Source organism: Triticum urartu, chromosome 4A (assembly GCF_056163025.1).
Source record: "Triticum urartu cultivar PI428250 chromosome 4A, HENAU_Tu73, whole genome shotgun sequence".
NCBI lineage: Eukaryota > Viridiplantae > Streptophyta > Magnoliopsida > Poales > Poaceae > Triticum > Triticum urartu.
This window is the reverse complement of record NC_141876.1, coordinates 174,344,014-174,416,102: the sequence shown is the minus strand read 5'-3', so window position 1 is coordinate 174,416,102 and position 72,089 is coordinate 174,344,014.

Below are 72,089 nucleotides of genomic sequence, written 5' to 3'. Positions count from 1 at the left end.
AGTATTTTAGAGAATTGATTTTATCCAATTTTGCAACAAATATATGGTAGGTCCTTCACAAAAAAACTCATTTTGGGCAAATGGAAAATGAATTTTCCGTGCAAAGAAAATGAAAACTCCCTTAGGCAACATTGTTTGGAATTCCAAGATGCACCCTTGTGCACAATATGAGATCATTTGAACAAACTATGCCATGAATGTGGCCATAAGATTGATCATTTGGCTTGAAAGCCATGAATCTTTACGCATGATAGCTCATTTATGAGAACACTTTTTAAAATAATTGCCGTATTGCAAGTTTATTATTTTTCTTGGAAACTTGGTCACATATAATGACACAATGCGAAGGTTTCCCAATCTTTTGATTTTTTTTGAAATTTTTATGCGTGTTTCCAAATGCGGTTAAAACGGCGGGCTTGACCGTTCCTAGCTAGTGGTTGAATCTTGGAAAACTTTTGATGTTTCTATAATTAAATAGATACTTATGTACCTATAAATGATTTTTGGAAAAAATAAAGAGCAAACAATGAGGCAGCTGCAGTTCAAATTTGACTCGCTTCCTACTGAATCGGCGGGAATTTGTCTTTTTCACAGAGGTGGATCAAAACTTTTGACACCCAACCATTTTATCAATTGTGCATTAAATATGGCCTAGTATTTTAGAAAATTGATTTGGTCAAATTTTGCAATAAATATATGGTACGTCCTTCACAAAAAACTCATTTTGGGCGCTCGGAAAATGGAAAATGAATTTTCCGTGCAAAGAAAATGAGAACTCCCTTAGGCAACATTGTTTGTAACTCCAAGATGCACCCTTGCGCACAATATGAGATCATTTGAACAAACTATGCCATGAATGTGGCCATAAGATTGATCATTTGGCTTGAAAGCCATGATTCTTCACGCATGACAACTCATTTCTGAGAACACTTTTTTGAAATAATTGCCGTATTAAAAGTTTATTATTTTTCCTAGAAACTTGGTCACATATAATGACAGAATGCGAAGGTTTTCTAATTTTTTGAATTTTTTATGCCCGTTTCAAAATGCGGTCAAAACGGCGGACTTGATCGTTCCTAGCTAGTGGTTGAATCTTGGAAAACTTTCGATGTTTCTCTGATGATATATATACTTATGTACCTAGAAATGATTTTTGGAAAAAATAAAGAGCAAACTATGAGGCAGCTGCAGTTCAAATTTGACCCGCTTCCTACTGAATCGGCGGGAATTTGTCTTTTTCACCAGAGGTGGATCCAAACTTTTGACACCCAACCATTTTGTTAATTGTGCATTAAATATGACCTAGTATTTTAGAAAATTGATTTGGTCCAATTTTGCAACAAATATATGGTAGGTTCTTCACACAAAAAACTCATTTCGGTCACTCGGAAAATGGAAAATGAATTTTCCGTGCAAAGAAAATGAAAACTCCCTTAGGAAAAACTGTTTGGAATTCCAAGATGGACCCTTGTGCACAATATGAGATCATTTGAACCAACTATGGCATGAATGTGGCCATAAGATTGATCATTTGGCTTGAAAGCCATGAATCTTCACGCATGATAGCTCATTTCTGAGAACACTTTTTTAAAATAATTGTCGTATTACAAATTTATTATTTTTCCTGGAAACTTGGTCACATATAATGACACAATGCGAAGGTTTTCCCATTTTTTTTTTGAATTTTTTATGCCCGTTTCAAAATGCGGTCAAAACGGCGGGCTTGACCGTTCCTAGCTAGTGGTTGAATATTGGAAAACTTTTGATATTCCTCTGATTAAATAGATACTTATGTACCTAGAAATGATTTTTGGAAAAAATAAAGAGCAAACTATGAGGCAGCCGTAGTTCAAATTTGACTCGCTTCCTACTGAATCGGCGGGAATTTGTCGTTTTCACAGAGGTGGATCAAAACTTTTGACACCCAACCATTATATCAATTGTGCATTAAATATGGACTAGTATTTTAGAAAATTGATTTGGTCAAATTTTGCAACAAATATATGGTAGGTCCTTCACAAAAAAACTTATTTTGGGCACTCGGAAAATGGAAAAAATGAATTTTCCGTGCAAAGAAAATGAAAACTCCCTTAGGCAACATTATTTGTAACTCCAAGATGCACCCTTGTGCACAATATGAGATCATTTGAACAAAGTATGTCATGAATGTGGCCATATGATTGATCATTTGGCTTGAAAGCCATGATTCTTCACACATGATAGCTCATTTCTGAGAACACTTTTTTAAAATAATTGCCGTATTAAAAGTTTATTATTTTTCCTAGAAACTTGGTCACATATAATGACAGAATGCGAAGGTTTTCTAATTTTTTGAATTTTTTATGCCCGTTTCAAAATGCGGTCAAAACGGCGGACTTGATCGTTCCTAGCTAGTGGTTGAATCTTGGAAAACTTTTGATGTTTCTCTCATGATATATATACTTATGTGCCTAGAAATGATTTTTGGAAAAAATAAAGAGCAAACTATGAGGCAGCTGCAGTTCAAATTTGACACGCTTCCTACTGAATCGGCGGGAATTTGTCTTTTTCACCAGAGGTGGATCAAAACTTTTGACACCCAACCATTTTGTCAATTGTGCATTAAATATGGCCTAGTATTTTTGAAAATTGATTTGGTCCAATTTTGCAACAAATATATGGTAGGTCCTTCATAAAAATAACTCATTTTGGGCAAATGGAAAATGAATTTTCCATGCAAAGAAAATGAAAACTCCCTTAGGCAACATTGTTTGTAACTCCAAGATGCACCCTTGTGCTCAATATGAGATCATTTGAACAAACTATGCCATGAAGGTGGCCATAAGATTGATCATTTGGCCTGAAAGCCATGAATCTCCACACATGATAGCTAATTTTTTTAGAACACTTTTTTAAAATAATTCTCGTATTACAAATTTATTATTTTTCCTGGAAACTTGGTCACATATAATGACACAATGCGAAGGCTTTCCCTTTTTTTATTTTTATTTTTTTGAATTTTTTATGCCCGTTTCAAAATGCGGTCAAAATGGCAGGCTTGACCGTTCCTAGCTAGTGGTTGAATCTTGGAAAACTTTTTATATTTCTATGATTAAATAGATACTTATGTACCTAGAAATGATTTTTGGAAAAAATAAAGAGCAACCTATGAGGCAGCTGTAGTTCAAATTTGACGCGCTTCCTACTGAACCGGCGGGAATTTGTCTTTTTCACCAGAGGTGGATCAAAACTTTTGACACCCAACCATTTTGTCAATTGTGCATTAAATATGGCCTAGTATTTTAAAAAATTATTTGTTTCGATTTTGCAACAAATATACGGTAGGTCCTTCACAAAAAACTCGTTTTGGGCACTCAAAAATGGAAAATGAAATTTCCGTCCAAAGAAAATGAAAACTTCCATAGACAAAATTGTTTGCCATTACAAGATGCACCCTTGTGCATAATATTAGATCATTTGAACAAACTATGAGGCATCTGTAGTTAAAATTTGACCCGCTTCCTAGTGAATCGACGAAAATCCCACCTAGTATGAAAGTTCCTCTAGTTATTCGAGGGAACCGTACTTAAACGTTGTCATAAAAAGAGAAGGGAACTTACCGTCGGGCGTCATGGTGCTGCGTTGGAGCTCCCCGACGCTGCAATGGAGCTTCACCGGACACCGTGGTGCTGCGTTGGAGCTCTTAGCGCGCCGTTGAGAGCCGCAATGGAGCTTCGTGGGGATGTCATCAGTACTGCGTGGAAGTTTTTTCATGCTCGGTGCTGTCGAGACATATTGATGTCATCGAACGAGTACCAATGCGCAGAACGAGCTCCTAGCTAGGCGGATGATTTCTAGACAAAATCAATTGACTAACTCGTAGCAGCCACCTATTGTCAATCGATTCCGACCAATTTAGATGGTCATAACGTCATCAAATCCTGTACTTCGTTCTGATTGGTCTACGAGCATGTCACGCGGATCAAGCATTAGAGACCGTCGGATACTCCCAGATCCAACTGCCCACACCCTCTCACCCTCTCACCCACCCACCGGGAGCACCACTCTCCCCGCACACCACTACTTGTACCGTCCTCTCTCTCCCCCGCGGGCAAACCCTAGCGCTCCCCGATCCAGACTCCTCCCCTCCCCCCGCCGCCAACCACACCTCCCCTGCCGCCACCCACCTCCACCACCCACCCCTCTCCTCGCCGCCACCCACCTCTGCCACACCTCCCCTCCCCACCCCAGATCCTCTCCCCACTCCTAGATCCAACTTGCTACCGTAAAACGAGGAGATCACGACCAAGATCTTCGGGACGCGGTGTTCGTCGTCGCGGACCGCTCCTCCGCCGACCCGCGCAAGTTCCCCGGTGCTAAGGTACCTCGAGGAGTTCGTGCGGCGGTTCAACCCCATCAGGCTGGTCCGGTTCAAGACGGAGGTGGTGAGCGTCCGCCGGAGCAGGGACAACGACGCGGGATGGAGGGTGAGGCTCGCCTGCGCTGTTAGCGAGCTGGAGGAGGAGGTTTGACGCTGTGGCCGTCTGCAGTGGGCACTTTGCCGAGCCGTGCATGGCTGCCGTCATAGGTAATTACTCAGTCCGATCTATCCCCACTGATGGCTAGCACTAGCAGTAGGCAGTTGGCCAGTAGCTATTTCCGATCGATCCGATTCTTTTTGGCATCTTGCAAGGGAGGCTGGATGGGTTGTTAGCAGCAAGGATCCATAGCAGGCAGGGGAACCAATTTGAGTAGTAGTTGGCCTCATCGATCTGATCTGAGTAGCTGGGCTAGCGACAATTATACTACTATTGTGTTTGGGTGCCTGATTGACTGATTGCCCATCGTTTAAAATTTTGTTTATATATATAAAAATCTTGAAGGTGCCAAAAACTGCCAATAATGATGCTGATTATTCTCCAGTGAATGTGAATGAGAATGTATCGTTTGTCTAGAGATGGAGTCTGTGGAGATAGAGTTCATTAGTTTTTGGTGTATTCGTCTAGAGTTCATTTAGCAAAGTTCAGAAACGCAAACAACATCAGTTCATTAGTTACACTAAGAATTTGCCTGCCTAAGTTGTATTTAGACCAAAATTTGCTAATAGACACCCCCCTTCACAGATCTGCTATTTTTTGGCGTGCACATAATATGTATGTCTCAACAGTTTCCAGCAGTTGTGTTCTTGGTGTATAGTTAGGTGCAATCTTCTGCCCTGAAATCATCACGAAATGCCTTTGCTAGAGCTCACCTATGGCCTTGTTTGTCCTGCAGGTTAGTGAGCAGCATCAGGAGGAGGAGCTTCCTCACTCCGCCCTGAATCTACGGCTGCCCCCGCTAGCCATGGACTCCGTCCTAGGGTTTCCGCCACCGCCGCCGGAGAGGGGAGGAGAGGAGTGTAGAAGGACCAGAGTGATATGGTACGTGCGTTGTCCTCTCGATACTTTTCTCGATTTGATCCATACTCGACCTTTGTTATTAATCGCGTGGCTGATGGTCTGATTCGGTGGTTCGGCAGGCCGGATGGCTCCTCGGGCAGCTCCTTGTCATGGGTAGCGCCGTCGTCGGCAGGGCCGTGGTGTAGGCCTACCGCCAGACCATCATCAGTGAGTGCCCTTGCTGTCCAAAACTCGGTGGAATTTTGCAGCTATTCCTAGAACATGTTGTAGTGTACCTTGCTGTCAAAAACTCGGTGGTGGTGATAGGATTTGTTTTTGTCTTGATGGGCATAGTCTACACTCTGGAATGCTACATCATTGAAGTGTAAACGAATTGTGCAAAAAAATTGTTGTCTTCCATTTTACTGGTGTCTATTCTTGTCATGTATAATTGTCATTTAGTACTGAAGGACGAAGGAAGGGAATTCTATTGTTTGATTAAATGAATCAAAACCTGAAGGAGATCTAGATTAACAGTAGAATCACATAGTTGTAATTACCCGAGAAATTTTAACAGAAGCTCACCGTTATGTCCTCCATCGGGCGATCTTGTTTGTTATCGCAGTAGAATTTGGTGTGCTTGAATAAAATGGCGCTCATTTGCATCATTGTATTTCTGCAGAGTTTTAAGAAGAATTCTGGTATGAACGCACTCACCGTATACTTGTACATGTGCAGCTGAGGAACATCCTATTGGCTACTTCCAAGCATGATGTGTACGTGATGTAGAACTATTTTGTGATGCATTGGTCGTCCTTACTCCGCAGAGGAAAAGAAGTGCTCAACGTGACAGGCCCAAATCAAGTGATCTACCACAGAGCGATGTGATAGTCCTGTATCATCGGAATGTCGGTCAATCTCTGATCCACTATGTGACCACACTGTGCAGGATGTGCAGGGAGGTCGGCCCTTGTCCAGGGGAAGATCAACACCATGACAGTGAAAGACAACCTCTTGGCGGCTAGTGGTTTCCATGGGGAGCTGATCTGGAATGTAAGGAGGCCGGAGTAGGCACGCAGTGCACACAAAAAGAAATTTTTTCTGCTTGAGAACATCTAGAAATGTAGATCTGTAGCTTGACACTTAGGTATTTATTATTTTGTTAGTACCTTGGCAGTGAATTCTAGCAATGAAGCCTCTTCAATGAAGCCTCTTCATTTCGAGAAGCGATAGCCTAATTGGTAAACTAGTACTTTGTGTGTGCTAGTACCTCACAATGTCATCCTTGTATATGCACAGATGAAATTATTCACCCCGCCATTGTCACAGTTTTCTAATCGAGTACAACAAACCTCCTATGGTTTTTTGTGCAAAATAAGTGTTAAACATTGTAGTGCTGACCCAACATGTACCTAGAATTTCTGATGTGTATTTCCTTCGATTCCCTAGGCTTAACCTGCAAGCTATAATAACTGTGAATCGGTCTGTGGGAAATTGGTCATATTGGGTTGGTAAATATAGAACTGTAGAGATGTAGAACTAAAGTGTGGTACTTAGCCATTTAAGTTGTTGGTACTTGGTAGTACCTACACAGTGAAGTCTAGTTGATTCAGGAAAACTTGACTTGATATTTTCTTTCTTATGATTTACTGATGAAACCTTGATTCTTGAATCTTGATGTAGGTATCCCACAGCCGATCCATATCTAGATCAGTCGCATCGCCGGTTCCACCGTCATTGACTGCACTCCCCCGTATGCGCCGTCGAGCCGGGCCTGCTCACCTCCTTCTTGATTGTCGTGCGCCGGGAGAGCCCTCTGCCGACTGCGATGCAGCCGTGTCTGATGTCGTACAAGGGACGCCAGTGTAGGATGCTGTCGTCGTCCATTCCTAACGCCGCTGAGTTGAGGTACTTCAGATTTCTTCCACACTACACTGTCTCACCCATTCCCCTTCACAAATTTCCTCACAATCAAATCGATGCTGCAGCTGCAGGTGTTCCTTGATGCTACATATGTCAATTTCTTTTGGTAAACTAGAAACTGGCATCAAAATCAATACCTCTTTAGAGTGTGTTGCTTGTATCTACTAGTTGGTTCTGTTTCTTACTACTTGTTGACTCTGGTTAAGTACTAGTGGTATTGCTGCTGGCTAGATGGGAATTGTTGAATGATTGCCAAAGCCCTATTAGTTCTTTGGTTGTAACAACTGAATTTGTGTTTTTCTTTTGGTAAATTGACATATCAAAAGTAGTGATTTATTTTAGCTGTGATCCGTGCCATGTGATTGTGCTTTTGTAGCAATGTAATTTTGTAGAATCCACTTGATTCTGGTGCAGAATTAAATGTTGTCCAATCGTCTGGGCTTATTTCCTGTTGTGATTATCGTCCATAAGAGCAACCCAATGGTTTGCTTGCCATGTCTGGTTCTTATTTTGGTAGTAGTTTGCTTTGCTTATCTAGTAGTATCAGTCAATTGGCCAGCCTGGAGCAGCTTGGTGTTTTACATGATGGTGTTAACTGTGAAAATGCCAAGTGTGAGAAAATTAGACCAACTGTCCATTTCTTGCCTGAATGCATTCTTTAAACGAGATGATGAGCTAGAGAAATGCTACTATATTGCCTTGCTATAAACAAGATGGTGTTTACTGTATTGTCTTTCATGCACATTTTGTGTATTATCTTCTGACCTTCAAGAACTACCTTCACTGTCTCTCCCCGCTGCATTGTCTCACTCGTTCTCCTTCAATTTACTCTAGGCAGGCATGATGTACATCTGGTGGTCGTCAAGTCAAGGAACCTCTTCTTCTTGCTGCGGTAGTCCTCCTCCCGCTGCTCCGCTCTGCACAACAGCTAGCGTCCATGGCTAAAACAAAGGTAAGACTTTGGCCGGTCGTCGGTGTGTTGAGCCATGGTGGTCTGTTTGTGGGGATCATCAACATTGGTATAGGTTAGCATGTGCCCATCAATCAATGCACAGTGATGAAATACTTCATTTGATGATGACGACTGGTTCCAGATTTGCACCTCTTGTTTGTTAATTTGGCTCATCTATGATGTCGTGTCTGCGAAAGATGCAACCTGAGTGCTTTTCTTGTCCTTAAGTTTAATAAACGAGGAAAAAACATTCAGATCGTGCTCCATGGTGCACATCAGCTATTGTGTTTGTAATGTTTGAGTCTGCTCCATCATCGATCTGTAGGCCTACTTGACAGTCATAAATTTTCATTATTTAGCCACTGGTAGGGTAGGATATGCCCAAATGTGGTTAGTATAGGAACCAGGGTCCCCTAATTGCTAGCAAAACTTGTGTAATGAGCTCTTGTTACCTTCTACTGATTTGTAGTCTTGTTTTTTTAGTACTTCTGCATTGGTATTCAGAAATAAAATTCATATGTTTCTGTATATGTTCTTTTAGATAAGTATGTCAATACATAACTAGTAATGTAAATGGTGTGACACAGTTCTTAATAAAAATGCAAATAACTTGTGAATGTCAATCTCATGTATCAGGGTCCTGTTCTTGTAAACCTTATGTAAAGCTAAAATTCTTGTGTGCAGGGCGACTAGTGATGCGGCACAACAAGCAGTAGCAGGCACCCGAAGCAGCAGCAACAGGGGGAGGGGGTCTCTCGAACGTCACTACTATCACTGATTGATGATGGATGATCTCTCTCCCTCTCTTGCAAGCCTCTACAAATGTTGGTAGAAATAGAAATGGTAGCTCTAGTCCCATGTTGTTGTAGTCCCATGTTGTTCCTTTTCTCGTACTGCCCTTTGTTGCTTCATTTCTATGTTAATTCAGTCTCTGTCGAATGTATCTACTATCTATTATTGTGGCTGTGTAATGAATCCTTTTGTTTTAAAAGAAATAAAATGGTTTGGATACATTTGTACATGCTGAGATGTCAAGCTTCTAAATGTATGTTTTGGAGGCCCAAAATAGATTGGACTGTAAAAGGGACGAGACCCAAAAAAGAAATGAATTATAGAAGGCAACGTCCTAGAAAATAAAATGGGCCAGGCCCATGTAGCTAGCAAAATTTAACAAGAAAAATACATTAAATGGGCTGAATTGTTGGGCTCGGCCCATATAGACACCTAATCGGACCGGGCTGAATCTTATCAACGACCTTTTCAATTGGTCGCAATTTTGCCACGTCAGATTGCCACGTCGGATCCGACGTGGCCTGGGCAGAGAGGTAGTGTCCAAAACAGAAGGTCATAGAATCAATGACCTTTTATTTTGGTCGTGGAATTCCACGACCTTCTCGCAGAGAAGGTCGTTAATTTCAGTTTACGACCGCCAGCTTTTGACCTTCTGTTTTTGCTCACAAAAAGGTCACAAATGAAAAACAATGACCTTTCGGTGATCAATAGTGATGGTCGCAAGTTGACATATTTCTTGTAGTGGACCGATAGAATGCCTCCTCCCTCCGTCTTCCTTCCGGTGAATAACCGAACACTAGCTCCGGCGGTGAGCGCCTCTTGCATCGCCTATTGCGGGCGGTCGGGGGCATGAAGGACGTGGTGAGATTGAGGGGAAGTGGCCAGTGCCGTCGGGCCAGTGGGGGTTGTGAGGGGAGCTGATAGGGCGAGTTGGGCGACGGTGCAACCGGAGAATGCTGGGAACCAGTAATTATAGGCAGGAGGTAGTTGAAGCAGCGTGTCGTTAGAAACGCGATGATCATCAAATTCAATGCATAAGCAGGCATGGCTTAGCGCACCAGCTTACCATGGAAAACTGGAAAAACTGATGTGCTGTCCTATCCCGTCAGTGGTGCGTCCCGTCCGTGCTGGGTCGCTCATCGGCATGACGGTCAAACAAGTGCACTCGAATCATCCAGATGAGGTACTCCTCCTTGTCAAAAATGATTCCAACACTCATCATCTACCTTGGTTGGTGAGATTTTTGAATTGAGCCCTGCAAATTGGAAAGGAGGTAGTACATGCATGATCCGCTATTTATTCGTGTAGGATCGAGTAGGTCGGATAGTGTACATGTAGGATAGACTAGGTCAGATAGTGTACGTGTAGGATCGCATTAGCTGATGAACGTTCGCCAGGAGATAAGGCATTTGCGAATGTTTTTGCTTGCAGTTTCTTCATATTCGCATGGCATTTTCTTCAGAACAGCTTGTCAGTTTCTTCAGAGATAGGCATTTTTATTCAGAAAACTGCCACCTTTGGATCTTGCATCGCAACTAAAACTACCAGGAGCGTATTAGTAGGCTAGCTAGTGATCGATAAGTAACTTGTAAACACTAAGTGAACAGAAATAAGGAACTACCAGTAACTTGTAAACACTGAGAATGCAGAAATCAGGATCATGCTGTGCATAGTAGTTAGAGCCGATCCGTTCGAAATGGTCACATGAGACTCACAGGCCTAGCATTGTAATATGTTCACATTAGTAGCCCAAATTCACAACCAACTAGTAAAATGTTAATGCATCTCAATGATTCACAGATCACATACAAATATGTAGCTCCAAAAGCAAAGATCTAGAAAAAACATTTGTTCTTCATACTAACATGGATGCTTCTCTGGGCAAGCATTCAGTACAGAGTGAAAGACAAATTTGTTCGTGAAGTCTACAATTCCTCTTGCAAACGTAAGTGGTTTCACCAACAGCTGGAACCATGAGAATGAACCACACATGACGGAGGAACATCCACTGCAATATGATTTGGTCTTCTCTCGATCCCACGGCGAGACTATTTTCGGAATACAAACTTGAACTTAGGCAAACTGATGCCCATTTTATAATCAGACCAAAGCAATGAAGCACCTAGTGTTGGCAAATAAATAGTACAGTACTACTTTTTTCCAGTCCATGAAGTGACTATCCAGTCTTTCCGTGTCTATTTTCAAATGACACTGCATGTAGTTACTATACTATTCTTTTGTGCAGTTCCACCAAAATTGCGGTCACTTTCTTTGTTCGGGCAGACATTTGTCTGCACAAATACCAACCAGCTAGTAAACATATAGCCCACCTTATATTTTCGGTTTAAACACTCCTCTTCCGCTTAGCATCTATCATGTTTTGCACTAGACAATTTGATACTATCATGTTTGACCATGGACAATTTTGTACTGAATTGATTTGCTGGTTCAGAGAAGAAATATAGCGCCTATTCTTCATCAGACCAAGGATATCCATGTTCGCAGTGATGGAAGAGGTGAAATCGATACAACCAAAATTGAGCATCCAATCATTGAATCCTGTCCTGCACCTCCAATGCAGGTCCTCCCTGCCAATAAAATCACATGCAAACCACTAATGTTACTATCTAATGATAGTTTAAAAAGAGTAGCAAGATAGTAGCAAACCATGTACCTTTGTAATGAAAAACTCATAGTGCCACCAATTGGATATAAAGGTTTGGAAGAAAACATGCTCCTAATGTTGAACCATTTGGACTTTTTGTGCAGCTCCACTAAAATCGAGCATCCCTGTTTGCATAGATATTAAACGTGTGATTACTATAAAAGTGGCACTAGTTGAAGCATAGACTCACAAATATAAGCATTCCAATTCGTTAATGGGAAAAGGAAGCAAGACTATTTCTAACCACCTGTTTGAAGGAATAAAATTAGGCAACAACGGCTAATGTCAGGAAGGCATATATAATTCTTTTTTGAAAAAGTGAACCATTCTTGACCTTTCCTCTTCTTTTAAGCATATTTTGTGCAGTTCAACTACAATAAAATGCCATCACAGCCTTGACAATTCAGTGACACTGTACAAAAAGAAATGACTTAACATTACATCATGATGTCAGGTATGTAATCGAGAGGTATGTAATCTATAAGCATTAACAGTGCAAAAATCTGAAGGTAGTAACAAGTTTCATCGTTGGTATACTGGCTATGCAGTAGCATTAGAATGCCTTAGCTGAAAAATCTTTAATACATCCACAATCATTAGCTAACCCTGATATAATCCAGTGAAATTAAATCGCATTGCTTAAATTTATCGGTGGCATTAGACTAAGTGCGGCATTAGTTAAATGTGGCATCACTTTAGCAGTAGCATTGCTTGACTTCACTGCTGGCATTATACTAACAGCACAAAGTGGAATAAGAGCATGGGATGCCCATTCAGACAATGGGCGCACCAGTGCGATGTACCTCCACAGACGCATAGAATGATGCCTAGAGCAATAAATATCCAGGAAACATATGTGGATCACATTTTTGTTCTCTTTAGCCACCTTTTTCCTACATGAGGACAACAAACTAATCGACCTGGTCATTCTCTATTACGCTGTCATGCCTTTCTACCCTTTTTCACCCCTTTTCAACCAAGAGACACGAGACTCATTCCTTAGCTACTGATTTTCCCCTTTTCAACCTAGATGCGGGTTCGATGCTTAGTCTCTGGGACAGTGCTTTCTACCTACCTTTCCTTATTCAACCCAGACATGGATTAGTCTGCATGAAGTAGGGTTTCCTCTAATAGTGCAAATTAAGGTTTTCGTCTGCGTGACCAGTAGAGCAGAGGATAGCAAATTGGGAAGATGGTGGAGTAGAAAAAGATCCACATGCAGCGACGTGGCAAATGGGGCAATAGAACAAGGGTATGGTTTAAAAAGAGGTAGCATACCTGATGGTCGGTGGGAAGTGACTTTGCTCAAGGTCTTCGTCCTCCGCACACACTATGGCAGTGAGGTTGGGGACGGAGGCCATCCCGCGCGGGCGCTAGGTCTGAGAGGACGGCCTTGTCGTCAGTGTGTGGCCTCGCTCACCAACAACGAGTGCATCAACGCTGCACGTCCTTTTCTTCCCTGGCGGATCTAAGACCACCAGTGAGGAGGGAGAGAGAGGCTGTCTTTTTTAGATCTAGAGAGAGGGTGATAGTGTGAGAAGCAAGTGGGCAGCCCTTAGCAAGAAAGCGCTGAAGCTCCAGCCTATATATCTTTTTTGATACTAGTACTGGAGGTGGAGTAGTGGTAGAGTAGTTTATATTTTCTCTGCATACAGTACCAGTTAGTCGTGCTTCAAAACTGAATGGCACGCCATTAAAAAAAATAAAGTTCGATAACTAATGCAGCACCTTGGGCCAACACGGCCAGGTCGCATTTTGCACGAGAAATTACACACCATGTTTCATTGATATGTTGTCCCGTTCCAACATGTCAATAAGACGACGGCGAGTCCTTTTGTACAATCTCTGAACGGACGTCTATGTAGGCCGGGGCGCCTCTCCGTGTACTGTGGCAACCGTCCACCGCCTCTTCGCCTTTCCCTCTCGATTTGGAACTGTTGCCGCGTGCTCTTCCTCCCTCCTCCATTTGCCTTCACCCTTCCTCCTGTCATTGTTCGATCGTCTTCTCCATGGACGAAACAGGCCGGAAACGACCTCGTTATTCTTGCCCCGATCTATATGATGACATGGTGGAGGAACTCATTGATCGGTGCAACGTCATCACCTCAGCTAGCATGGCAGGTTCGTTCAAGAATATCCTCGACTCAACTAATAACATCATTATAAAGAACCCAAGGGTCCAGGAGCGGTTTGATCTCCCCTATCTTCTTCGCCATGACCCTAATCACTGGCGCACGGACGACGGAAGCCTCGCGTTGTGCAAGTTAATGCCACTTGATAATGATACCTGTGATGTTAAGATGCCATCGCTTGAGGGTGAGGCTTGTGAAGGCGCAAATGGAGATTGGGTTGTTTATATTGGGTACATCTGCGAGTGGGAACTTGTGAATGTGTACACTCGTCACCGGGTTGCACTTCCAAAAATCTCAGACTGCCTAGAGGTTGAGCACACTGGCATTCATTCTACGTACGTTCAACTATGATCATGGTGACTGTCATCTATAGAAGATAGCAATTTTTCGAGTTCCCGGCCGCTCTTGTGGTTATAGGAATGCTTGTGTTGTCGCTATCTTCGACAAGCTTGTTGCCGTCCTTCATACTTCAACTTGATGGATATTGCTCAAAAATCAGTTTCTCTACACGGATCTGTACTGTGATGCAATTCAATGTGAGGGTCTTGTGTTTGCTGCCACCAATCGTGGCACTGTTTTTGCATGCAATCCTGCTGCTTTCGGTATTTTTGTCTTCCACCATAATTATAATTGTTTCATCCACATGCATGCGGATTAGCTAATTTCCCTTTACTCATTAACTTTCTTGTGTTTCCAAGGTCCTGTGAACATTCCACCACCTATACTTGAAAAATTTTATAACCAAGGGGGAGATGACGATGATGATGATCACGAGCATGAGGACCCATATACTCAGTGGCGCCTGGCAACTTATTCCGATGGATCACCTCTTCTTGTCTGTATACAGGGCACTGCTGATGTTACTAAGGAAGCAGGCGTTGTCTTGCATGGTCGCACTCTCCGGACCTATTCAAACATACGTTGCAGGGTATTCGGGATGGAAACTACTATGCTAGCGCCAACACCTTCTCCCTGGTTTAGTATTGACACTCTTGGAGGAAACTCGCTCTTCCTTGGACAAAACTATCCAATGATGGTGAAAGGCGATCCGGCTGCTGTTGACACAATGTTACTACCATTTATGAGAAGCAACTGTATCTATACCTTGGACATTGCTATGGTTCCTTAACATGGCTATCACAATATGCGTCCTGATATAGGCCACTTCGGCCTGTATGATCAATCCTGCATTGGTCTCGAGATTGCAATAGCTGGCCCTTCCCAGAGGCTTACCTATGGTTCAAAGCAAGTGTTTCCAACGTGGAGGATTGGTTGAGCTGAAGTTCATTTCATTGCTTGTTATTTGTTGTGTGATGAATACTTTAGTATTTACTAGAATGTTTTGTTGGAACTAATCTAAAATACAACATGCATCCTCCTTGTCATTGTGTGTTGATGACTTGTTGTATGTAATGAATGGTACATTTGCATATGCATGTCATAAACTCAATTTATGAATGGTTTTCAACTCACTTCTTGGAGTGTTAGTACCGTAGTAGTATAGCCAGCATCCGGTTACATGAAGTTTCCACATCACATAGAGCCAACCAATATTGGAGTATGCTAGCACAATAGTTAGTTCTATTTGGATCAACTAGAGCCAGCTGTCGCACGGAGGCCGAGAAATATGGTGATAGCTAGACTGCGTGAGGTGGGCTTGTACGTAGTATGAGGTAGGCACAGGGCTTGCTGTGTTTCCTACTCCAATGGTCTAAATGTGGAGAAGATTTGGTCAAGTTCTTCCTCCTTTTGCTGACATGTGGGACATCCAGCATCCAGGTCGTGTCATGCAAGAAAATGGAGTGCTAGTTGAAGCCACGTGATGTGCATCTTGGGTTAAACTATAAATAGAATCTTACTCTTGAGTAACCCCAGAAGCGGCCACCGAAGATCTTTATTGGATTTGTTTTTCATCACCAGCACGTCGAGGTGAAAGATGTGCAGGTTCAGTGGGTCCTCTTGCGTTTTCACTGACATTTGGGACCGCGTGTGAGCAAACAGATAATGGGCTCTAAGCGTCTGCTGGCTGGCTGAGAAGAGAGATAGAGGAGGACCGAGCATGGACTCCGGGAAATTTGTTCTACATAACCAGCACCTCGATATAGGCTAGATATAGTGGGGTGGCATGGCCCATAACTAGCATTCACGTCTAGTAGTATGGCACACGCGACCCACACGAGTCCCATCTCACACCAATTTTCTTGGAGTCCATGCTACAACCATATCTTCTCCCTCATGTTTTCTTAGCCATCGCACAGTGGGCGGGGTGGGGTTTTGCCGATAGTCGGTTTGCTCAACTGCTGTCCCACTTGTAAGTGAAAATGCAACACAGCACGCATTCCCCCTTGAGTGGCATGCCGGACCAACTGTGTCAGGGTGCGACGCGAACACGGCCGGCTTTTCCTTTTGAACTTGAAACTTGTAAAATTTGGTTCTACTCCATGGTGCGACCGATAGATAGAAATAATGATTTTCCCTATAGTAATGAGGTGTTTGGTTATTGTGTGGTTCATGCATGGAGTACGTACGAAAATTATGAAGTTGATGCGAAAGGTAATATAATTACTAGTAGCACCATATACTACTACACGGATTTGACAGAAAGATAAATATACATACGGTTCCATCAAAGACATCCTCACGCCCTAGTGCGGCGGGTCACCAACCGACGTCCGAGGAGCAGCGGCGTTGGCGGCGGCTCAACGTGCTTCTGAACAATGCCATCCAAGGTTACCCTACGGTCCAAGAAGGCCAGCGACCTATCGTCCTCCTCTGACACATAGTAGTCCTTGTGGACGATTTGCGTGTAGACGTGGGTGATTATGTCGATGGTGTCTTGCTTTGCCAGGCGTTGCATGGGGAGCACGACCTCGAGGTGGACATTCTCTGGTGCAACGGCGGGCAGTCACAGGGCCACCAGTGCATCGAAGAGGTCGTCACCATATATGCCGTTGAGGGTGGTAGGCATCGCAGAGCCTGGGCGCATGGGCTGGAGGCGTATGTCAAGGTCGTCCATGTGCTTGTTGACGACGGCGAACTTGTCGACAAAGCCGACAAGGACCTCGTAGAACAAGGAGATGAAGCTGTCGACCAAGCGGCCTCTCGCCCTGGCGGCCTCAAGCATGACGTGGAGATGTTCCTCGGTGCCGGGCCGCAAGCCAGCGTCGTGGACCATCTGGCACAGCCGGCTGATACTCACGCTCATCGTCTCCATGGGTCTAGCTTCTAGTCAACTAATCTTGCAATTGGAGTGATCACTCTTGCCCTTGGTTAGGGTGCGTAGGTACGTAGGATTTCATAGATTGGACTGGCGGGGAGCCTTTATATGAGAAGTGCAGACTGCGTTGCATTCATGTGTGTGTTAGCCATCTACTCCTCGGCCCTCCCTCCGTGGGACTAAGCTCCGGTGCCTTAACTACACCTACCTTTGGCTATATGACAGGTGGGCCAGCCACCTGTTGGGCCCACTTGTCATACACCCAAAGGCAGGTGCAGTAAGCCAATGAAGTTGTGTCCCCCTCCGTGCCGGTGCAGTATAGTCATCTCACCGGACCTCTAGTTGGGGCAAAATTAGACAACTATGATGTTTACTGGTTTATTGGTCCCCTTTGCATTTTGCGCCAAGTTTAGACCTTTGATTTAACTAATAAAATGTTAATGCATGTAACCAAACATGGTGTGCTAAGTATTCTCAAGTCATTGAATGCATACGCACCCCACGTCTCCTATTGGGTGATTTCTTTTATCGTGGCAAAAAATAGGGAACGAGGTGGGTAGTTAATGCACCACGCCTAAAAGTTTTGGGATTATTTGGTTTTCGTAACATGACTAATGCACCAGTGCAGAGGGGGTACGATAGTAGTCTTACCAATTTTTTGTTGGTAGCTTACCAAGCTGAGCGCTCGGTGAGTACAATAGTAATGTGATTGATGAGACTTTAGATTTGAGCCATCTACCGGAAGGGAGAGTGTATAATATCATCAGGAACTATGTTCAAAAACGAATAAAACAATCCACCATGTATTAATTTACAGAGGGGGTAGTATATTTTTTGTGACATGCATTACTAGATATTGCTAGTCAAATACTAAATCCAGACAGACGTGGTAGTACTTGTAAATCCAGATGGTGGTGCTAGTACTAGTAGCAGTACTACCAATGTAGTAGTACGTAGTAATGTACTACCCGTTGGTCAAATTATTACATGCTGCTCCTCACAGTGAAGTGACAAGACCTTGCGCCGGAGATGACACCTGAGTGTAGGCGCCCTGTTCGGCATACCAAAGTCAGCCTCTCCGTCTGAAGTCACTATCATCATGGCTATAGAGCTAGCCTGCTTACAACTACCCGTCTTCGACATAATTTCCCATGCGTTCCCACAAGTATCTCTAATCTTTTCTTACACGGAGTACGAGTAAGATGCGCGTGCATTGCATGAAACACGGCGTGGACGGCGCCGGCAGCGACCACCGCGCCAGATTTTTCCATGGCCTTCTAGATGTGGTGGGGAGGAGATAAGGCTGATTGTGAGAGACAAGGTGTTGTTTGTAAATTGGGAACAATTGCGGGCATCTTTTTCTAAAATTGCAGAAGTTTTCTTTGTATGCGTCAGATCAAGATCCGACGGCTATTGGTGAAAGATGGCAGGCATACCATCACCACCAACTCAGGACCTCTTTGATTCATAGGATTTTGAAAACGCGGGAATATGACACGGCAATATTACAAGTTTCAAACTAATATTACAAATGTTAGGAGTAATGTTGCGCCTACGAAGAGGGAATTACTAGGAAGTTTACGTAAGAACTTTTGTTACTTTAGGTGGATGCAGCGTTATCGTACAAACTAAAATCCACCGCCCTGGCAAGTCACTAATGGGAAAATAAATTTTCAAGTCTCTGGCCACTTGATGTTTCAAAAACATATTCAGCTTCTGCAGAGACTTTGTCATTTAGGCTTAGACGCTTGCGGTGATTAGCACGCCATTCATTGTTGCGCTAGAGAACGCCAAACCTCATTACCTTGAGCACACTTGCCACTAGAACAAAGAAGCTATCCAATTTAATCTCAGATGTGTTACCTCGGTAGTCGATCAAATCAATTTATGTAAGATGGAGATCAAGGAATTTGATGAGATTGTTATAGTGCAGCACATTTTTAACTTTCGGGTCTTTTTTATCTGCAAAAGAAGAGAACATATTAGAGCAGCTAGCTATATAAGATTGTCATGACATCAAGAGGTACCAATATCATTCGCTCGTACGATAGGGTTGGCTGGCCAGTGATATTTTTTCACTCTCTCTCTCTCTTTCTCTTTCCTCTCATTTACCTAGGAGCACGTGAAGAGTTTGGGCATTTGTTGCCTTCCACTATGTGGCCGATGCCATATTTCTCAAAAGTATGCCACATAATATGCATCGATGTCAAATCAAAAAAATTTGGCACCGCTCTCGCGATGTGAGAGAGTTGGCACCACTGTTCACACAGACCCACATGTATAAACAAATCAATCAAACAAACTACACCAACCTCTCACTCTCCCAAACAAGTGTTTTTTATTGCCTCAGTCCTCTCCCTCTCCCACTCAAGTGTTTTTTAATTGCATGAGTAAATTTGGCACCAGAGCAAAGTAGGTGATCCTGATTGGGTCACTAGGTGAGCAATGGAGGGTCATCGATGCCAAATGCATCACAAGTGAATTTGGCACGTGTTTTGGCCTACATAGTGGAGGGCCGTTATAGCCCACTTTTGTACTACCTCGTATTTAGCGTACACTTTTGACCATAGTTTTACCTAAGAAAATGCCAATGCATGTCACCAAAAATTACACCATTTGAAATTATGTTCAAATACTAATCCAACGATATAATATACAGTAACATGCATTAACTTTTTGTCAGTTAAATCTATGGTCAAATTTTGACACTACAAAATAGGAAGAGTAAACTAGGACGGAGGTAGTACTTGCTGTTAGGGTAACCATAGAGTTATAGTCTAAGTTACTTGCCACTATGACTAGCCTAAGCTACTAGTAGTACAACAACAAAACGATGCAGGTGATCACGTGAGAAAAAATACTAAAAACATTTCTTTCGGTGCAGTGCATAGGTGTAGTTTCGAACACTACACTTGTCATCGTAATTTGGGAAAATTACGAAAAAATTGAGCTACGTTGTGATTACCGTTTATTAATAGGAAAGAAGTTTCACCTCGATGAGTCGCTTCTTCATGCATGGAAAGCATGTAAGGAATCCAACAACTTGATCCAGATTGGGGCCGATAGATTTTATTGCCAAGATCTTCACTGTGCGCATAGGCTGGGTCAAGCTTGTGGGAATCATTTTATGGATGACAGTCATAAATACATCAATAAGAAATTTAAAAATGTGAATTTCAAGAAGACGGAGAAGAAGATGAGTGTTGTACCTGAACTATTACGGATCCAATAAAGAGTTCGGAGAATTTGGCAAATGAGTACACCAACGCCGTCAATTACGGCGCATCAATGACCCTAATTTTTGTTGGACCTTCTAGATCAGATACAAGCAATCTCTCAAGGAAAGGCGCATTCTCAATGACCACAACATGGAATAGCTGAAGTGATCTCTTCCCAAATGATGTCTTGTTGCGGGGCCAGCAAGACACATAAATCATCGGAGATTCGTTGAGGCGATGTGGAGGCTAATGAACCCGTGGATCTGCTAAAGACGAAGGTACTCGAGCGCAGTATAGCTGCGGAGCAGGTGCTCCATAGCCTTCTTCGAGAAGCCAACGTCGAACAGGTCGAGCTGCTTGAGTTGAGGGAGAAGAAGGGCGGGCGCGACATTAACCCGGGGAAGATATCAGGAGCTGAAAATGGCGCGGCACAACATTGGCGTGAGGCGGTGTACGGACGGCGGCAGAGAGCGACATCATCCAGCTTCATAGCTGAGCTCCTCGAGCTGATCTAGGGCGGGGGATAAGAACCACTTGTCAAACTTTGCTTGGACCTTGGAGTTGGTACTGGACATGCGGATGTCAAGGCGTCTGGCTGGCCCAGGGTGCAATGAAAGGATCTTGGAGACTACGGCCATGCATTTGCAGTCCCTGTCGCAGAGGCAGCTATCGATGGTGAGGTTGAGGGGGCGCGGTGCCAGAGGGGGCGCCACCGCCGGGAGAGCAGGGTGGTCCGCACAGTAGATTTGGTTGGGAGGAAGCCGATGATGACGAGCAGCATGTCATCGGGGAGGCTGCTGATGATGTCCAGGCTCACTGGATGCTGTGTTAGCTCGAGCCGCATCCGCTTGTTGGCTGCCTCGTCGTCCATCTCAGCCGGCGGCGAAGCCGGTGTACACGTGTGTTGGTGTGTGTTGTGTGCTGGGTGTGCGCGAGTGCGTCCTTCTGTGCATGCTGCCGTGCAGTGGTGAAGTGTGCGCGAGTGCATCCTTCACGCGGAAGAAGTGTGCCCTCAATTTACTAGCGTGCGGGGTGCTACCCCGAGTGGTTTCAACTTTGTTTGCTTCATCGCGTGTCAGATGGGCCTCTAGTTTACTTACTTTCACCCACTGCCACATGGGCCAGCACACGAAGATAGAGAACATGAGCTGACAAGGTAGCATGTGGACTGGTTGACCAGTCAACTAAACAATATACGGAGCTATATGCTGAAACAGTGACCATGTAATCCCTCGGTATAGAGAGTTCGAGTGAGAGGGGAGGCCCGTGAGAGATAGCAGAGAGAGAAAGAGCTACTCCCTCCGTTCGATAATGTAGTGCCTACTTTTTAAAAAGTCAAACTTTTGAAACTTTGACCAAGTTTATAAAGAAATTACTTATATCTACAATACCAAAGATAAATGATAGTATGAAGTAAGTACATGTTGTGATGAATCTAATGATCGTTCCAGATGTAAATGTTTTTCTCCACATATACCTGCTCAAACTTTTTTGAGGTTTGACTTTTCAAAACATCCATATTCTTATGGATGTGAGAGAGTACCTAATTAGAGAGAGAGAGAGAGAGTGCGTGTGAAATAGAAAGAGTGACTAAAAAAGTGTGTGTGTGTGTGTGTGTGAAAGAGACATGGACAACACACGATAAAAGTAGAGAAAAAGTGTGTGTGTCTTACGCAAACAAATCACACATGCATCTTCGACAACATAAGCAAGCTGAGGAGATAATGTGTGGTTGTTTGCAACCGAGAGAGAAATACCCCTAGCACATGGCCAAGAGGAGTCTGACAAACAAGGGAGAGAGGTCGAGAGAGACGTACGAAGAAAATGCAGACATGGGGAGGAGAGAGTGTATGTTTGTCATAGGGAGATCCCTTGGAGATCGTGATGGGACTACATGGGTGGGAGATCGAGTGACAAGGTGTGTGCGTGATAGAAGATACCCCGAGAGATATCGAGATAGACGTATGGATGGAAGGAGACAATACGTGTGTTCTTGATGGCTAGTGAGAGATAGTCATACTTAGGGGGAGTGTGTGCGCCTATGATGGAGTGAGGGATTATGGTACTTAGGGGGGTGCGTGTCATATATAGAGAGAACAAGGGCGGAGAGTGTTAGATGGGTCTATGTAGCGCAAGCGAGATATGTTTATGTGCGAACCAGGGAGATATAAAGTTTGAGAGAGATAGAGGAACCCCGATAAGGCTGAGTGGTGCGTCAGATAGCTGAGAGGGGGAAAGAGATATTCCATCCGCTCGATAATGCAGTGCATATAAATTTTTTAGAAGTCGAACTTTCGAATCTTTGACCAGGTTTACGCAAATATTATTTATATCTACAATACCAAAGATACATCATACGAAACTACATCTCATGATGAATCTAATGGTATGTGTTTGTCGTTCTAGATGTAAATGTTTTTCTCCACGTACATGGTCAAACTTTGTGATGTTTGACTTATAAATAAATCTATATGCTATGGACCGAAGAGAGTGCCTAAGTCGAGAGAGATCAAGTGCATGTGAAGGAGTATGAGTGAGTGTGCAAAAAGAGTATGTGTGTGAAAGAGAAAGGGACAACAAACGATAAATTAGAGAGTGTGTGTGTGTTCGTTTCTTATGCAAACATATCACGCATGTACTCCGAGATAGAAAAGCAAGGTGAGGATATACACGAAGATAGCTAGTGTGTGATTGTTTGCAATGGAGAGAGACACCCCTATAGCACATGTCCAATAGAGGTTTGGCCAACAAGGAACAAAGGTCCAGAGGGACACATGGAGAAGATGGACGTGTGGGGAGGGAGAGAGGGTGTGTTTGTGATAGAGAGATCCCCTCGAGATCGTGAGGGGACTATATGGGTGGAGATCGAGGGACGAGGTGCGTGTGCAATAGAAAGATGCCCCGAAAGAAATCGATATAGACCATGCACATGTTTGTGATGAAGACTAAGAATTAGCTAGTCGTATACATATAGGGGGGACTGCGTGTGCCTAAAATTGAGTGAGAGACCATCATACTTGGCTAGGCATGAGATTGTGCGTGTGTGCGTGTGACATGGAGAGAGAATCAGCGAGACATAGAGTTTTAGATGGGTATATCGAGTGCGAGTGAGATATGCATGTCTATGTGTAATCCAGGGAGATGGAGAGTTTGAGAGAGAGAGGGAAGAGCTCCGAGATGGCAGAGTGGTGCGTGAGAGAGTTACCGGCAACAAGTCAGGGAATTTGTGTGCGTACGACGAGTGCACCGAAGATATTTAGCTTGGACTAGAGAATCATACATAGTATGCGAGAGAGACCTATACATGGAATATATATGCATGCGAACTAGAAAGACCCCCCCCACACACACACAAAGAGAGATAGAGATAGAGAGAGGGGGAGAGGGACCAACAAGGTTTGTGTGTTGGATGCGTGCGATAGAATTGAAGATTGTCGGCGAGAGAGAGAGAGAGAGAGCAGGAGTTCAGGAGAGGGGGAGGTCACGTTTTATGCATCAAAGACTGATATAAACCATGTTTCGATATAAACTTGCATTCAAATATTTAAATTGCAGAAAATTTTGTCTGCAATCCACACATGAACGGAGATATGCGTATCAAACAAGTTCAATAATTTGACTTTCAACATGTTCGTGGAGTACTATAATACTGTACAACATGCTACTCGATTTAGGTGTTCAATTTTGGATTTAGTTCACTATTTTGACCTGGTGAACGAGCTATTTCATTGAATCGAGATATTTCATTTTGGGTTCGATTCCCCTTTTTTAGTGGGTCAACTATTTGTCATATAGTAAATCGTTAGCAACGAGCATGTAAAAGCACATTAGTCTCGAGCATCATCTGTCGGATGTGGGTTTCCGGCAAACCCTTAAGGTTCGAACACTGGGCGCGCGCGAAGTCTTTCCCTCGTACCAATCTACGCTCTAGCTCACTAAGATCTTGCGGATGAACTCGACGAACTCACAACACATAAAGACACGGGGTTTATACTGGTTCGGGCCACCGTTGTGGTGTAATACCCCACTCTAGTGTGGTGGTGGTGGATTGCCTCTTGGGCTGATGATGAACAATACAAGGGGAAGAACAGCCTCCTGAGGTTGAGGTGTTCTTGTGCGTATGAACTTGTGGTGTGTAGATTCCCTCAAGCCCAGATCCGATGCCTCAACTATGGTGGCTAGTTCTATTTATAGAGGCCCTGGTCCTCTTCCAAAATATTGAGCGGGAAGGGAGCCAACAATGGTAGGCTAAATCGAAGGGGGACAGCTAGTACAAGCTATCCTGACAAAAGTGGTCTTCGCCTGTGAAAGGCTCTGGTGGTGACGCCGTCTTGGGATCCATGATGACCTTCGTCTTGAAGTCCATGGTCTTGGTCTTGTTGCACCGAAATGGCAACCTTTGCCTGATGCCTCGGTACTCCGGGGCTGCGCTTGCCCCATTTGCACCAAAGAGGAAACAAGGACGCTGCGTGCGCTGGCGCCCTCCTGGCGCCTGCCTGGTGTCGATCGTCATGGCTCACGTCACGAGAGCCTCGTGAGGTTTGCCCTGCCTTGATATCTCCGCTCCTCGTGAGCCTGCCTAGCTAGGCCACTCCAGAGGAGGTCTTGCGTCGTCCGCCTCGCGAGGCTTGGCCCCTCGCGAGGGTCTTGGCTGCCTTGTTGGTGAAGATGGGTCATACGGCCTGCTGCTTGGCCACGCCGCGGGTCGCAGGCAGGCAAGTCTGGGGACCCCCATTCCCAGAACACCGACTGTAGCCCCTGGGCCCAAGGTGCGCTCGGGCTTGGCTTCGCGGCGAAGCCAAGGGTCAAGTTCGGAGCACCGCGAGCCCCAAAAGCCTGTGGCCTTGGTTGACGTGTGGCAGTCCATAGGTCGTGGGTGTTTCCGCTTCCCCATGCTACCTCGATGACTGCACGACTTGACAAGTCCCTGCGACATGCAAGGGAAGCCATCATTACCTGCGATCGTGGGAGACGCCGGTTGGCCTTCTCTTGCTATAAATGGGGAGGGGGCAGAGCCCCCGTTGCCCATCTCTTCCTCGCTTGCTCGCTTCTTCTTTGCTTCATTGCTTGCAGTGCCTCCGATGGCACCACGAAGGAAGTTCTCTGCCGCCGATAAGGGGAAGGCCCCTCGCGAGGGCCCCTGTTCCCCGACGCCCAAGCGCGGTTGCGGCCGTCCGTGCAATCACGCTGTGACCCCCGCCTTGGCCCACCGTCAAGGCGGCGCCGCGGCACGAGGAGGGGACCGTCCCAACCATGGCGGTCCAGCTGACGAGGGGAGGCGCGCTATGGTGGCGAGGCCTCCCCGCCCGCGCTTCCATTCAGCGGTGGTGTTGCCGGAGTTCGTTGTCTGGTCGGAGAACCCGGCCGGCAACTGGCTCCAGCTTCCGCGCTTCCTTGTCAATGAATTGCTGGCCCCTGGTCCAGGCGGGCTCTGCTTGCAGGCGGATGGTTGCTGCAGCAAGGCCTCCTGGGTCGCGGTCGAGACTTCCGTCGCGGAGTACATAGCCTTGGCCCGCGGCTGGCAGACGTTCGCCCGCGCGCGCGGCCTGGGCAGGCGGTGCATGCTCCACTTCAATTATGACGGTGGGTCGACCCTCTATGTGAGGGTGTTCGGGGAAGATGGTCGCCGCGCCGAGTGCTGCCCCGAGATGAAAGACGGTGAGGAGGTGCTCGGCCTTGGTGACGGTCACGATGAGGATGAGGGCGAGCCTGCCCTCGGCGGCAACCGTGTCTCTTCCAGCTACGGCGGCTCTTCCTCTAGTGATAGCTCCAGCAGCGGTGGCTACGACCAACCGCCGCGCCCGCTTCAAAGGAGGCAGCGGGTCATCTCGTCGCCGCGCCTCCGTGAAGCGTGATGAGGGGTCTGGCTAGGCTCGGGGCGTCGCTAAGGGCCTGCCTCCGCGGATTACTGAAATGCCACTTTGTTTAGCTTTTTTCCTTTTTTCCTGCATCATAAAATGAAACCAGTATGGGCCCAAAGGGGCGTGTATCGATTTGTGGTTCTTGGTTAATGCAATGTGCGTGTTATTCCCATGCCGTGTTGTTATTTTGTGCAAGGATAACCTAACCTGGCGCGTTTGGGATGCCCTTTCCTTCACGAGATGTCCGCGTTTGCTCAGAAACTGCAAAAAATTTGTTAGGGGTGCGCTATAGGATTTGCCATTCACCCAAACCTTGACTTGGCCCTTTGTATCGCGGTACCCGAGGGGCATGGATTAGGAGAGATGTGCCAGCTTTCAGGCTCGAACGAGGGTGACTCGCGAGAAGGCAGGGAGAAGAAAAATGCTCGTGAGGGCACCTGCCTAGCCCCCTCGCGAGGTATGCGAGAGAGAGATCATGAGCAAACTAGGGCCGAAAAACGCGGTAAAAGGCGAAGGAACCAAATTAGTAAGGAACGCCAAAGGCAAACTTGATTAAGGAGAAGCGAGCCAACTACGGAAAGCAAATGAAAAAGGCGCGTCTGGCACCTAATCTAGTCTTCAAGTCTTCTCACCGGCGCGGAGCTAAGTGTTGTCCACTAGGCGTGGGAGGGAGCCCCAGGGCCTGAGGTCGGCGCTCTAGAGACTCCGGCGCGTGTACTGCCCCAACTCATTATTACGTGAGAGTGTCACGGGCGGCGATTCTTCACAGGCACCGGGCCTTCTTCACAGGCTCTGGGCCTTTCTTCACGGGCGCTGGGCCTTGCTTCACAGGCTCTGGGTCTTTCTTTACAGGCTCTAGGCCTTGCTTCACAGGCTCTGGGCCTTTCTTCACAGGTTCTAGGCCTTTCTTCACAGGCTTGAGCCTTGCTTCACAGGCTCTGGGCCTTTCTTCATAGGCTCTGGGCCTTGCTTCACAGGCTCTGGGCCTTGCTTCATGGGTAGAACTTCCGGAGGTGCTAGATGTTCCAGGTGTTTTGGATAGGTGTCCCCTCTTGCGTCTCCAGACGCACGGCGCCAGGCCTGGAGATGTGGACGACCCTGAACAGGCCCTCCCACATGGGTGAAAGCTTGTGCAACCCTTCCTTGGAGAGGACCCGCCTCAGGACCAGGTCACCCATCTCGAGTGTCCTAGAGCGAATGTTGCGGCAGTGGTAACGCTGCAGCGCTTGCTGGAACCTTGCCACCCTTAATGCAGCTTCACGATGATGTTCCTCCCCCAACACGAGATCCATCCCCCGCATGGCGTCCTGCTGTGTTTTGTCGAACGTCAGAACCCGCGCAGAGCGATGCTTGACCTTGTGAGGGAGGACTACTTCAGCTCCGTAGACGAGGAAGAACGGAGTCTCGCCCGTTGGCTTGGTAGCGGTGGTGCGGATGGACCATAGCACGGACTGGAGCTCGTCGTGCCAGCCCCTGCCGCAGGCCTCCAGCTTCTTCTTGAAGGTCCTGGTCTTGAGGCCCCTCGGGACCTCAGCGTTGGCGCGCTCAGCCTGACCATTGCTCCTGGGAGGGCCACCGAAGCGTAGCAAATCTGCGTTCCAAGGTTAGCACAGTAGGTTTTTAAGAGGTTACTAGTAAACTGCGAGCCATTTTCTGTGATGATGCGGTTGGGGACCCCGAAGCGGCTCACGAGGCCCTTGATGAACTTGACAGCAGAGCCGGCTGGAATGGTTCGGACGGCTTCCACTTCCGCCCACTTGGTGAACTTGTCGATGGTGACGTAGAGATAACGGTAGCCCCTTGGCGCTCGTGGGAATGGGCCTAGGATGTCTAGCCCCCAGACTTTGAACGGCCACGTGAGCGGGATGGTTTGGAGGCCCTGAGTAGGCTGATGGATTTTCTTGGCATGGAATTGGCAAGCTTCGCAGGACTTCACCAGCTCGGCTGCATCATTTAGTGCTGTGGGCCAATAGAATCCGCTGCAGAAGGCTTTATCGACGAGGGTCCGTGATAATGAGTGATGTCCACAGTCCCCGCCGCATATGTCAATCAGCAACTCCTTCCCTTGATCACTGGAGATGCAGCGCAGCGTGACATCGTCCGACCGTTTCCTGTACAACTCGCCGTCTTGAATGCAGTATGCCGTGGCCTGTCTGGCCACGTGCTCCCTGTCTTCTTCCTTCTCCGACAGTGTCCCATGCATCAGGTACTCCTTGAACTCCTTGGTACAGCACTCCTCCTGGGGCTCGAGCGCCAAGAGTATCTGAGCTCCTGAGGTTGGGCCGCAAGCTGGGGCTCCCGTGGCCGGGGGCTGTGGGAGCTCCTCCCGAGGCTGAGTCGTGCTTGAAAGAGGTGGCGTAGCTGACAGCTTGAAGAGCCGCTCTTCGAAGACGCTGGGCTCTTGCGGTTTCCGCTTGGATGCTCTCTTGGCGATGTCGTCGGCTTCCTTGTTGGTGCCCTGAGGCACGTGCTGCAGCTCCAAGCCTGAGAACTGCTTTTCCATTTTGCGCACCTACGCAAGGTAGGCCTCCATGTGCTTGTCCTTTGACTTGCACACTTTGTTGGAGAAGTTGACGAGGAGCTGCGAGTCGCCCTTGACGGTAAGGCGCCTCACCCCCAGAGCCGCCGCAGCCTTTAGGCCGGCTATGAGGCCTTTATATTCTGCGATATTGTTAGAGACCTTCTCGCTGTGCTGGAAGGTGTGCAAAGGCGCCATCAAAATACATGACCCAGCCGTCTGGTGCCTCACTTCCTGGGGAGGTGGACTGGTCTTCTCTTCCTCAAGAGCCGGGGCATCTGTCCATTCTGCCACAAAATCGGTGAGTGCGGCCCCCTTGATGACCCTGATGGTGCTGAACTCCAGCCGGAATGCTTGCAGCTCAATGTTCCATTCAGCGACCCTTCCGGCTGAGTTTGGGCTCCTGAGTACCCTCTCCAATGGGTAAGACGAGACGACCTTGATGGGGTGCCCCTGGAAGTAGTGCCGCAGCTTGCGCGAGGCCACAAAGAGTGCGAGCAGGAGCTTTTGCGGCATGGGGTAGCATGCCCTTGCGTCCCGCAGTACGGTGCTGACGAAGTACACCGGGTACTCGGCGAGGACTGGCACACTATTGAGGCTCGGGTCTTGCGGAGATTGTGGCGTATCCTGAGGTGGATGGTTTCCTGAGACTTGGCCATCCTCAGGAATTTCCGCGACATTGCCCTGCCGAGCTTGATCTTCCGCCGTTGATGGCTCCGGTGTGCCTTCCTGACCCTGCGCTGCATCAGCTCTGGCTTGGCGCGAAACACCCTTGTCTTTGCGCTCCTCCCGAACCGCCACCAGCGCCGCGCTGGCAGAGTACGGGGTGGCGGCGAGGTAGAGTACCAGAGGCTCGAGAGGCTCGAGAGGTCGTGGCGCCACCATCACCGGGGGGCTGGTGAGGTATTTCTTGAGGTCTTGGAAGGCCCGGTCGGCCTCCAGGGTCCACTCGAAGGGGCCATTCTTCTTCATGACCTTAAAGAAGGGTAAGGCGCGCTCGCCTAGCTTAGAGATGAAACGCCCTAACGCGGTCACCCGTCCTGCCAGCTTTTGCATCTCCTTGAGGGTCTATGGTGGGCTCATGTCTTCGATGGCCTTGATCTTCTCTGGCTTCGCCTCAATCCCTCTGTGGGATACGAGAAACCCTAGCAGCTTGCCAGAGGGTATGCCAAACACACACTTCTCTGGGTTAAGCCTCAAGTTCACCCGGCGCAAACTCTCAAAGGTCTCCTCCAAGTCTTGAATCAATGTCCTCGCCTCGCGAGATTTGACCACTATGTCATCAACGTAGGCCTCTGTGTTGCTGCTGAGCTGCCGCCCCAAGGCGATGTGCATCAGCCGCTGAAAGGTTGCGCCCGCGTTGCGAAGGCCGAAAGGCATGCAGGTGTAGCAGTACACCCACATGGTGTCAGGAAGGCCGTATTCTCCACATCCTCCACCGCCATCTTGATCTGATGGTATCCAGAGAACGCATCCAGGAAACACAACAAATCACACTCGGCGGTGGAGTCGACGATTTGATCGATGCGTAGCAGGGGGAATGGATCTTGGGGGCAGGCTTTGTTGAGGTTGGTGAAGTCGATGCACATCCGTTCCTTCCCACCTTTCTTCGGTACTACAACGGGGTTCGCCAGCCATTCGGGGTATCGAACTTCTCGGATGGTACCTGCCGCCTCCAGCTTGCGTGTCTCTTGGACGATGAAGGCCTGCTACTCAATGGACTGCCATCTTGCTCGCTGCTTCACGGGGCGTACATTGGGGAACACCCTTAGATGATGTTGGATTACCTCTCTCGGGACCCCTACCAGTTGATTGGGCTCCCACGCGAATATCTCCTTGTTCGCACGCAAAAACCTCACCAAAGCTTCTTCTTTTCCCGGGTCAAGGCCGGTTCCTATGGTGAAGGTGGCTCCTGAAGACCCGTCATCGTTGACCGGCACCTGCTTGGTCTCCGCCTTGTCTTGGGTGAACAATTGCTTCTTCTTGGTGGGAGCGATCTCCTTGGCCTCGGGCGCACCGTCGCCGACTGGCTGTGCCGCTACCGCGGTCTTGAAGGCGAGCCTGAGCGCCATCACGGCCTCCTTAGTGTCCCCCTTGATGGTGAGGATGCCCTTGCTCCCTGGCATCTTCATGAGGTTGTAGGCCGGGTGAGTCGCTGCCATGAACTGAGCGAGAGCCGGGCACCCGAGGATGGTGTTGTACGGGAGACCGATGCGGGCGATGTCAAAGTCCACCAATTCGGTGCGATAGTTGTCTCGCGTGCCAAAGGTGACAGGGAGGCGGACCTGCCCCAGAGAGTGGGCAGCTCCACCACCCATGCCCACGAAGGGCTTGCTGAGGCCGAGCCGCTCGAGCGGCACATGAGGAATGCTGAAGGCTTCTACGGAGAGCAAGTTGAGGCCGGTGCCGCCGCCGACGAGGGTCTTGGTAACGGCCACGTTGCAGATGGTGGGCGTGCAGAGCATCGGGAGCACCCCGGAGCCGGCGGTGGAGTCGGGGTGGTCTTTCGAGCCGAAGGTGAGGTCGGCCTCCGGCGCGGCCCAACCCGGCGGAGCCCCCGGGCGCCTGGTGGCTGCCCCAATCTGACGGAAGAAAGGTTTGACGTGACGATCTGAAGGTGGTGCTTGAGAGCCACCCAGCAGTGCCGCGACTGCGTGGTGCATTGGCACCGCATAGCGCGCGGTGAAGAGGTCGCGGAGTTCCCCCAGGATGCCACCGTTGATCCCGGGAGGTTGAGCAGCCAGGCGCACGGCTCGCCGGCGAGGGCCATGGGGAACCAGTTGGCCATGATCTTGTTGTTGCCCCCGGCTTCGAGGATGGCCTCCTCATATGCTAGCAGGAACGGCGCCGGGTCTGCCGCGCCATCGTAATGCGGCGGCATCTCCGGCTTGAACTTGGTTGGTCACTGCACTCACCGCAGGGCGGGGGCCAGGGCTTGGTACCCAGACTCCCTGTTGCTGGTGTCGGCCACAGAGGTGGGTGGCGGGGCACCTGCCATGGGAGCGAAGTGCGGCGGCGCGGGGCGCAGGTTGGTGGAGAGGAGCTCCGGCGCAACCCTACCTGGCGCGCCAAATGTCGGATGTGGGGTTCCGGCAAACCCTTAAGGTTCGAACACTGGGGTGCGCGCGAAGTCTTTCCCTCCTACCGATCTACGCTCTAGCTCGCTAAGATCTTGCGGATGAACTCGATGAACTCACAACACAGAAAGACACGGGGTTTATACTGGTTCGGGCCACCATTGTGGTGTAATACCCTACTCTAGTGTGGTGGTGGTGGATTGCCTCTTGGAATGATGATGAACAATACAAGAGGAAGAACAGCCTCCTGAGGTTGAGGTGTTCTTGTGTGTATGAACTTGTGGTGTGTAGATTCCCTCAAGCCTAGATCCGATGCCTGTACTATGGTGGCTAGTCCTATTTATAGAGGCCCTGGTCATCTTCCCAAATATTGAGTGGGAAGGGATCCAACAATGGCGGGCTAATTCGAAGGGGGACGGCTAGTACAAGCTATCCTGACAAAAGTGGTCTTCGCCTGTGAAAGGCTCTGGTGGTGACGTCGTCTTGGGCTCCACGATGACCTCCGTCTTGCAGTCCATGGTCTTGGTCTTGTTGCACCGAAATGGAAACCTTTGCCTGATGCCTCGGTACTCTGCGGCTGCGCTTGCCCCCTTTGCACCAAAGAGGAAACAAGGACGCTGCGTGCGCTGGTACCCGCCTGGTGTCGATCGTCACGGCTCACGTCACGAGAGCCTTGTGAGGTTTGCCCTGCCTTGATATCTCCACTCCTAGTGAGCCTGCCTAGCTAGGCCACTCCAGGGGAGGTCTTGCGTCGTCCGCCTCGCGAGGCTTGGCCCCTCGCTAGGGTCTTGGGTGCCTTGTTGGTGAATATGGGCCGTACGGCCTGCTGCTTGGCCACGCCGTGGGCCGCAGGCAGGCAAGTCTGGGGACCCCCGTTCCCAGAACACCGACATCATCTCTCCATCTAAAAAAGAAGTGGCAAGCTAATATTTCAAAATTTGATTCGAAATGACTTGGTAAGGTAAACTTGGATGCTCGTTCCCCCAAAATTTGAATGAACCTTTAAACACCCTCTGCTCGGTGGAATTCGCCCGAGCAAATAAATGGGAGACGCGAAATTACCGGCCTATGTGGGACACGCATCAATTGGCCCATTGTACATCGAGGGTAGATTCGTAACTCCATCCAAGCGCGCCTTCTCGTCGGCCGAAATGACATGTGCTGAATAATTCATAAACCATGGCAGGCAAAACACCCTCTCCTCGCCCAAAATCGCTCGCGCCGAACATTTCAAAACACGCCCTCCTCGCCTGAAATAGCTCGCGCCCACTATTTTAAAACACGCCCTCCTCGCCCGAAATCGCTGGCGCCCACTATTTGGGAGAAGCAAAGTTACTCTACTATCCCCAACCCTCAGTACACAGACCCAAGCCGAGAAGCCTAAAGGCAGGGGTAGAACTATAACTCCCCCCCCACACACACACATTTCCGACAAATGCGTCCGTAAGACATGGTTCCCCTCCCAATTCCCCATTCATACTTCGTGGGCGCCAAATCACCTTCTCCCCAGAAACTCCCTTCTCCCCAACTGTGAAACCTCAGCCCCTCCTCCATGGCACCCCCACTGCACCAAATTCATAGCCGCCCTCCTCCCCAATGCCGGAGACATTGTCCGTTTGCTGTCATGCACTGGGCCGTGTGCCTCTTACTCCGTGCTGTCGGAGCTACCTCGACGACGGCCACATGAACCGTGCCGGAGCCGATTCACCCCCGCTGTTGTGCATGGCACCAAAGCGGCTCCAACTTCGGATCCGTCTAGGGCCCCAGCGCTGCTTCCCCGTAGCCATCGAACATCACGACATCTCTTCTTCCCTGTCGCTGGTTGCCAAGGTAAATCGCGCCAGCCTCACCGACTCGGCAGCTGGAGCTGTCTACTTGACCGGGCCACAAGATAGGTCGTACCGTCATCTCAAATCACTTTATTTAGGCGTCAATTGTTTGAATTTTTATTCTAGGCCAATCGGTTCCCAATGGGAAGCAGCAGCCCTCAAGGCGGCGGAGCTCCTTGGCAGCTAGTTGGCTGGTGTCTAACATAAGGGTGCGAGGGCGCAAATTCACTGTGGAAGCAGTGCTTAGATGGTTATCTTAGAGTTGCGTGGGTTGAAGGTACTGCTGCCGCTGGATCTAGATGACGACGAGTCTTTGTGGATTGGCCGGGGCGGCGTAACCACGGCAGTGTAGTGGGGCGGGGAGCGGGGTTTTGGTCGGAGCTCTCGCGGCCACGGACAGCGGACGCAGGCTGCTCTACCGGTGGTTGCTGGCTATTCGGGGAAGATTCCGAATAGTGTCAGCCGGGAGGCACAAGACGGCCATCAAGCCATCCGGCGTAGACTGGGAAGTACCAAAATAACATAAAATTGTGTGTCCCCAATTTAGTCTTTGGTCAACAGACGTGTGACCAATCTCATACCTTGCTGTTGATCTCTTAGGGTATTTCTTCAGATCAGAGATATGTGTCGTTCTTAACATTATGCGTTTTCTGCATCTTCAGCCACACCATCCTCTGATTCACTGCAGCGGCTCCATCAAGGGAAGCTTACACGAGAAGGGAGCTATAGTCCCCACTCAATAGTTCCCTGCATCGAATGCGTGTGCCGGACATGGACAACCACAACAACTGCAGGGCCATCGACAAGTCAGCACATGATGCTCACTCCTATGGATGGCGGCCAGATAGGTTGTACGCTCATCTTACTTGTGTGCAACATTTATGGCTTTGTTATTCATCTAAGCATGGAAAATAGATTATCACATTTCACTGTATATTAATGTTGATCTCTTACGGGTCTTCTTCAGGAGTTAACAATGTTCCATAGTTCAGCTAAGAGACTTGTTCTTTAGGTAACATTATTCCATAGTTATCATCCATCAGCCAATGCTATGCCACAGGCTGGTGATTATAGTATTATACCACTTCTAGTATTACCTATGTTGTTCTTTAATACTTTTGTGCGCCATCTAGTTAATCTTGAGTACAAACGATACATATTTTGTAGCTTTCATCTGTGTTCTCCCTTTAGTTTTTGAGACCTGTTGCTGCTAGTTAACCCCAGTCCTACTATTTATGTCGTCTCCTACAGGCACTCATTACATAAATCTAACTACTAGTTGTCTTCCATGCATGTTAGATATAATTGCACACACTGATTTATCCATAAGAACCTCACGGAGCAATGTAACGGCCAACAAACTTGACGTCAATGATACCCAATATGATTGAACATGTAAAGGCAGTTCTTCAGTAGGCTTGCAGAAAGATGACGAATCCTATTCACCCCACAAGGTCCTTGCTCTAACTTGGCCTGTGATATGGGTACAACATGCATATAATGTCCTGGAGTGCATCTACTTTTTTGCAATGCCTTGTGCTTAGCCTGCTGATCATGCATGTAAATATGTCATGCCTTCTTGTTTTTCAGTACCTATTCCATTCATGATAACATGTTTCAAATTCAAGTACTGTCATTCTACTCTATTGCAATGCCATCTTCTTAGTTTGTACATCATGCTTCTGAATATCTTATGCATTGTTATTCATCAGTATGCACTTCATCTATCTACCATACCATGTTCTTTGTTTACATTGAAATGTTGTTCCAGTGGTATGTTGAAATGCAATCTTAGTTTCCCAATCATTCACGTATATGTTGCCTTAGTGTTTTTCTGTATGTATTCCATCTCTGCTGTAGCATGTTTTATAGTTGAAGCACCATTCTTCTATATAAGGCATGCAAGGGGAAGATGGCTATGTTAGAATCTAAAGGCTTACAAACCAGGTCTTTGCAAAAGATCCAAACACTAGGAGATAGTAAACCAACTCCAGTTTTCATAGATACTGCTCCAGCACAGAGAAACCCAACTCCTACTCATTATAAGCAGATTCCAGTGGCCAAAGAACTAGTTCGCTCCATTCCGGCAAAACTATGTCAACTCCATTCTAAGAAGTGTGTGTGTATCCATGCATCATGAAATTTTATAGTATTATGATCATATTTTCTACATGTTTCTTACCCATCTCTCTTTTAGAAAATAAGGTTAAACGATAGAAGACTTTCTGCACTGGGATCGTATTCGAGGAAAGTATCTTGCAAGAATTCTCTATGCTCCAATGCTGATGTAAGTACCTATTGTATATCACTATATTTTTACATCAGCATGTATTTTGTTAATCGACGTGAATCCAACCTTTATCCGATCTAAATTTAGTTGTAGCAAAATGTTGATTTTTGTAAGGAAAACTGCCTGGTAGTTTTGCATACTGAGCTGCATGAGTGTACTATCTCATATCATGCACATTACTAAATCATAGTGCTGCTGTGGTTGCCCATTCATTCATTGAGTCAATGTTGCTTTCATATTACCTTACCTGGCTGATGATAGCTGTGCCATATTGTGTTAACTTGGTGTAGGCTAGTGTGGTCTGGTTGCCCAAATGTCCGTTGTGTCAATGTTGCTTTCCTATTATCTGACCTGACCAATGATAGAAATGCTAGTGTGTTAATTTGGTGTAGGCTGCTGAAGATAAGAAGACAAACTCTGAAAACAGCAAGGCAACCCCATTGTTTCTTTCCAATAAATCTAGGCCAGGTAATATGGCAATAACTCTTGATTAATCTGTTTGGTTCCCCTCCTAATTTATGTTATGATGCAGTGGTCGAGACACTCTCCCCTATCAATAATACAAGCCTGCCAAAATTGCCATCTGAATCTGTTCAGTTTCCTCTATCTCAAATGCAACGAAAAAATGTATGTTTGTGAACCAATTAATGGCTGGAGCAATGATGGAAATGGTGGAGGAATCAGAGGTGCATATTCGTGCGCAACAACAACTGATCAATGTTTTCAGAGACAGTGTAGCAAAGCAGCAAGAACTTGTCCACATGCTTATGGGCGTCATCCGTGCTGAGGTTGCAGATTGTGATGTTGTAGATCGTTAGGTTCTGTTCATTTATTTGCACTGGCATCATCTTTGATTACCCAGTGTATGTAATTTCATGTAATATATGCTGGATGTGAAACGTTTTTCCCTGTATGCCGTACCTTTGCTTAGTGCGCCTCGCATTCCACCTAAATGGTCGCTAGGAAGCTAAAAAACCAATTAGCAGGAACAGTCGTGGTCCCTATATGAAGGAAGCAGCCCACTGGCCTTAATGAGCTTCCCTAATGGGCTCGTAGGGGCCAAAATTCTCATAGACCTTTGATTCATCGGTTTTGGTCATGTGCATGATTGCTCGTCGTAATGGGCTCAAATTAAGTTAATGGGCCGTTACCAGGCCGAAAGTTGATGGTCGGCCCTGTTACCTCCCGGGTTGTTAACAGGCCAACATTGAAGCGGGCAACAGGTGGGCCCATTTGATTTCACGGGCCGTTAACATGCCGATACTAAGGTCGGGCTACATGTGGCCCAACTATACTGTGGGCCTTTAGCATGCCGAAAGAGACAGCGGGCTCCTACTGGACCATGAAGAGCATGGGCCGCTAAGAAGCCGAAAGTCAGGTCGTACTGTATATGGCCCAACTGTGTTGTGGGCCTTTAGCAGGCCAAAAGAGAAACCGGGCTGGTATTGGACCATGAAGAGCATGGGTCGTTAAAAGGCGAAAACTCATTTCTGACTGCAAATGGCCCAACTCATTTATGAGCCGTCAATAGGCTAAAAGACACACCGGGCCGGAAATTGGCCCAACACTTAAATGGGTCGCTAAAAGGCCGAAAGATGTACATCGTGAAAATTGGCTCATCCCTTGAATGGGTCGTTAACAGGCCGAAACCACATCATGCCGATATTGAGCCCAAATATATAGCGGGCTATTAACGGGCTCAAACAGACGATGTGCTGCAATGGTGTCAAATTGTTAACGGGTCATTGACAGGCCGAATTGGCATATCTCGTATGGGCCGTGGGTTTAAATGGACCTAACACAAGTAGGCTTTATATGGGTCGGCTGCTAATTTTTACTGGGCCAGCCCTTTTCACCGGAATGGGCCACTGTTGGGCCACGACATGTGTCGACCTATCATAGGCTCCTCTTGGATGACAGGTGTCCCAACGGTGAGCCAACACATGTTTCCTCCGGCCAATGAGAATTTTACACGTGGAAAATCCCCATTGGTTCGGGCTGTTAACGGGTTATCAGATCCAAAACCAGACCCGATAGCTTAACGGTGACCTGTTACGGTGGATGCCATGTGTCGGTTACCCTTGACGAAAATACTTCCATGACGCACCATTTATAGTCATGGAAGTGGACACTTCCGTGATGATAATTTTGGTAATGTCATGGAACACATTTCTGCGACAGCACAGGTATGACTATCTTGATTCTGTCATAAAATCATCATGGATGTACATGCATGACAGAAAATGTGACCTACTGTGACAAACATGTATCATGACGGAAGTGTATTTTTTGTAGTGGTTGCAAGTATTTGTTATTTGTGTGCAGGTGTTGTTTACATAGTGTTTCTTGGTTCTCCTAATGGATTGATAACCTTGCTTTCATAATTGAGGGAAATATTTACTGTTGCTATGCTGCATCATCCCCTCCTCTTCGGGGAAATACCAACACAGATAAAAGCAATTACTCGCTAAGTTACTTTCGTTGTTGTTGTTGTTGTTGTTGTTACAATCACTACAAAACTGCTACTATTATTGTTCTTGTTACTATTGTTACTGATGTTGGCTTGAACTACGTCGGCATTTCCCCAAAGAGGAAGCGATGATGCAACACAACAACGGTAGGTATTTCCCTCAGTAATGAGACCAAGGTTGTCGAACCAGTAGGAGAACCACGCAACCCCATGTAAACAGCTCCTGCACAGAAAGAACAAATACTTGCAACACGACGTAAGAGAGGGGTTGTTAATCCCTCACGGGTAAAAAGATAGGTAAAATTGTAGTAGATTGGATAAATAGATCTCGCGGGAATGCAAGACAAAATAAATAAATAAAAATTGCAGCAAGGTATTTTTGGGTTTTTGGATTAATAGATCTAATAATAAAAGCAAAACAAAATAGATCGCGAAGGAAAATATAATAAAGAAGAGACTCGGGGGCCGTAGGTTTCACTAGTGGCTTCTCACGAGAAAAATAGCAAATGATGGGTAAACAAATTACTGTTGGGCAATTGATAGAACTTCAAATAATCATGACGATCCAGGCAATGATAATTATATAGGCATAACGTACAAGATTAGTAGACCGACTCCTGCCTGTATCTACTACTATTACTCCACACATCGACCGCTATCCAGCATGCATCTAGTGTATTAAGTTCATGGAGAAACAGAGTAATGCAATAAGAATGATGACATGATGTAGACAAGATCTATTTATGTTGAAATAGACCCCATCTTATTATCCTTAATAGCAACGATACATTCCTGCCGGTTCCCCTTCCGCCTATTTGGACTTTTATATGGTTCAAAGCTATATTCTAGTTTTGAACATGAGGACTTTAATACTCAAGCATATCAGCAAGCAACCATGTATTTCAAAATATCAACGCTAAAGCAAGTTATCCCTAGCCCATTACGCTCAATCATTGACCCATTCATGAAATACACTCGCATATTAGCTACACCCAATGCTCAAGTACGATCATAGTGCCCCTTAGTTGGTGCTTTATAAGAGAAGATGGAGACTCAAGTAAAAAAATAAAAATTGCATAAAGTAAATAGAAAGGCCCTTCGCAGAGGGAAGTAGGGATTTGTAGAGGTGCCAGAGCTCAAAGCGAAAAAGATAGAGATAAAACATTTTGGTTGGCATGCTTTTCTTGTCAACAAAAACGATCAAGTAGTTTCCAATACTTTCCTTACTAGATATATCATAGGCGGTTCCCAAACATAAAATAAAGTTTATTCCTTTTTCCACCATAATTTCACTTTCCATGGCTAACAGTATCCACAGGTGCTTTCCATACCAACACTTTCCAAGGAATTTATTATTTTACAATATAAAGTAAATTAATTTTTCATTTCGGGACTGGGCATCCCTAATACCTTTGCCATATTCTCGTGCAATGACAAGTGAATAAACACTCATCTTGACAATAACACATCTAGCATGGAAATATATCAGCCAGCCCCTACCGTTTCATGAGTGGTACGAGCACACGAAAGAGAACTTTATTTTGAAAATTAGAGATGGCACATACAAATTTGCTTAGAACGGCAAAAGAATACCACATATAGGTAGCTATAGTGGAATCATGTGGCAAAACTGGTTTAAAGGATTTTGGATGCATAAGTAGCGATCATACTTAGTGCAAAATGAAGGCTAGCAAAAGATTGAGCAGCGACCAACCAAGAAATGGAAAATGTCATAAGCTAGCATTAAGCAGAACTAACACCGAATAATGCACCACAAGTAGAATGTAATTTCATAGGATAACTATTGACTTTCGTGCTAAGGCATAATTACTCATCAACGTGACTCACATATTCTATCAACATGTCTCAAACTCTTACAAGGAATCATGTTTATTTTTTCAATGATCTTCATGAAAGTTTTTATTATATCCTCCTTGGATACCTATCACTTTGGGACTAGTTTCATATGTTGCTTTTGATAGCTCAAACAAATCTAAGTGAAGAACATGAACATAAAAAATTTCTTCTCTCAAATTAATATAAGTGAAGCAAGAGAGAATTTCTTAAAAAATTTACTATCTCACAAATAAATCTAAGTGAAGCATGAGAGCATTTCTTCAAAAATACTAAAGCACACCATGCTCAAAAAGATATAAGTGAAGCACTAGAGCAATTCCATAGCTCATAAATATTTAAGTGAAGCATAGAGAGCAATTCTAACAAGTCATGGCATAAATTTGGCTCTGTCAAATTGGTGTGTCCAGCAAAGATTCATGACTAAGAACACAAATCAAAACAAGCAAAGACTCATATCATACAAGACGCTCGAAGGACCACTCATAGTATGTGACGGATAAAAATATAGTTTCAAGTAAAAGACCGATGGTTGGTAGAAGAAAGAGGGGATGCCACTCGGGGCATCCCCAAGCTTACTTGCTTGATACTTATTGAATATTATGTTGGGGTGCCATGGGCATCCCCAAGCTTAGCCTTTTTCTAATCCATATTCCCTCATCCATCTTAAAGTCACCCAAAACATGAAAACTTCAATCACACGAAACTTAACAAAACCTTTGTGAGATCCGTTAGTATAAGAAAAGCAAATCACTACTATAAGTACTGTTGCAAACCCATTCATATTTTATTTTTGAATTATATCTACTATATTCCAACTTTTCTATGGAAAAAACTCTTCAAACAAAACAATAGAATCATCAAAACAAGCACACAACACAAAGAAAACAGAATCTGTCAAAAACAGGACAGTCTGTAGCAATATGGAGATTTCAAATACTTCTATAACTCCCAAAATTCTAAAAACTTAGGAAAACGTGAGAAATTTGTATATTAATATTCTGCAAAAATAATCAGTATTTTATCGCACTTCTGTTAAAAATGAAAATTATTTTTCTAGGCCCAAAAGCTTCTGTTTTTCAGCAAGATTAAATCAACTATCACCCAACAAGATCCTAAACGCTTTACCTGGCATGAACACTAATTAAGACACAAAAAACACAATCATAACAGTAGCATAACTGTGCAAACACTCAAGAATAGGAAGAAAAATACAAAAATAAATCTTATTCATTGGTTTGCATCCCAACAAGCGCTATTGTTTTATGCCCTTAGCTAGGCATAATGCAAAGGATCAAGTATTTTCATGTTTGTTTCTAGATCCATAAGATGCCCTAATGATTGATTGATATGGTTGCTTAATTCTAGTTCTAAGCAATTGTTCCATACTCTTACTTAGTGGAAATTGAAATTTAATATTGCCTTCTTTCATATCAATCACGACACCAATAGTACGTAAAAACGGTCTACCAAGAATAATTGGACATGACGGATTGCAATCAATATCAAGGACAAAAAAATCTATGGGCACATAATTCCTATTTGCAAGAATAAGAACATCATTAATTCTTCCCAAAGGCTTTTTAATAGTGGAATCCGCCAAGTGCAAATTTAGAGAACACTCTTCAATATCGGTAAGACCTAGCACATCACACTAGCACCCAAGTCACATAAAGCAAAGCAGTCATAATTTTTGATCTTGACTTTGATAGTAGGTTCCCATTCATCATGCAGTTTTCTAGGAATTTAAATCTCTAATTCCAACTTTTCTTCCAAAGCTTTCATCCTAGCATCAACAATATGTTTAGTAAAAGCTTTATTTTGTGCATAAGCATGGGGTGAATTTATCATGGATTGCAACAAAGAAATACAATCATTCAAAGAGCAAATATCATAATTAAAGTCTTTGTAATCCAAAAGAGTGGGCACATCACTAGTTAAAGTTTTGACCTCTTCAAACCCACTTTTATCAATTTTCTCAACAAGATTTTCACCCTTCGAATTATTCGGACGCCTTCTAGCTAAAGTTGACTCTTCTTCAGTCCCTTTATCATCAATCTTAATTTTACTAAGCAAAGAATCAATAGAGGAAACACCAATCATTTTAAGATCTTCATCAGTTTTATGAAAGCAATCACTAGAAAATGCTTTTTCTAAAAAATCTCTTTTTGCTCTAAGCATAGCGGTTCTTTTCTTACTTTCATCCATAGAAACATAAAGAGCCTTAATTGATTCCTCAACCTTAGGCACAAAAATTTTCATCTTGAGATTTTCTACATCATGAGAAATTCTATCAATACTTATAGACATATCATCAATCTTATTCAACTCTTCTTCTATTGTAGCATTGAAAACTTTTTGAGTATTGATAAATTCTTTAATATTATTCTCAATATCAGAGGTGTTCCTATTATTATTATTATAAGAAGAAATACCATAGGAATTACAAGGAAAAGGCCTGGGATAAAAACTACCTCTATAAGCATTGTTATTGAAATTGTTTCAAGAGATAGAATTCACATAAATGGCATCACTATTTCTCTCAATCAAAGTGGACAAAGGCACATCATTAAAATCAATCGGAGAATTTTATTGGCAACCAATTTCATAAGAGCATCAACTTTTTCACTCAAAGAAGAAATTTCTTCAACCGAATTAAATTTTTTACTAGTAGGAGCTCTTTCGGTATGCCATTGCGAATAATTTGCCATAATATTATCAAGAAATTTGGTGGCTTCACCCAATGTAATTTCCATAAAAGTACCACTCGTGGAGGAATCCAAAAGATTACGAGAAACAACATTCAACCCCGCATAAAAAAATTGTATGACCATCCAAAGATTTAACCCATGAGTTGGGCAATTCCTTAGCATCAGTTCCATCCTTTCCCAAGATTGTGAAACATGCTCTAAGTTGCCTGAAATTCATGATCTGGGTTCTAAGGGAAATAATTTTCCCAGGCGGACAATATTTAGTAATAAAAGCATCTTTTCACTTATCCCAAGAATCCATACTACTGTGAGGCAACGAAGAATACCAATTTTTTGCATGATCTCGCAAAGAAAACGGGAGTAATTTCAACTTCACAACATCATTTTCCATATCTTTTTTCTTTTGCATATCACATAATTCAACGAATGTATTAAGATGGGGCGCGGCATCCTCACTAGGAGTACCGGAAAATTGATCATTCATAACAAGATTCAGCAAACTGGTATTAATATCACAAGACTCCGCACTAGTGGCGGGAGGAGCAATCAGAGTGCTAATAAAATCATAGTAGTTGGTGCTGGAGAAATCACACAACTTGGTGTCCTCTTGAGTCATTGTAACTTTGCAACAAGATTGCCCTCAAAAACAGATCTGAGAAGAAAACGGCGAACGAAAAAGAGCGCGAATAAAACGACAAACTTTTGTGAAGTGGGGGAGAGGAAAACCAGAGGCAAATGGCAAATAATGTAAATTGCAATGAGGTAAGATTTGTAATTAGGAACCTGGTAGATGTTGATGATGTCTTCCTAGCAACGGTGCCAAAAACTCGCACATTGACGGGAGACTATCTTGACTTGATCCTCCCCGGCAACAGCGCCAGAAATTCCTTTTGATGTTGGCTTGAACTATGTCGGTATTTCCCCAAAGAGGAAGGGATGATGCAGCACACCAACGGTAGGTATTTCCCTCGGTGATGAGACCAAGGTTGTCGAACCAGTAGGAGAACCACGCAAGACCACGTAAACAGCTCCTGCACACAAAGAACAAATACTTGCAACCCGACGTAAGAGAGGGGATGTCAATCCCTCACGGGTAAAAAGATAGGTAAAATTGTAGTAGATTGGATAAATAGATCTCGCGGGAACGCGAATAAATAAATAAAAATTTCAGCAAGATATTTTTGGGTTTTTGGATTAATATATTTGAAAATAAAAGCAAATAAAAATAGATCACGAAGGCAAATCGGGGGCAGTAGGTTTCACTAGTGGCTTCTCCCGAGCAAAATAGCAAACAACGGGTAAACAAATTACTGTTGGGCAATTGATAGAACTTAAAATAATCATGACGATATCCAGGCAATGATCATTATATAGGCATTATGTCCAAGATTAGTAGACCGACTCCTGCCTGCATCTACTACTATTACTCCACACATCGACCGCTATCCAGCATGCTGCCACCTCTTGACCACTTGCGTTGGTTTTCCCTTGAAGAGGAAAGGGTGATGCAATAGAGTAGCGTAAGTATTTCCCTCAGTTTTTGAGAACCAAGGTATCAATCCAGTAGGAGGCTACGCACGAGTCCCTCATACCTGCACAAAACAAATAACTCCTCGCAACCAACGCGATAAGGGGTTGTCAATCCCTTCACGGTCACTTACGAGAGTGAGATCTAATAGATATGATAGGATAATTTTTTTGGTATTTTTGTGATAAAGATGAAAAGTAAAATAAAATCAAAGGAAATAACTAAGTATTGGAAGATTAATATGATGAAGATAGACCCGGGGGCCATAGGTTTCACTAGTGGCTTCTCTCAAGAGCATAAGTATTTTATGGTGGGTGAACGAATTACTGTTGAGCAATTGACAGAATTGAGCATAGTTATGAGAATATCTAGGTATGATCATGTATATAGGCATCACGTCCGAGACAAGTAGACCGACTCCTGCCTACATCTACTACTATTACTCCACTCATCGACCGCTATCCAGCATGCATCTAGAGTATTAAGTTCATAAAACAGAGTAACGCCTTAAGCAAGACGACATGATGTAGAGGGATAAATTCATGCAATATGATAAAAAAACCATCTTGTTATCCTCGATGGCAACAATACAATATGTGCCTTGCTGCCCCTACTCTCATTGGGAAAGGACACCGCAAGATTGAACCCAAAGCTAAGCACTTCTCCCATTGCAAGAAAGATCAATCTAGTAGGCCAAACCAAACTGATAATTCGAAGAGACTTGCAAAGATAACCAATCATACATAAAACAATTCAGAGAAGATTCAAATATTGTTCATAGATAATCTTGATCATAAACCCACAATTCATCTGTCTCAACAAACACACCGCAAAAAGAAGATTACATCGAATAGATCTCCACAAGAGAGGGGGAGAACATTGTATTGAGATCCAAAAAGAGAGAAGAAGCCATCTAGCTAATAACTATGGACCCGAAGGACTGAGGTAAACTACTCACACTTCATCGGAATGGCTATGGTGTTGATGTAGAAGCCCTCCATGATGGATGCCCCCTCCAACGGAGCTCCGGAATAGGCCCCGAGATAGGATCTCGTGGATATAGAAAGTTGCGGTGGTGGAATTAGGGTTTTGGCTCTGTATCTGATCATTTGGGGGTACGTAGGTATATATAGGAGGAAGGAGTACATCGGTGGAGCAACAGGGGGCCCACGAGGGTGGAGGGCGTGCCTTGGGGGGGGGGGGGGTAGGCGCGCGCCCCTACCTCGTGGCCTTCTCCTTTATTTCTTGACGTAGGGTCCAAGTCTCCTGGATCATGTTTAGTGAGAAAATCACGTCCCCGAAGGTTTCATTCCGTTTGGACTCTGTTTGATATTCCTTTTCTTCGAAACCCTAAAATAGGCAAAAAAATAACAATTCTGGGCTGGGCCTCCGGTTAATAGGTTAGTCCCAAAAATAATATAAAAGTGGATAATAAAGCCCAATAATGTCCAAAACAGTAGATAATATAGCATGGAGCAATCAAAAATTATAGATACGTTGGAGACGTATCAAGCATCCCCAAGCTTAATTCCTGCTCATCCTCGAGTAGGTAAATGATAAAAATAGAATTTTTGATGTGGAATGCTACTTGGCATAATTTTAATGTCATTCTTCTTAATTGTGGTATGAATATTCAGATCCGAAAGATTCAAAGATAAAAGTTCATATTGACATAAAATAATAATACTTCAAGCATACTAACTAAGCAATTATGTCTTCTCAAAATAACATGGCCAAAGTAAGTTCATCCCTACAAAATCATATTGTTTCATCTTGCTCCATTTTAGTCACATAAGAATGCTCTCATCATGCACAACCGCGATGACAAGCCAAGCAATTGTTTCATACTTTAGTAATCTCAAACCTATAAACTTTCACGCAATATATGAGCGTGAGCCATGGACATAGCACTATGGGTGGAATAGAATATGATGATGGGGGTTATGTGGAGAAGACAAAAAAGGAGAAAGTCTCACATTAACGAGGCTATTGAATGGCCTATGGAGATGCCCATCGATTGATATTAATGCAAGAAGTAGGGATTGCCATGCAACGGATGCACTAGAGCTATAAATGTATGAAAGCTCAACAAAAGAAACTAAGTGGGTGTGCATCCAACTTGCTTGCTCACGAAGACCTAGGGCACTTGAGGAGGCCCATTGTTGGAATATACAAGCCAAGTTATATAATGAAAAATCCCCGCTAGTATATGAAAGTGACAAAACAAAAGACTCTCTATCATGAAGATTATGGTGCTACTTTGAAGCACAAGTGTGGCAAACGATAGTAGCATTGTCCCTTCTCTCTTTTTCTCTCTCTTTTTTTGGGCCTTCTCTTTTTTATGGCCTTTCTCTCCCCCTTTTTTTATTTCCTCACTTGGGACAATGCTCTAGAAAATGATGATCATCACACTTCTATTTATTTATAACTCAATGATTACAACTCGATGCTAGAACAAAAGATGACTCTATATGAATGCCTCCGGCAGTGTACCGGGATATGCAATGAACAAAGAGTGACATGTATGAAAGAATTATGAACGGTGGCTTTGCCACAAATACTATGTCAACTACATGATCATGCTAAGCAATATGACAATGATGAATGTGTCATGATAAACGGAATGGTGGAAAGTTGCATGGCAATATATCTCGGAATGGCTATGGAAATGCCATAATAGGTAGATATGGTGGCTGTTTTGAGGAAGATATAAGGAGGTATATGTGTGAAATAGCGTATCATATCACGGGGTTTGGATGCACTGGCGAAGTTTGCACCAACTCTCAATGTGAGAAAGGGCAATGCACGGTACCGAAGAGGCTAGCAATGATGGAAGGGTGAGAGTGCGTATAATCCACGGACTCAACATTAGTCACAAAGAACTCACATACTTATTTCCAAAATCTACAATTCATCAAAAACCAAGCACTACGCGCATGCTCCTAGGGGATAGATTGGTAGGAAAAGACCATCGCTCGTCCCCGACCGCCACTCATAAGGAGGACAATCAAAGAACACCTCATGTTTCAAATTTGTTACATAATGTTTACCATACGTGCATGCTACGGGACTTGCAAACTTCAACAGAAGCATTTCTCAAATTCACAACTACTCAACTAGCATGACTTTGATATTATTACCTCCATATCTCAAAACAATCATCAAGCATCAAACTTCTCTTAGTATTCAAAACACTCATAAGATTTTTTTTACTAATCTTGAATACCTAGCATATTAGGATTATTTAAGCAAATTACCATGCTATTTAAGACTCTCAAAATAATCTAAGTGAAGCATGAGAGATCAGTAGTTTCTATAAAATAAATCCACCACCGTGCTCTAAAAGATATAAGTGAAGTACTAGAGCAAAACTATATAACTCAAAAGATATAAGTGAAGCACATAGAGTATTCTAACAAATTCCAAATCATGTATGGCTCTCTCAAAAGGTGTGTACAGCAAGGATGATTGTGGTAAACTAAAAAGCAAAGACTCAAATCATACAAGACGCTCCAAGCAAAACACGTATCATGTGGTGAATAAAAATATAGCTCCAAGTAAAGTTACTGATAGAAGTAGACGAAAGAGGGGATGCCTTCCGAGGCATCCCCAAGCTTTGGCATTTAGGTGTCCTTAGATTATCTTGGGGGTGCCATGGGCATCCCCAATCTTAGGCTCTTGCCACTCCTTGCTCCATAACCCATCAAATCTTTACCCAAAACTTGAAAACTTCACAACACAAAACTTAAAGTAGAAAATCTCGTGAGCTCCGTTAGCGAAACAAAACAAAAGACCACTTCAAGGTACTGTAATTAACTCATTCTTTATTTATATTGGTGTTAAACCTACTGTATTCCAACTTCTCTATGGTTTATAAACTATTTTACTAGCCATAGATTGATCAAAATAAGCAAACAACACACGAAAAACAGAATATGTTAAAAACAGAACAGTCTCTAGTAATCTGTAACTAGAGCAAGATATGGAACCCCAAAAATTCTAAAATAAATTTCTGGACGTGAGAAATTTATCTATTAATCATCTTCAAAAATAATTAACTAAATATCACTTTTCAAATAAATATGGCAGCAGTTCTCGTGAGCGCTAAAGTTTCTGTTTTTTACAGCAAGATAACAAGACTTTCCCCAAGTCTTCCCAACGGTTCTACTTGGCACAAACACTAATTAAACACAAAAAACACAACCAAAACAGAGGCTAGGTAAATTATTTATTACTAAACAGGAGCAAAAATCAAGGAATAAAAATAAAATTGGGTTGCCTCCCAACAAGCGCTATCGTTTAACACCCCTAGCTAGGCATAAAAAGCAAAGATAGATCTAGGTATTGCCATCTTTGGTAGGCAATCCATAAGTGGCTCTCATAATAGATTCATAAGGTAATTTAATTTTCTTTCTAGGTAAGTGTTCCATACTTTTCCTTAACGGAAATTGGAATCTAATATTTCCTTCCTTCATATCAATAATTGCACCAATCGTTCTAAGGAAAGGTCTACCAAGGATAATAGGACATGAAGGATTGCAATCTATGTCAAGAACAATAAAATTTACACGGTCACATAATTCCTATTTGCGACAATAATGACATCATTGATTCTTCCCATTGGTTTCTTAATAGTGGAATCCGCAAGGTGCAAGTTTAGAGAGCAATCATCAAAATCACGAAAACCTAACAAATCACACAAAGTCTTTGGAATCGTGGAAACACTAGCACCCAAATCACATAAAGCATAGAACTCATGATCTTTAATCTTAATTTTAATAGTTGGTTCCCACTCATCATAAAGTCGTCTAGGGATAGAAACTTCCAACTCAAGTTTTTCTTCATAAGATTGCATCAAGGCATCAATGATATGTTTAGTAAACGCTTTATTTTGACTATAAGCATGAGGAGAATTTAGCACGGATTGCAACAAGGAAATACGATCAATCAAAGAGCAATTTTCATAATTAAATTCCTTGCAATCCAAAATAGTGGGTTTAGCAACATCTAGGGTTTTAATTTCTACAATCCCACTTTCATCAAATTGAGCATCAAGATCTTAAAACTCCAAATTTTTGGAACGCCTTCTAGGTAAAGGTGGATCATATTTAGTCCCATCATTATCAAGATTCATATTGCAAAACAAATATTTAATAGGGGACACATCAATAACTTTTAGATCTTCATCTTTATTTTCATAGGAACCAGAAGAACACGCTCTTATAAAGGCATCTTTCTTAGCATGCATCCTAGCGGTTCTTTATTTGCACTCATCAATGGAAATTCTCATGGATTTGAGAGACTCATTGATATCATGCTTAAGAGGAATAGATCTAAGTTTCAAAGAATCAACATCAAAAGAAATTCTATCAACGTTCCTAGCCAACTCATCAATCTTAAGCAATTTTTCTCCAATCAAAGCATTGAAATTCTTTTGCGAAGTAACAAATTCTTAATATTAGATTCAAAATTAGAGGGCGTCTTATTATAATTTCCATAAGAATTGTTGTAGGAATTACCATAATTATTAGAGGGATTACTAGGATAAGGCCTAGGATTAAAATTTCTCTATACGCGTTGTTACCAAAATTGTTCCTACCAACAAAATTCACATCCATAGATTCATTATTATTCTCAATCAAAGTAGACAAGGGCATATCATTAGGATCAGAAGAAACACTCTTACTAGCAAATAATTTCATAAGTTCATCCATCTTTCCACTCAAGACATTAAGTTCTTCTATCGCATGCACCTTTTTATTAGTAGATCTTTCAGTATGACATTGAGAATAATTAACCATAATATTATCTAGGAGTTTAGTAGCTTCTCCTAAAGTGATTTCCATAAAAATTTCTAGAAGCAAAATTCAATCCGGCATAAAAATTTTGTATAATCATCCACAAATTCAAACCATGAGTAGGGTAATTACGTATCATTAATTACATCCTCTCCCAAGCTTGTGCATCGTGTTCATGATCAAGTTGCTTAAAATTCATAATATCGTTTCTAAGGGAGATGATCTTAGAGCGAGGAAAATACTTAGAGATAAAAGCATCTTTGCACTTGTTCCAAGAATCAATACTATTTTTAGGCAAAGACAAAAACCAAGCCTTAGTACGATCTCTAAGGGAAAGAGGAAATAGCTTCAACTTAAGAATATCATTATCGACATATTTCTTCTTTTGCATATCACACAAATCAACGAAGTTATTTCGATGGGTAGCGGTATCTTCACTAGGAAGGCCGGAAAACAGATCTTTCATGACAATATTCAGCAAAGCGGCATTAATTTCACAAGATTCAGCATCGGTAAGAGGAGGAATTGGAGTGCTAATAAAATCATTGTTGTTGGTATTGGTAAAGTCACACAATTTAGTGCTATCTCGAGCCATCGTGACAAGCAATAAATCGAACACACAAGAAAACAAAAAGCAAGAGGGCAAAAAGAGGCAAATAGAGAAAGAGAGGGAGGATAGAGAGAGAGGGCGAATAAAACGGCAAGGGTGAAGTGGGGGAGAGGAAAACGAGAGGAAAATGGCAAATAATGTAATGCGGGAGATAAGGGTTGTGATGGGTACTTGGTATGTTGACTTTTGCGTAGACTCCCCGGCAACGGCGCCAGAAATCCCTCTTGCTACCTCTTGAGCACTTGCGTTGGTTTTCCCTTGAAGAGGAAAGGGTGATGTAGCAGAGTAGCATAAGTATTTCCCTCAGTTTTTGAGAACCAAGGTATCAATCCAATAGGAGGCTATGCGCGAGTCCCTCGTACCTGCACAAAACAAATAACTCCTTGCAACCAACGCGATAAGGGGTTGTCAATCCCTTCACGGTCACTTATGAGAGTAAGATCTGATAGATATGACAGGATAATATTTTTTGTTATTTTTGTGATAAAGATGCAAAGTAAAATAAAATCAAAGGAAATAACTAAGTATTGGAAGATTAATATGATGAATCTAGACCCGGGGGCCATAGGTTTCACTAGTGGCTTCTCTCAAGAGCATAAGTATTTTACGGTGGGTGAACGAATTACTGTTGAGCAATTGACAGAATTGAGCATAGTTATGAGAATATCTAGGTATGATCATGTATATAGGCATCACATCCGAGACAAGTAGACGGACTCCTGCCTACATCTACTACTATTACTCCACTGATCGACCGCTATCTAGCATGCATCTAGAGTATTAAGTTCATAAAACAGAGTAACACCTTAAGCAAGATGACATGATGTAGAGGGATAAATTCATGCAATATGATAAAAACCCCATATTGTTATCCTCGATGGCAACAACACAATACGTGCCTTGCTGCCCCTACTGTCACTGGGAAAGGACACCGCAAGATTGAACCCAAAGCTAAGCACTTCTCCCATTGCAAGAAAGATCAATCTAGTAGGCCAAACCAAACTGATAATTCGAAGAGACTTGCAAAAATAACCAATCATACATAAAACAATTCAGAGACGATTCAAATATTGTTCATAGATAATCTTGATCATAAACCCACAATTCATTGGTCTCAACAAACACACCGCAAAAAGAAGATTACATCGAATAGATCTCCACAAGAGAGGGGGAGAACATTGTATTGAGATCCAAAAAGAGAGAAGAAGCCATCTAGCTAATAACTATGGACCCGAAGGTCTGAGGTAAACTACTCACACTTCATCAGAGGGGCTATGGTGTTGATGTAGAAGCCCTCCGTGATGGATGCCCCCTCCAGCGGAGCTCCGGAACAGGCCCTAAGATGGTATCTCGTGGATACAGAAAATTGCGGCGGTGGAATTGGGGTTTTGGCTCCGTATCTGATCGTTTGGCGGTACGTAGGTATATATAGGAGGAAGGAGTACGTCGGTGGAGCAACAGGGGGGCCCACGAGGGTGGAGGGCACGCCTGGGGGGGGTAGGCGCGCCCCCCTACCTCGTGGCTTCCTCCTTTATTTCTTGACGTAGGGTCCAAGTCTCCTGGATCATGTTCGGTGAGAAAATCACGTTCCTGAAGGTTTCATTCCGTTTGGACTCCGTTTGGTATTCCTTTTCTTCGAAACCCTAAAATAGGCAAAAAAAACAGCAATTCTGGGTTGGGCCTCCTGTTAATAGGTTAGAACCAAAAATAATATAAAAGTGGATAATAAAGCCCAATAATGTCCAAAACAGTAGACAATATAGCATGGGGCAATCAAAAATTATAGATACGTTGGAGGCGTATCACATGCATCTTGTGTATAAATTCATGGAGAAACGGAGTAATGCAATAAGAACGATGACATGATGTAGACAAGATCTATTTATGTAGAAATAGACCCCATCTTGTTATCCTTAATAGCAACGATACATTCCTGTCAGTTCCCCTTCTGTCACTAGGATCAAGCACCGTAAGATCCAACCCATGACAAAGCACCTCTTCCCATTACAAGATAAATAGATCAAGTTGGCCAAACAAAACCCAAATATCAGAGAAGAAATACGAGGCTATAAGTAATCATGCATATAAGGGATCAAAAGACTCAAATAACTTTCATGGATAAAAACATAGATCTGATCATAAACTCAAAGTTCATCGGATCCCAACAAACACACCGCAAAAAGAGTTACATCATATGGATCTCCAAGAGACCATTTTATTGAGAATCAAAAGAGAAAGAGGAAGCCATCTAGCTACTAACTATGGACCGGAAGGTCTAAAAAAGACTACTCACGCATCATCGGAGAGGCACTAATAAGGATGATGAACCCCTCTGTGATGGTGTCTAGATTGGATCTGGTGTTTTTGGAACTTGCGGCGGCTGGAATTGATTTTCGTCGACTCCCCTAGGGTTTCTGGAATATTGGAGTATTTATAGAGCAAGAGGCGGTGCGGGAGGCCACCGAGGTGGGCACAACCCACCTGGGTGCTCCTGGGGGCCCAGGCGCGCCCTGGTGGGTTGTGCCCCCCTCGGGGCACCCCCTAGGTGCTTCTCCGGCCCATTGGGTGTCTTCTGGTCCATAAAAAATCTACAAAAAGTTTCGCTGCATTTGGACTCCGTTTGGTATTGATTCCTATGATGTAAAAAACACGCAAAAAACAACACTTGGCACTATGTCAATAGGTTAGTACCAAAAATGATATAAAATAATTATAAGACATCCAAGAATGATAATATAACAGCATGGAACAATCAAAAATTATAGATACGTTGGAGACGTATCAGTTACCATGCTACTAAACACTTTGCTGCTGAAATATAATTTCCCAGGCGTGGATGAATTGACAACTCAACTGCTTAGGATCATAAATATTCTTTGGCTCCTCTTGTGTCTAATCAATAAATTTGGGTGAAATACTACTCTTGAAGTTTGTCGTGATCCCCTATACTTGTGGTTATGAAGACCTTTTTCTGGCGCCGTTGTCGGGGAGCATAGCTCTGTTTATTGAGTTCACTTGGGATTTTACACTATGAAGAATATTAAAGATACTAGAACCAAGATCGTACCCTCTAAGATGAGGACTGGTAAGGAACTGCCATCTAGCTCTGCACTTGATTCACCTTCTGTTTTGAGTAGGCTTGTGACACCACCACCTGTCATTCAATCTGATATGTCACAAGTAATTGATGATGCTACTTCTGCTATGAATGATGCTAGTACTATTCTTAATGAAACTGTGCCACTAGGTGAATTTCTTGATGAACAACTTGCTAAATGTAAAGAACTTGAAAATGTTGAAACTGATGAAAACTATGATTCACCTATTAGGCCTAGCTATCCTAGAGTTGAAATGCCTAAGATACCCGAGGGTTATGTTATGGATGGAGATAGCTAGAGAATTTCTTGCTTGTAATGATAGAGATAATGTTAATAAATTACTGAGTAAGCTGGAAGAAAATCTACGATGGAGAGAATGAAATATGATCCTAAGTTTGCTACCTCTCATATCTTTGTTACTAATAAGGATTATGAATTCTCTGTCGATCCTAAGTTAATTACATTGGTTGAATCTGATCCTTTTCATGGTTATGAAACTGAAACTATTGTGGCACACCATACTAAATTAAATGATATAGCCACCCTATTTGCTCCTGAGGAAAAAAATTGCTACTACTGTATTCTTAAGTTGTTTCCTTTCGCATTAAAGGGTGATGCTAATAAATGGTTTAATACTCTAGCTCCTGGTTGTGTGTGTAGTCCTCTGGATATGACATATTACTTCTTTGAAAAGTATTTTCCTGCTCATAAGAAACAAGCTACCCTATAGGAAATATTTAAGTTTGTGCCAATTGAAGAAGAGAATCTCCCTCAAGCTTGGTGGAGGCTTCTCTAGTTACTTAATGCTTTGCCTAATCATCCTCTTAAGCAAAATGAAATACTTGATATCTTTTATAATAGACTAACCGATGCTTCTAGGGACTACCTAGATGTGTTGGTCGTGTTTTTAGTGAATGAACTATTGAAGAGGCCGAAGAATTATTGAATAATATATTGAGAAATGAAAGTGATTGGACACGTCCTAAACCACCACCGAAGCCAACTCCGAAGAAGAGAGGTATTATATTCCTTGGTCCAGAAGATATGCAAGAGGCAAATAAAATTATGAAAGAAAAGGATATTAAAGCTAAAGATGTTAAGAATTTACCACCTATTGAAGGTAAATTCTATTTATAGATTCAACGAAGGTGATATTCCCTATAATAAATCTGCTAGTCAATGCCTGGATGAATTTGGTAATTACATCTATAAGCAAGAACACTTCAACATGTATTTTAAGAATCAATTGAAACATAATGCTATCTTGATTGATCGCTTGAGTGACTTGATGTTTAGATTTGCTAGTGATGTTAAAGGTTTAGGAAAACATGCATCCATGTTTCATACCAGTTAGAACAAGTTGCTAAGTCACAAATTGATTTGCTTAATGAAATGAATTGTAAAATGAATGATCATGTTGTTAGAGTAATGACTAGAGGAGGTGGAATTACTAAAGAGCCACTACATCATGAATATCATCAAAAGAATCGAACAAGATTCTTAGATAATTAACATTGATACACCAAGTTCATCTAAGAAGAAAAAGAAAAATGACAAGAATTTCCATGCTTCTAGTGAACCTGTGATAGAAAAACCTTCTGAGAATAGTAATGATGTTTCTATTTCTAATGTTGAGACGTAATCCGTTAATGAACATCCACCTAGTGCTAATGATAATGATGCTAATGTTGGTGCTCAACCAGATAATGATAAACAACCAGATAATGATGTAGAAATAGAACATGTTGTTGATCTTGATAACCCACCTCCTAAACATAAAATATATGGTAAAGGAGATTGCAATGCTAGGAAACATGGTAAGGAAAGAGAACCGTGGGTTCAGAAACCCATGCCTTTTCCCATAAAGCCTCTGAGAAATAAGGATGAGGAGGATTTTGAGAGCTTTGTTGAAATGCTTAGACCTGTTTCCTTGTGTCTCGTTTGAGTGATATTTTGAAAATGCCTCCATATGCTAAATACATGAAAGATATTGTCACTAATAAAAGAAAGATACCTGAAGCTGAAATTTCCACTATGCCTGCAAATTATTCATTTAAGGGTGGAGTACCTAAGAAGTTCGGAGATCCAGCAATACCTACTATAACATGCTGCATTAAAATTGGTGTCAAAACTTCTTTATGTGATTTAGGAGCTGGTGTTAGTGTTATGCATTTCTCTTTGTATAGAAGACTTGATTTGAATAAGCTCACACCTACTCAGAAATAGTTTGTTAATAACACTTGATCAACCTTATTAACAGATTCTTTTTAGGGGCATGTGGTCGATGAATTTAGCAAGCACAACCTTCTGTACCCACTTTTTACTCGCTGTTATTAAAATTTAATAAAGTAGAAATGCCATTACTATAATATTTTCTGAATTATCCGTGTAATAAAAAATGTCCTGAAAATAAAAGTTTTCAGAATGACCTCAAAATTTAATATGTTTTTTCTATAATAAATAAGAATTTTTGGCGTCGGAAACACCCGGGGGGGGTGCACCTATGAGCCACAAGCTCACAAGGCATGCCTAGTGGGCTTGTGGGTCCCATAGGGCCCCCCTCACTTAGTGCACCACTCCACCACCTTCTTCTTCCTCCAAAAAAAATCACCATAGATTTCAAACATGTGTTCTTGCTCATTCTCCTACTATTTTCAATCTCCTTCCTCGGCACTCCATTTCTGAAACTATTTTGGGGGATTACTCCTTGGTATGTGACTCTTTCAATGGTCCAATTAGTTTTGTTCTAGTGTTTTATATTTTGCTGGTGTGGTGACCATGTATATGAGCTTGCATGTTGATTTTGTATGGTCCAAAGTAGTTTTGATGCAAGTTATAGCCTCTTCCTCGTGTAGCCGAGGTGCAATCTTGCGAGTGGCCATGTGTCATGTTCATGCAGGATGCAGGAATTTTCAAGTATTTGTATTATTTGGTGAATAATGCCAACACCATTCCCTTCCTCGAAGATAAATGTGACTAATACCTCCTCCTCACTAATACTTTCGTGCAAAACTTCTATTTTAATGCTAGGAGAGATATACCCACCATGTCATTCCATTTATATGATGTTCCTATAGAGATGACATTGGAGGAGTTTTGTGAAGTTTGCATGATTCCAAATGAGGGCATACCCCTTGAGCCATGTCCTAGGGATGTTGTGGATTTTATATTCGAAGTAACTGTGGGGGAGTCAAGAGGAGTTTCGAACACTAGGGTGCTAGCTTGCATTTTTCCAGTTTTGCATTACTACTCATTATTTGTCGGGAGGTGTTTGATTGGAAGGTGGGAGAGGAGAATGCTCAGCTCACTTGAGCTTGCTATTTTGCGCCATGCTCTATATCATGATAGAACTTTTAGTTTGAGTGCTACGGTTGCTTGATGGTTACACACGAACTGTTCTAAGGGCATTATTTATGGTGGCATTTATGTTTCCCGCCTCACTAAACATGTTGAGATTCCTATTAGGCATGATGAGGCGAAAGAGAAGATTTTACCCGTCAAACACCTTGATTATGCTAGTATGGTTGAACAAAATTTTAGTGATAGTGGCCCTAGGAGATTTCGGAATAACTTGGTGTTCAGTCAGGACAACCGTGAGATTATTACCCCACCTGCACCTTCTTTGTTCGAAATTTCTTTAGGAAGGTACACCATTATGCCGGAGGACATTTATGCTTATTGGAGCCTAACACGGCCTTAAGTACATGAGCTGGCCCGAAGCATGTTTATCAGTGGGAGCCCTAGGATCCCGTTTACCAGTGGGACCCTTATGAGCCCCACTACTACCTAGGGGGTGGCCACTTCGACCCATGGTCGTAGACCAACTTAGCCCAAATTCCTAAGCTTGGGGGCGTATGGATTTATCACCGACATCACATTCATGTACCACACATTCATTCCAGTTGTTAGTGTTCATCCTTTTTCATCATATATACTAATATACATGTTATTTTTATTTTCGCTTTCTTCTTGTGTGTTTGAAAAACTTTGAAAATTCAAAAATATTCCCCGCTTCTTTTCGGTTTTCCTTTCTTGTATAATTAATTCATAGTACTAAAAGAAAACACATAAAGATTTGTCATTTCTTCTTTTGTTTGTTGGGAGCTTTCACGTGTATATAGTTTTTCTCGTCTTTGTTTTCCATCATTAGTTTGCTTTCTTAAAAAAACAAAAACTCCAAAAGTATTTCAGCTTGTTTCTCTAAAATTCTTTTCTTTTCCTCAAGTCATCGTAAGGAGAAGACCAAGATGAAAATGTTGAATGGTTCGCATATGCCATGTTGTTGATCTACCGAAGAGCCAATATTACCTTGTCTTCTCCTTTGAATAAAATGTTTGTAGATTCCAGTTTAGTCCACGATAGACATGCACTATTATTATTTTCACATCATTCGGCCGTGCAACTGAAAGGCAATAATGACCATGATTTGATGAAGTGATTGAGGTGAAGGAAAGCTGGTATGAACTCTTTTTTTCATTTTGTAAATATGTTTAGCTCAGTCATTCTTGATTCAGCATATTATGAGTAACATATTGTGATGACAATGTGAGATTATAGTTGCTCATTCCATGCTTAAACATCTAGGAGTGGACAATGATTTATCTTGAGTGCCAACATGCATTAAAATGGTTATGATGTAGTATGATATTATGGTATCCTCCTATGAATGATTTGAGTGGCTTGACTTGACACATTTTCACACATGTGGTTGATTCAAAACCAACAAGCCCCTAGGATATTTATGTTCACAGTGTTTATATCATACTCATGCTCATACTCAATGCTAATTATTTTAAATGCATGCTTATGAATGTTTTCGCTCTCTGGTTGGTCGCTTCTCAATTTATTTGCTAGCCTTCGCCTGTACAAAGCGAGATTATTGCTTGTGCATCCAAACCTTAAACCCAAAGTTTTTCTAGATGAGTCCATTATATCTACCTATATCCGGTATTACTCTGCCATTCCAAGTAAATTTGCATGGGCCACCTCTAAACATTCAAATAAGCATCTGTTTTATGTGCTCGTACCGCTCATGGAGCGACAGGGGCGGTCGGTACCTTCCATGCTAAGCGGGTTATTCTCACGATGGGTGTTTACTGACTTGTCATTGCATGTGAGAGGCTGCTAATTGGGATGCCTAGTCCTATAATGAAAATGAATAAATTATATAATGAAACAAATTCCCCTGAAAAGTTGTTGGTTTGCAGGGCACCCATGAATTCAGCTAGCCATGGCTTGTGTTTGTTGGTTCAGGGGAAGTAAACATTACCTTCCTGCTTGGGAACCGCCGATAATGTTTTTAACACGGAAGATATTTAAAATCCTCGGTCATAACATTGAAAGGAAAAGTACACCTCTCAAAATTATATTCATCTCTGTTTTAAGCTTCGAGCTCTGGCACCAGTGCAAATCCATGTTTCCCTCTATGAAGGGCCTATCTATTTACTTTAATGTTATTTACTTTTACTGTTGAGTCATCACCTTCTCATTCAAGAACCAATGCGAGAGCACTATTGTCATTCTTATCCATTGAGTATAGTTAATGTTGAGTGTGACATGACTGGATCTCTTCTACCATGAATTGCAATGTTTAGTCGTTGCTTGAAGTTCAGAGGTGCTCTGCATTTATGTTTTGCAGTCTCAGAAAGGGCTAGCGAGATACTATGTTATCATATTGTATTATGATTGTTTTGATAAATTGTTGGCATCCGAGATACCTTATTATTGCTCGCTAGTTGGTTATGTTATTGGTATGAGTAAATGTGAGACCTAAGTGTTATCATGCACATGGTTAATTAGTTCATAATCTTTACTAAAAACTTGAACATTAGTTAAGCATATATACAAGAACAAGAACAAAATGAGTTTGTAAATGTTTTTTATCACTTTCAGTTCGTCAACTGAATTTCTTGAGGACAAGCAATGAGTTAAGCTTGAGGGAGTTGATACGTCTTGAATGTATCTACTTTTCCAAACACGTTTTCTCTTGTTTTGGACTCAAATTTGCATGATTTGAATGGAACTAACCCAGACTGATGCTATGTTCAGTAGAATTGCCATGGTGTTCTTTTTGTGCCGAAATAAAAGTGCTCGGATTGAGCTGAAAATTTACAGAGAATATTTCCATAATATATAAAAAATATTGGCGGAGAGAACTACTGGAGGGGGCCACCCAGGAGCCACAAGCTCAGGGGGCGCACCCCCAGGCTTGTGGGTCCCTCGAGCCTCCGGCAACCCTAAGTACGACTCCATAAGTATCACTTCGCGGAGAAAAATAGAGAGAATGAATCATTGCATTTTACAATACAGCGCCACGGCCACCTCCTGTTCTTCATCAGGAGGGCTGATCTGGAGTCCGTTCAGGGCTCTGGAGAGTGGAAATCACCGCCGTCATCATCATCAATCTTTTTCCATCAACAATTCCATGACGCGCACCACCGGGAGTGAGTAATTCCTTTGGAGGCTTGCTGGACGGTGATAGAATTGGATGATATTTGTCATGTAATCGAGTCAATTTGTTAGGGATTGATCCTTAGTATCCACTACATTCTGAGATTGATGTTGCACTGGTGCAGAGACGTGCTATACAAATGGTTTTTACCCCCTTTCCGTGACGGAGTTTTAAACTATCGCCTAGTGAGTGTGTGCAATAGGGGGGTCCTTCCCACACGACCTAGAAACCGGTGGGGATAGGCCTTCCGTCCACACAGTCGGGGGAAAAATGAGCTCGTGTGCGATCGGGCGAGGTGTCGAAACCCTATCATTTCGGCTCGTATTTACATCCCACACGGTGAATCCTAGAAAAACATTTCTGTTCATATGTATATCACACATAGTTTTTTGTGTTGGAACATTTGTGCAAGGTGGTGTAACGCAAACAGTTCTCTGTCGGAAGCCGCGTGTGATTGTTAGTTGATCCAACAAGCCTACTTTCTAGAAACCGTGTGGGTTTTTTGAGTTCATCGCCCACGGTGTTGTCTGAGTAACCTTCTGCAATAGAAAACCCCAATAAGCAGGGTAATTAGCCTATTATTGATAATTCCATGTAGTAATCAAATTGACATTTCTTATAAAACACACCAGATATTTCATACCCGTATAACGGCAACCATGATTTCATAATCGTATTACCTCAGATGGCTTCAGCACTCAGTTACGCCATTACACAACAGCACCAAGTTTCACATGCAACATCGAAAACCTTAGGAAAGTAGCATCACACATGGTAAATTGATAGATGAATCTTATCTAGGAAACTGCAGAAGCGGAAGGAAAATATTGAGCCTCGGTGATGTTGAATGTCCTTGCAACTTTAGGCCAGTGGCTGTGGATAATTGCCCACTCAACCTTCGTCCTCTTCAAGAAGACTTCAATATTGTACCATGGGTGTTTAATGAATACCTTCCTCGCCTCTTGACCATGCAGGTGGTTTGAGAAGTAATCATTGGTGAACTGCTTTGAAAAGTACTGAAAACAAAGATATGCATAAATCGCTGTTATAAATTTTGAAACGGCGCAAGGGTAAAAAAAAGGTAAAAGAGTTAGTACCATCCTATAATTGACTGATGTCTTCTTCATTGTGCAAACAAAGATCTTGTTGTTATTCGTCGCAAGTTTCTTCATCCTACAATCTTTCTGAGTTTCTTGACTTGACTAGTATTCATGGACATCTCATTTCCCCATATGTATAATGGGTCGAACTGTGGGTCTAAGCCTTTGACGGCAGGACCTACATGTACAAGACCAAATTGTAAGAAGAAGGCGCAGCAAGAAGAAGGGGCGACAGCGAGGAGGCTGCGCAGCAAGAAGAAGGGTCGGGGGCGAGGAGGCGGCTAGCAAGAAGAAGGGTCGCCAGTGAGGAGGCGGTGCAGCAAGAAGAAGGGTCGCCGGCGAGGAGGCTGAGCTGCTAGTAAGCAGCAGTGAAGGTTTAAACTTGGAAAGCAAGGAGGAACAGTGGAAATGTGGCTTTTGGTGGGAGGGAGGGGGCGGGGAGACAGATATTTCCGCGGTGGCAGAAAATTTTCGCTCAGTGCCACGAGAAACTGGCGCGCAAGTGTGGTTCAAGCGCGGGCGGTGGACTGTAGATGACGAAGCTTCCTGCGTAAGCCATACAAGACGGTGTGCCAAGATATTTTATATCGCATCCCACACATGATTCTTGCTAGTAAACTGTTTGTGGTCTACCTGATTTTTTCATTATGTTTTGAAAGGCAAAATGGTGTTACGGAGGGAAAGGATAGTGTTTGAATTTCTAGAACATTTATATACAGTGAACATGCAACTACATGTGTGTCATGTTTAAATTTGGAATTATTCCTGGTTTGTTTGGCATTTTTATGCATTAATTGAGTTTCTAGGCATTTAATATGCATAATTCAAATTTGAATTACAAGCACAAGCTCCAGTGCACCAAAGTTTATTGAAAAAACACATGTGTGTCTTTGGGTGAATCTATAGGTCCCATCCAAGAATGGGAATGAAATTCAAACATCTGGGGGTCATGGCTCGGTCGGGAACATTGAGAAACATGGTTTTTAAATTCCTATAAATTCAAAACTCGCCTAAAAATCATGAAACTTGGCATGGTGTCATTTCATGGCACCAACATGCTGTGGTAAAAAAATTGGCCGCATTTGGACAAATTTTGATATAAGCTTCTTGCAAACCAGAGCTTCTCTCGCGAGACTCGTGGTTCCCGACGGGTGACGTGTCACCATTGTGTGCGGAATGATATACGCTGCCTCCCCCCCTTGATTTTTTTACAGAGGCAACATAGAACTATATGAGTGCCATGTTAAAAATTGGAATTATTTCGGGTTCATTTGGCCTTCTATATACATTAATTGAATTTCTGGGCATTTAATGTGCATAATTCAAATTTGAACTACAAGCAAATGCTCCAGTGCACCAAAGTTGGTTGAAAAATCACATGTGTGTCCTTAGATGAATTTCTAGGTCCCATGCAAGAAATGGGAATGAAATTCAAACATCTGGGCGTCGTGGCTCGGCCGGAAATATTGAGAAACTTGATTTTTTAAGACTTGTAAATCTGAAACACGCCTGAAAATCATGATACTTGGCATGGTGTCATGACATTGCACCAACATGTTGTGGTAATTTTTTTGGCCGAATTGGGACAAGCTTTGGTATAAGATTCTTGCAAACCGTAGCTTCTCTCAAGAAGGCTCATGGTTCCAAGAAGGAATGTGTCACCCCCGTGTGCGAAACGACATACACTACCTTCTCCTGCCTTAATTTTTTTTACATAGGAAGCTTAGACCAAATAGGAGTTTCGTGCTAAATTTTGGAATTATTCTATGTTTGTTTGGCCTTTTTATACATTAATTGAATTCTAGGCATTTAATGTGCATAATTCAAATTTGAACTACAAGCACATGCTCCAGTGCACCAAAGTTGGTTGAAAAATCACATGTGTGTCCTTGGGTGAATTTCTAGGTCCCATGCAAGAAATGGGAATGGAATTCAAACATCTGGGCGTCGTGGCTCAGTCGGAAATATTGAGAAACTTGGTTTTTTAATTCCTGTAAATCCAAAACACGCCTAAAAATCATGAAACTTGGCATGATGTCATGACATGGCACCAACTTGCTGTGGTAATTTTTCTGCCGAATTGGGACAAGCTTTGGTATAAGCTTCTTGCAAACCGGAGCTTCTCTCAAGAAGGCTCATGGTTCCGAGAGCGAACGTGACACCTCCGTGTGCGAAACGACATACACTGCCTTCTCCCGCCTTAATTTTTTTTACACATGCAGCTTAGACCAAATAGGAGTTTCTTGCTAAATTTTGGAATTATTCCGGTTTCGTTTGGCCTTTTTATGCATTAATTGATTTTCCAGGCATTTAATGCACATAATTCAAATTTGAAGTACAAGTGCATGCTCAAGTGCGCAAAAGATAGTTGGAAAACCATTTATGTGTACTTGGGCGAATTTCAAGGTCCCATGGAAGAAGTGGGAATGGAATTCAAACATCTGGGCATCTTGGCTCGGCCGGAAACATTGAGAAACTTGGTTTTAGAATTCCCGTTAATCCAAAACTCACCTGAAAATCATGGAACTTAGCATGGTGTCATGACATGGCACCAACATGCTGTGGTAAATTTTTTTTCCGATTTGCGAAGGCACACATATTAACAATCAATAAAGTCATTTTGGAACAAGTGTTTTCATGTCACAAATCGGAAACACGAGTATTATTGACACCATGAGCGTTCTACTTACCATTTACGTGCCGCCACGCGTCCCCTTTTTTATTGGTTAGGAGGTGCCGTGTGGGGTAGCTATTAGAGTACGCGAGGCGTGCGATCAGCCCCTGCGTGTGCTCATCGGGAGGAGAGCCCTTTGACCTCTATCCATCGCTCACCTCTCTCCCAATGCCTCCATTAATGGCACCGGAGCCCCTGTTTCATGGCGCGGCTATGTCTCACTCGAATGAGATTTAAGAGGGAAAAAAGAAAATTTGAAAAGAAAGTTTTGCATGGATCTTGATGTAAGATCCGGCGGACCTATATAGCATCGGCTGCGACTTATAGCAAGACTTACGAATATAAGGACCATGACAGTGGATAATAATTGTCTTACATATTTAAGAAGATAACTAAAAAAGCCACATGCGGCAACCCCCGAAATACACAAGGGCAAAAGAAAAAGAAAGACAACGATCTGGCTCGCTGATCTCTGCTTTCTTGATGTGTTGCTACAGGCCGCGGGAACTAGTCTCTGCCACGAGCGGCGATGAGCTCTTTCATGTCCTCAAGGCGCTGCTTGAGAGCATCCGTGGATTCCTCCACCAGCCTTTGGCGTTCCATGCGGAGCATGGCATTCTTGTCCATAAGTTTCTTGACGATGACACTGGTCCTCTTCAAGAAGGCAGTGGTCTCCTCCTGCTGCTCCGCACTTCCGACGATCTTCACCCTTGTCAGTGCAACAAACCCTGGGTCTGTTGCCCAGACCGTGCATAGGCCTAAGAGAAAGGTTGCAATATCCAAGACCAGACCAAGCAGAAGAGATCAGCTCTTTGAGGAATCAGAGTGCGGATCAAGAAGACCAAGTCAAGCCAAAGGAGCAAGACACCACTAAGGGGAACCTCCCTTGTCGGGCAGGCGAGCCTGGCGAGGTCAAGGTTACCCCAAAGACAAGCCTCAAGACTGTCCGGCAGGCCTGCCAGGCCCTACGAAGGCAAACTACCTAGCCATGGCTCCACCGCTCCACCCCACAGCGACGCAAGTCATCGATCGGTCCGGTGTCAAGCCCCCAAGTGACTAAGTGGCTCTTTTTTGCCACATGGCAGCCACTTCCTTTGGAAATCACCTCCAAATGACACCCGTCCAGCGACGTGTCAAGCAGACATACAAGAAGGTGGCCGAACTACCCGACAAGGCTTACCGGGCATGCCATGATGTGACGCTAAGCGGCGCATTTAATGCGCTCTACCCTGTCTGGAAATTTATGTATGATAACACTGTTTACTATCTAATCAGTACACAATGACTGATTTGCCATTATGGTGACCCCTTGATCTATAAAAAGGAGGCTTGTGGCAACCATAGAAAGGATTCAGACCCTTGTACACTCATACGTGCATAGTTGCCCTCGCCCCAAGGCAACCCTACTAGGCAAGAGCACTGCGTTTCCACCACAATCCACCGTCAATCCGCCAAAGCAGGAGTTGGGTTTTACGCCTCGCGGTGGCCCAAACCTGGGTAAAATTGCCTGTGTCATCTCTACCGTCCTGTGCTATGTCTCTCCGCTCTTTGTGCAATGTGCTCACCCCCCCCCCCCGAACCACAAGGGGATCATGGCCCCATAGGTGGCTGTGGTTTCCCACGACATATTTGGCCCGCCAGGTAAGGGGTAGTGCTTGCGCGAATCCGAGAAGCGTATGCAACGCGTCATCTTCATTGTCATTTTCTGCATCAACGACTCCATTTCCCATGGCGCCCAAGAAGAAGCCCAGTGCCGCAGCTCGCCTTTCCACCTCGAAGGCCCAGTCGCACGCGGCCGTCGACGCGACAGGGGCTACGGGGACGCACGGGGATGTGGACGCTGCGGGAGACGTGGTCGGTGCAGGCGGCATCTTCACAACCTCCCCTGTGGCCAAAACAGGAGTAGGAGGCACCGAAGAAGGACAACATTAACAGCATCCCACCGGCAACGTTCCATGAGGTACGGGTGGAGATATTATTTCGTCTGCACCTCTCCGCCCAACCGAAGGGCACAACCGCAACAACGACACTTGTTCTGGGACAAGTCGCAACTCTCTGGCTGCTCTTGCTGCGGGCGCGGCCGCAGGGCATGCGGCACCACCGAAGCAAGCTTACCCAGCCAATGCACTAAACTGGTCTGCTGCTCCTCAAGCACCCCCACCTCGTCACCACGCCATCCTAGACATTGGATCACAACGACGAGAACATGGCGCGGCCACTATCGGCACCGTCAGGAGCCGAGCGACGTTACGATCTACATCATCATCCATGCCAAGCACCGCTTTGGAGGCCATGGCGTGGGCCCAGCTCCTATTGAGATTTCCCTCGGGAGCCGACCAGATGGATGAGTGGAGATCCACCATTCAAAGCCTGATTGGTTTCGCGAGCTGGCCCGCCATGCCCCCCCAGGTGACGATAATGGCCCATGCTGCTGGCCATGCGGAAGGGGCCACCCCCGCGATGCAGTCCCCTCCACGACAGCCAGCGTGGGAGCCAGCGACCAAGACCCAACGATGTATCAATGGCTTCGTCCGACCCTCAAGCACGTCTAGGACAGGCAAAGGGGAACCACGTGCATCGCCATCGAGTGACGCCGCGACACCCACCGCCAGTCCGATAGGCCCGATGGCCCCAACATCGACGAGCCCGCGCTCGGCGAAGGTGGGTACCTACCTTTCCAGGTTGGGTGCCCCGCCTTCACCCATGAGCTGCGGCAAGTCTGTTGGCCGTCCGCTCGCACGTTCAAGCCAGAAAATACCAAAGAAGTATGATGGAAGACTAAACCCAGCATAATTCTTGAGCATCTACACCATCGCTGTTCAAGCTGCCGGGGGAAGAGACAAGAAGGTGTTCGCCAACTACTTCCCTTTGGCACTCAAAGACAAATGTGAGGTCTTGGCTAACGCACCTGCCAGAGAACATTATTTCGACCTAGGGTGATCTGTGCCATGAGTTTGTTGGCGCCTTCACGGGCGGCCATCAAGAACCAGCACGGCCCAGCGACTTGCAGCTCCTTCCGCAGAAGGAGGGAGAGACTCTATGGAAGTATATGCAGAGGTTCAGCTGAGTACACAGGAACATTCCAGACATCCACCCGGCAGTAGTGATAGTTGTGTTCCAGTCCAACATGCGCAATCGTCAGATATGTTCCAATATGAACGTTCGGTTGCCCAAGACTGTGATGGAGTTGTACACTCTGGTGGATAAGTGTTCTTGGGTAGAGGAGGGGAGACAACTCCCCGGTGAAGAGGATGGCGTCGACGTTGACTCAGAGGATGACGATGAGACCACCAATTAGAAGAAGAAGAACAAGAAGCACAGAAAAAGGTGCAAGGATAAGGCAGTGATGATAGTTGAGGGGTCGAGTGCACCTAGTACCAGCAAGAAGGCCAAGGCCAAGGTTCCCGGCAAACAAGTTGCCGTGTGCACTGATTGCCGGGAAGCCGCGGCTGCCGAGAAGGCTGGGAAATGTGATGGGTCGTACTACAAGATCCATTGGACTAAGGGCCATGATCTCCAGGAGTGTCATCAGGTTGAGCAGCTCGTCAAGAAGCAGAGAGCTGACTGTGTGAAGCGTGATAAGGAGAAAGGTCAAGGAGGCGCTGGCAGGAAGGGCTGAGGTGATGGAGCAAGCCACCCCACCAAGGCTCCTCAGAATCAAGGAAGACCCGCCCGAGGCCTTGAGAAAGAGGATTGCAATGATGACAGTGATGGAGGAGATGAAGAGGAAACCAACGAGCAGGAGTTCTAGAAAGCAACTGACGATGTATGCATTGACGGGGGTGCATGTCTGCACTCCTCTCACTGCCAACTTAAATAGTGGGCGCGTGAAGTTAGTGTCGTGGAGCCAGTGGCAGATTCTTGGAAGCCACTCAAGTAGTCCCGCACGCCCATCATCTTGACTGCAGCACCACGGTAGGGTGCCTGCCGTTGTTGATTTCACTAACAATCTGGAACCTCAAAGTCACAAAGATGTTGGTTGATGGCGGTGCCGGGTTGAATCTAATTTCTCCAAAGGTCATTAGTAGACTTCAGATAGCAGAGGAAGAGCTCAAGGTTACTGTCACGTTTCACGGGATCAACCTCGGCAGGAGTCATCCTAAGGGGAAGATCACACTACCGGTGACGTTCTGGGGGAGTTGAATTACCTGACCGAGAAGATTGTGTTTGATGTGGTCGACCTTCCCCTGCCGTAAAATGGAATTCTTGGTCGCCCAGCTCTGGCCAAATTCATGGTGGCATCCCACTATTCCTACAACACCTTGAAGACGCCAGGGCCGATAGGCAGCATTTCCATTCCGTTATACGAGAAGGATGCATGCATTTGCATGGAGAAGATGTACCGGGAAGCAATCGCGGCAGAGGCTGCTGAGACTACTGTTCCCGCCAAAGAAAGTAAAGGAAAGAAGAAATCTAACAGGGATGCAAACAAGGAATCCAAGAAGCATACCACTTCAGAGTAAGCTACAGCTGTTGATGACACTACTAGGAAAAGGGCTATAGATAGGATTGATACTAATGGCACACCAGGGAAGTAGTGCGCCACTACTATATACTAATGGTGCACCTGTTGGCGATGCGCCATTAGTGTGGAAGACACTAATGGCGCACCAGAAACAGGGTGCGCCACTAGTATTATTTTTTTTCCATTTTTCCATACATACTAATGGCGCATCAGGTCGACAATGCGCCATTACTAGTTCTAACTAGTAATGGCGCACCAGTCAGAGAGTGCGCCATTACTGTAATTTTTTTCTTATTCTTTTTTTTTGCAAAACTACTAATGATGCACCGTTTCACAGTGCGCCATTACTAGTTTAAACTAGTAATGGCGCACTGTTACACGGTGCGCCATTAGTATATATATTTATATTTCTTACTTTTTTGCAAAACTTCTAATGGCGCACCACCTGCAGGTGCGCCATTAGTAACCAGGGTTACTAATGGCTTATTTCCTTGTGGTGCGCCATTAGTAACCTGGGACCCCAACAAGATATTTTGGACAGCCCCACACCTACCCACTCACTTTCCCCACTTCATTCCCTCCACCTCCTTCTCCAAGCTTTCGGCTGCCTCCTCCTCCTCACCTCATTTCCACCATAGATTCATCAAAAATTAAGTGGTGAAATCACCTTTTTTTGATAGGTAAGTAAGGGGAAAGCTATCTTCATGATGTAGATCTACTTTTTTTCTCCCTAGCTCGCTCCAACAACGTGCACATGCACTTTTTGTGGCCTAGCTAGATCTATGTATGTTTGTGGTGTTGCATGTGTTTGTGGTGTTGCATATATGTTTGTGTTTGAAGGTACCGGTATTTGAAATGCGATAGTTGCCAATATTTTGCCGGAATGTTTTGATTCATTTCCGTTTCGGCGAGAATTTTGGCACTATGCATTCTTTTTGGTCCTATTTTTAGGGAAGGTCATGCCAAATTTTTTCTTGGTTCTAAAATATCGTTTTGCTCTACCCCGCAGGCGACCATGGTCCGCACGATGACTGAAGGCATCGTGAATAGGTTTTTGATCTCCGCGAAGGCCGACATGCTTCAAAAGAACGAGACGGAGATAAGATGTCCGTGTCGAAGATGCAAGCTGAAGAGCCTTATTGCGGACCCGGATTCCGGGCAGGTGCGGGACCACCTGCTCTTGCGTGGTTTCATGGATGGCTATCGGTGGCAAGGTGATGAAGATGACTATGAAGTCGTCCATGGCCGGGGCCGGGCAAGAAATGAGGAAGGGCAACAAGACAAGTACCACCGCGACGAGGGCGGGCGAGAAGACGAAGAATCTCTAGGACATGATCACGACGGTGATGCTGTACACAGTCATCATGTAGAAGATGTCGTACATGATGATGAGGAAGATCAAGACGAAGGGCATGATCATGAAGATGAATATGCCAGAGCAGACGATGATGGAGGCTGGGTGCAGGACCCTCATATTCAAGAGCTGCTTCTCAAGCAGATAGATAACGCAAGAGCTGCCGCTCGAGAGAAAGCCAAGCTGGATCAACTGGAGATAGACGCGGTTACTCCATTGTATGAAGGATGCAGGCCCGAGGATACCCGCCTGAAAGTAACGTTCATGGCTCTGGAGATGAAGGTAAAACACAAAATGACCGACGCATGCTTCGACGAGAACATGTCATTCTGGCACGAACGTCTTCCCAAGGGGAACAAGTGCCCGACCAGTTTCGAGGAGGCGAAGAAAATCGTGTGTCCTCTGGATTTACCGCACGTGAAATACCATGTGTGCATGAATAAATGTATCATTTATCGGGACGAGCACGCGGAGTCTACCATATGTCCGGTGTGCGGCGTCACTCGATACAAGAAGAGGAAGAAAGCTCCTCAAAAATCGGTGTGGTACTTTCCGATCACTCTTCGTCTGCAGCGGTATTTCGCGGACCCTAAGGTAGCAAAGCTCCTGCGTTGGCACACGGATAGGGAGGAGAAGAAGCGGGAAGATGACGGAAATGATCCGGAGATAAATAAAAAAGACAAGATGCTGAGTCACCCTAAGGATGCGAGCCAGTGGCAAGCGTTGAACTTCGAATACCCAGAATTTGGGAAGGATCCAAGGAACATCGTGCTGGGCGCGAGCACCAGTGGAGTCAATCCGTTTGGCAGCCAGAGAAGCACACATAGCACCTGGCCTGTGTTTGTGTGGATGTACAACCTTCCCCCCTGGTTGTGCATGAAGAGGAAGTACATTCACATGAGTATGCTAATTGAAGGGCCGAAACAACCAGGGAACGACATCAATCTGTATCTGGGGCTGCTGAAGGAGGAGCTAGTCACGCTGTGGAAAACGCCAGCCAATACCTGGGACGTCGCAGAGAAAGAATATTTCCCTATGAGAGCCGCACTGCTCACGACGGTGCACGACTATCTCGGTTACGGATATCTCGCGGGGCAGGTAGTCCACGGATTTTCTGGATGCGTAAGGTGCATGGATGACACAACGTATCGCCAGCTAGATAGAGACCCCGGGTCTTCGAAAACCATGTTCATGGAACATAGAAGGTGGCTTCGCGACGATGACCCATGGAGGAAACGCAAGGATCTGTTCGATGGTGAAACCGAACACCGAAAACGCCCGTGTACGAGGAGCGGCGAGGAAATAGACGAGCTGTTGAAAAATTGGAAAGACTGCCCACTGCCGGGAAAGAAGCAAAAGGCTCTAGAGCCGGGAAAGAAGTGAAAGGCGCTAGAGCCGCTGCTGAAGGTATGGAAAACGAGGTCTGTTTTCTGGGACTTGCCGTACTGGAAGATCCACCATGTGCCTCACAGCCTTGATGTCATGCATATCACAAAGAACGTGTGCGAGAGTCTACTTGGTACCCTGCTCAACATGCCAGAGAGGACCAAAGATGGGCCGAAAGCAAGGGCAGACTTGAAATCAATGGGCATCAGGCAGGAGCTTCACGCTAATGATGATGATGATGATGATGATGAGGCGAAGCAGGACACAGAAAGTCGTCGCAAAGGCAAAAAGGCCAAGAAGACCGGAAATGACTACCCTCCCGCATGCTTCACTCTAAGTCAGGAGGCGATCGAGCAGTTTTTCACCTGCCTCCTAGGAGTAAAACTTCCTTACGGTTACGTGGGGAAGATAAGCAGATACCTAGACCCAGCGAAGCAGAAGTTCAGCGGGATGAAGTCTCACGACTGTCACGTGCTGATGACGCGGATACTTCCAGTTGCAATCCATGGGATCATGGACGCGCACGTCCGTGAAACGCTATTTGGCCTATGCAACTTTTTTGACGTCATCTCTCGGAAGTCGATTGGCATGAGGCAACTCAGAAGGCTACAGGAAGAGATCGTGGTGATACTATGCGAGCTTGAGATGTACTTCCCGCCCGCATTCTTCGACGTTACGGTGCATCTGCTGGTCCATATCATGGAGGATATCATCCAACTCGGGCCGACGTTCCTGCACAGCATGATGCCGTTCGAAAGG